Consider the following 72,089-nt stretch of genomic DNA (forward strand, 5'->3'; position numbering starts at 1 on the left):
AAACCCTGGTATAACTCCCTTCTACCTGCAGCATTTTGAAGTCCTTCCTGTGATTAGAAATAATAAAAATGGGAAGACTTCAACAGTCCAATTAATTCAGAGGTTGGTAGGTTTGGTGGGTCTGGGGTCCAATTTTCTGCCCTCCAGAAGGACACACAGACTATCCCAAACACTTGTGAGGACCTCCACAGATGGGTTCTCCAGCAAGGAAGAGCCTGAGGACCTGGTACTCTAAAACCTGACGGTTTGGTAAAAGTGGGAAGACAGCAGTGAGCTCACAGGAGGGAATACAGATTATAAATGCATTTATCAAACAAACGAGCAAAATCCTGTTGGTGTAGTTAATAGTGGAATAAACCAGACCCAGGCACTGGAAACAACTGAAATTAACTGAAATGTTTCCAACCCCCCATTTCAGTTTCCAAGGCTTGCTACGGCTTCCTTTCACCTGAGAAAGCCTCTGGATGAGGATGGGGAGCCTGTAACAGCCAAACATCACAGTTGAATTGATGCTCCTAGGATCAGGACTGCCAGCAGAAGCCTCCCCCTCCTGCATCCTGAGGCTTCCAAAGATTTCATCTTTGGCCTAAAAAGAGCCATGGAAAGCCTCAGAATCTGAAATACAGAGATAGGAATCCTTCAATATATTTTCGGTGCCTGGGTCTGGTTTAGCCTAGTGTAACTATGTCAACAGGATTTTGCCCAATAAATAATAATTAAGGATTAATAATAATTAATGGGGCGGGGAAGAAGGATTTAGACCCTTCAGCTAGAAGATTCACTATCTGGAAAAAAATATTTTAATCACTGGGGATAGGAAAAGCAGGGAAGAATTCTCATAAGAGTAACATAGATTAACACTGCTTGGATGCTGAATTCCCAGCAAGAGATTAACAACCTCTCCCATCCTATTTAGTTGGAGTCGCTGAAGTAATATAGGCAGTAGCCCCTGATGCAGCCATTATGGCTGACCTCTATGACAATGTGAGCAAATTCCAAAAGCCCAGGGCCCACACAACCTTCCCTTCAGACCCACACTTTCTGCCCCATGATATCCTCTAATATTTTTAACAACAACAACAAAAAGTGCTCCTCATAGCCTCCAGGGATGTGGAGGCAAAAGAGCCTCCCCCTGCCCCATCAGATTGTTCTAGGCCTGTAAATGCCCTTTAAAAAAACAGCATTAAACAAAAGTTAAATCTTGCTTTGAGAAAAACCCAATCTTCATTTAAAAGATTTCAGAGATAATATCTTGAAATTACTTATGAGAAAGTGCAAGGGTCATGTGTGTGCATGTGTGCACGCACTTGTGTGTGCGTGCAAGTGTTAATATTAACAACAGTTTGGAGGCTTTTGGTGACATGGGGGATGTTTGGAAATGCTGGGGACCAGATCTGATCCACAAACCACGCATTACTTACACCTGGCTTACACCAGCTCAACAACAAATGTACAAGCAATCCTTTCCTGGTAAAAAGTTTGATAGGAGAACACTGATTTCACATATTTTTCATGTAGATTACTAGTGGTTCTTTCTGCTCTTAAGCAGATCTACCCATGTGACTCCAAACGAAGCCAAATTAAAGCATGGCAATTGTTTCCTACACTCATGCTGATATCTTGTGGGTAAAAAGTAAAAGAGGAATGTATAGTTGCCATTGCTGGTGCATGGAGCAAGCATTTTCATACCCTGTTTCCCTGAAAATAAGACCTAACCTGAAAATAAGCCCTAGTATGAATTTTCAGGATGCTCGTAATATAAGACCTATCCCTAAAAATAAGCCCCAGTGAAATGAAACCGCACCCTCCACCATTGTGCAGCAACCAGAAGAAGATGACATGACTGTCTTTGAAGAAATGTAGATTACTGTACATGAGGAAAAAAAAATCCCTGAAAATAAGCCCTAATGCGTTTTTGGGGCAAAAATTAAAATAAGACCCTGTCTTATTTTTGGGGAAACATGGTAGAATCATAGAAAAGTGAAGTTGGAAGGGGCCTACAAGGCCATAAAGTCCAACTCCCAGCTCAATGCACGAATACAATCAAAGGATATCTGCCAGGTGATTATCTAAGTTTTTCTTGAATGCCTCCAGTGTTGGAGCACTCACCAACTCCCGAGGTAACTGGTTCCACTGTCTAACGGTTAGAATGTTTTTCCTGATATTAAACCAAAATCTGGCTTGCTTTAACTTGTGCAATTTATCCTAGTTTGTAGTGGCTCTTGGGAAAAAAAAACACTCTGAAGGAATTTCTGTTCATGGCTTACCAACTATGCTATGAGAGAGGGTGGGGCAGAGTTCTTTCTTTGTCATAAATGAATGCTAATGTTCTACTTTTTCCTCTCAGAAGATACTCCCACTTTGCTGGATGGTGAAAGACTAAGCCATACTTGGTTTTACTGGAAAAGAACTGCATACACAGTACACTGAGATTGGGCCTGACATGTGTTTGCATGAATCTGAACCTTCAGGAAAGATGCAGTTATGCTATGAATCCATCAACAGTTCTTGCATAAAAAACAGCTGGTCAATAAGCATGCATATTGCCATGTATACCTTCATGTTATGTGTGATCCTGGCCACTGTAGCTGGCAACTTGACTGTCATCATCTCAATAGCGCACTTCAAGCAACTCCACACACCCACCAATTTCCTCATCCTCTCTATGGCCACTGTGGATTTCCTCCTAGGATTCTTTGTCATGCCGTATAGCATGATCAGGTCAGTGGAGAACTGCTGGTATTTTGGAGAATTCTTCTGCAAATTCCACACCAGTGTCGATATCATGCTGAGCACAGCATCCATCTTCCACCTGTCATTTATCTCTATTGACCGCTACTATTCTGTGTGTGATCCTCTGCGATATAAAGCAAAGATAAACACTTGTGTTGTGTTAATCATGATTGTTGTGAGTTGGATATTCTCTGCCATGTTTGGCTTTGGACTGATCTTCTTGCAGTTGAACATGATCGGCGCAAAAGAGACATTCTACAAACTCATCTATTGTGCGGGAGGCTGCTTTGTATTCTTCAACGAAACTTCTGGGGTTGTGGCCTCTGTGGTTTCTTTTTACATCCCCGGATTTGTCATGTTATGTGTCTATGGGAAGATATACATTGTAGCCAGAAGGCAGGCCATAGCCATTAAAGCTGTTGCGAACCAAGTGCAAGTAAGATTTGAAATGGAGCGTCAGATTTCACGTAGTAGAGAAAGAAAGGCTGCCAAGACTTTAGGTACAGTGGTCGGAGTTTTTCTCATCTGTTGGTTCCCATTCTTCTTCTGCACTGCCACAGATCCCTTCATGAATTACACAACCCCGCCCATTCTCATTGATGCACTGGTTTGGTTTGGTTACTTGAACTCTACATTAAACCCCATTCTTTATGCATATTTTTACCTATGGTTTCGAAAGGCCTTGAAGATGATTTTACTGGGGAAGGTTTTTCAGCATGATTCATCCAGAACTCAACTACTTTCGGAGTGAAACTTTGAAATCTGAGACTGGTTTCTTTAGTATTTTATGACACGCTACTTTTCAAAGTGGAAGGCAAAAGAGAAATAGCAGCTACAGTGGTGTAACTTTAAAAGGGACCAGAGAGACCTCTCTCTCTCATATTTGGAATTTTAGAGCTTTCACTCAGGAGATTAAAGCTCTCTTGATCTATCAACTTTTAGAGCCACTAAAATTGACCAGTACGTGTTATTTATCAGATGACAATAAAATGCATGTGTAGGTAAAAACATTATGTTTGCTTCTAAAACCTGACACCAGCTATGGGTGGTGTGAAGATCAGGATTGACGGGGGAACCTCACTCCAAAATATTGTGGTGTATCTCCTGTCCTGGTCACAAGTTGTCACTGATATAAGCACTCTGAAATGAAAAAATGTGGCACCAACCAAGTCTATAGTGAAATCATCCTTCCTACAGAAAACCCATAGAAACTTTTACAGAATCACATATTCATGTTTCTGCTGTTCCCTGTTCATTTTGTGTAATGGATCACATTGTTTGGTTTATAATGCATAAACCTATGCATTATATCTGGGTCCTTGTGGAGAGAAAGGTGGGTCTTTGTGGAGAGAAAGGTGGGGTATAAATTAAATAAATAAATAAAAGTAGGTACTGTGGGTGTCATGCACTTCAGGGGGAGTGAAAGGAAATCTTAGAGCTTAGAAAAGTTCCTTTTATGGAGCTATCATCCCCAAAATATTTTTTCCATCTTGGACATATTTGTCTTTTTATGAGACTGCCATACAAGAAGCTTTACCTACTACAACTATTTTTTTACAATCAGTGCTTTTTCCAAATAAAAAAAAATCTTGTTCATTAAATTTGTGAATGTTTTTTTAAAGTAAAGATGTCTGCACAGCTACCAGCCTATTGATAAACAGAAAAGTGAAGTGATTGTATTCAAGCCTTGACTATATCAAGGGCTAACCAAATAGCTCTCATCCAAGTTTTAGCCTTCAATAAATGTTTAATGTTGCAGAATAAATCCAAATTCACCACAGTCTCAACAGGCTGTTGGAGGAGAGAGGGACAATTAGAAAAGTATGTAGATGTGTGTATGGACTTGGAAATGGCAAGGTTTGAAACAGATGCATCAATAAGGGATATATGGTGCCCAATGAATTTTATATGTGTGCTATCAACCTTGAACTCTACATTACACATTACATTGTGTACAGTATTTATATGATTTTCATTTAAAAAAGCAAACATTAAGGACACTGTGACAAGCCATGTGCAAGCAGAATGTTAGGCTAGAAAAGTTATTTAACCATTCCCTCCTCGATTTTTCATCCTCTGTAACTTTTAAAACCTGCAGTAAAACCTTTACATTTGTGTATTTCAAATCCACAAACATGATATACTAAAAAAGTTCGTTGCTGCCAATGGGACTTCCTTCCTACAGCTAAGAGCAGATTTAGAGGGAGGATTTTCCTGGAGACATTCTGTACTGGGGAAAAAGACATTATCACTGCCCCATTTCTGCTTGCTTCAAAACACCAGGCGCACATTTAATTTCTTTCATGTACACATTAATTACTTATATCCAACTAACTGAATATCATATGATCTAGTTTGGCTTGCAGATGATCATGCTTGTGAACCTGTTATTGAATATGCCTGTTCACAGTATTTTATTTATGAGTAAAATAAATAATGTTGCAATTAAAACATTTTTTAAAAAAAATGGGCCATAATGTCTGCCAGGTAGGGAAGGGTAGCCACACATAAAATTACACACATAAAATTACAAAAGTACACTCAAGCTCACACATTTATGCCAGAATTTCTCTTGAGGTCTGACTGCTGTATCATATAACAAAGAGTCTTGTGGCAGCTTAAAGGCTATCATGTTTTCTTTGTTATAACCTCTCTTTCCCCTCCAGTTAGCATCTCTTATATCTCTTCAAAGCAATTTGAAATGGTTCTTTCAAAGTTAGCACTCTATCAAAGAAATGCTGAAGATTACCACACTAGGCTGAATCGTCAGATCAGTTCAGATCAATAGTTATGGAGGTGGAGAAGGAGAGAAGAGATACACAAAGAGAAGGAGATAGACATGGAAGGAAGGAACCCGCCAGTAAGAAGTGAGTGAGCATGAGTATTGGGGGGGGGGGGAGAGGAAGATGGATAGAAGGATGGACACAGCTTCAGCAGCCAGGCTAAGGACTGTCCATCACAACCAGAGTGTCTGCTGGAGATACCAGCCCTGTGAGTATTAGGTGTCCTCTTCCCCAGCGCAGAAACAAACACGTATCCTCACACACAAACAGACACAAAGATTAATGGTGGCTCATGCTGTGTGCCCATCTTCTCCTCCATCTGCCTTTCTAATGTTCAGATCTGCTTTTATTCATTTTTGGCTCACTAGTCCCAATATATTATTAGTCACCAGCTTCCCCTTCTCATTCATTTATTTCACATGCTATTTTACTTCCTGTAGATTTCAGAATACATATTGAGTGGGCATGTCATCTTAATCTTTTGCTGAAATAAACAGCTTCTTGAACCTTTATTTTATAAGCAACTTGTTCATTTTCTCACAAACTGTCTACTGTGGATGATATCCAGCTGTTGCTTTGCCTAAATGGACAATGCTTCCATTCCCACGAGCCACTATTAATTTTCACACGTCTGCCTAGTTAGCCTCAGTCTCCATCTCTCTGTAAAAGCTATTTCTGTGGGTTGAAAAATCGTATGGAAAAAAAATGTTATATGAGGTGTTATACGTAAGTTGTGGAGGGCTGAGACAGGTAAAAAGAACCAGGGGAAGTTGGTTGCCCTAGCTTTCATGAGTGGAAGGGCTTTCTTCTAAGTCAAAGTCACCATTGGCTACCATTTAATAACAATGCACTACTGTTATAATTTATAATTAGGAAATAGATGTATAACTAAGTTCCTTTTCATGCAGATACAAGCTAGTGTCCTTATCAGAAGCATGTGAAATACAACGTTTGAGTCTTTCTTAAATACACTGAAAAGTGAGTTAACTCAGTTTTTCTGATGTCTAATACATGTTAAATTTTAAAAATGAGTATGTTTTCATTATTGATTTTAATACAGGCCCTCTTACTTCCTCATCTGGTCCATTTCTCCTTTTCTGCTCTTATGATACATTAAGTTATTCATACTTGTCAAATGGGACAAAATTAGTTTTGAGACAGCCTTATGGCCTTATACCAAAATAAGTTTAAGTAGCTTACTCAAGAGGACTAAGCCAATTACATTAATGCATTTAAGAATCAATCCCATCAGTGGTTACATCAGTAAAGAATAAGGCAAAATTGGATGAAATGATAGCAGTTTTGCCTCATAGTTTCTGGTTTTGAAATTATGCTTCAAGCCAACCAGGAAGTAAGCCAGACTCCTGCTGCAAAATTTACTGGCAGGAAACATGTTCTGGTGCTTCTCAAACTTATTTACTGAGCAAAAACAGGCAGAAATTGAAAAATAATGCTATGGTTCACTTACCTTGGGATGGACACCATGAACTCAATGGAATTTATCTGTGAGCAACTTGGTGTCTACAGGATTGGACTGCAGTGAAGAACAGGAGTCAGGTTGACTCACACGACATTCTAAAGACATAACATAAGCCCTAGTCAGGCACTTAAAAGTGTGGCCTAAATACATGAAGATGCTGAATGCACTACCTTAACCAACTCTGTCATCATTTCTACTGATCTCTGGAAGGTCTCATGTAGAGCACCTTTGCCATCAATTGGGGCCTTCTACACAAGTTTGTTATAAAATAAAAGAGCACCATTAAATCACTGTTGAGGGCAGAATCCAATCTTTTTCTATGCAAACCTCTTGTATACAAACTGGAACTCAACTGGGATAATTACGCTGTTCTTCAGCACAATGTGCCAGTAGATTGTACCCCAGCAGTTTCTCACCTGGATCACAGCCTCCCACACTCCTCTGCAATTCCTCTACAAATATAAATACATTTTGGAATAATGGCCAGAATACTATTGGCATTCATTTAAATTTTGCTGCAGGTATCTGGTCATGCACCCAATTGCATAACCCTAGCACCTTGTCAATTAACCACAATTATCTATATAGCAAGTTATGTAAATCTCATGTAAACACCATGAAGATACCAGCCACCCTACAAAGACTTCTAAAGCCTTAAAAACAAACAAACAAAACCAAAACTTTTGAAATAAGTAGACATTACTTCCCTGCAAGAGAATCTTCTTCTAGTGTGCTTCAGAAGAATAAAATTTCTGCTAAGCTGACAAAATACTTCCTGGGGAGCTTGTGGTATATTGGGAATTGTAAAAGGTTCATACAAATTTCCACAAGGAATATAGAATATTCTTTATTTTAGATTAACAATGTTTTCCCTTAACTCCTCAAAGAATGCCATGGATTGCTCAGAATCTGGAAATGGAAGCAGTCCTAGAAAACCTCAAGTCAATTGATATCTGAGAAGCAGCATATATGTCCACAAGTAGAGGCATTGCTGTCACAGTTTTTTGGGAATTTTGCAATAATTATTTCAATCTGGTCTTTCAGACAGCCGCATTCCCCATCAAACTTCTTCATCCTGGTTTTGATTCTCCATCTTTGCTCCAATGCTGTTGATCATTTCTATGCCATCTGTCACCCTTTTCATTAATCATCCAAAACTGGTGTCCTAATAATTTGATAGTTGATTGTACATTGAATTACATTGTTTTGACTTGGATAGTTATGAACTATTAACTGCACATTCTTGTCCATTTATATTTAATAAGCTGTGGGGAAATGTGTTCTTACTTGGCTTCATCATTCCTGGTTCTGTAATGTTTGGAATTAACACAAAAATATCTAAAGTGCCCAAAAAGCACATGAGGATCATGAAAAGCAAATCTGAAAGCTCAAGTGTTAAAAGCCATAACCAGCCTTCCGAAAATAAAGATGGGGAAATACTACAACTTTGATTATTGAAGGGGGCGATAGAGATTGTGGGATGTGAAAGTGTCCATAACTGGCCATCCTGATAATGTGAACAGAATTCCAGCTATTATAGGAAAGGCTGGAAGGGTATGTAGGAATGACAGATATTACAGTACAGAGCACTAGCATATCATTATGAATATAAGACCACAAAACCTGATGAACAAGCCCATTCTCAGTTTCTTTCTGTTCTATCTGTATCACAGGTTTTTTTGCTTTCATGGATCACCATCATTTATGCTAACTCTGTAGCGTTACTTAAAAAATCAGTGGCCAAAATCCTGTTGAATGTTGATGGCAGTATAAGTGCAATGGCATATCTCAGAGGGATGAACAACCTCTAATTGATGAGTACCCAACTGAATTCCTAGTCATGTGCCAATTATGTAATTTGGCATGCTGCTAGGAATTCAACTGGAGACTTGTTAGTTAGTAGCTATTTGATGCTCCATGTTATGTCATTGCACTTATTTCAGCATAAATATACAGTTGGGTTGTGGCCATAGAATGCAAAGACACATTGAAGTAATCCATATCTGAATAGTAATTATGGCCATTGCACTATTTTATCTGATGCTACACTTCATTATCTCACTGAGGTGTGTGGTTTTTTTAAACTTAAGCTATTACTTGGTATTAAAGGTTCCCAACTTCTAGTTACTTTTCAAGAGCATTTTACATTATTTTGACAGGATTTTCTCAGCCAGCATCCTACTGGTTAATTTGTTGTTGTTTAGCTGTTAATCTTAGTTTGAATGCTCCATCTGGAGACAGAGGTGGGGAAATCAAAGCATCACACAGGAATAAATGTTGTAGTTTTTCTCCATCCATCCAATAATCTAATACCCATTTGTAAGACACAACTAAAACTTGCATTGTGGTGCAATATTTTAATATATTTTCTATATGTGTTTTATATTAAAATAGTATAACTATATATATGGGGAAAACAAATTTTAAAATGTATATGCATTCTATTTCTGTCCATCTTGTATTATCACACTACAGTGATCCTAGTTGTAAATGAATATTGTTGGACATGATGCCCTCTGCTGCAAAATCACTGCATTGCAGGTTGGCATCTAAGTGAAACTTCCTCTGCCTCTTGGAAGATACAGTATGCGACTGAATAAAACTTTGTGACCAGTGAGAATTACAGTAGTTTGCAGGATTGGGGGGGGGGGGGGAGGTGAATAAGCAAGACACCAGGAATCGCTAAAAAGGTCGTCAATAATTGAGCATTCTTTTCTTTTTGCCCGTCCCTAATTAGGGGCCACAGTCTTGTAATGTAGCAGGAATGGAAAAAACAAAGAAAAGAAAACCAATTATCCAGGGTTGCTACCATCCCCAACAGCACATACTGCATGACATGTAGGAGGCCTGTTCTTCCCCCACCCGGCAGCCGGGTGTACAGATGCTGCTGGCTTAGGTGTTGTGAAAGTTGTGCAACAAGAAGGATCATGAGTTGTATTGCTGGTGCTTCTCTCTATGTCTTTCTCCAAATGGCCTGATAGTCTCATGCAGCTCTTTCTTCAAATCATTTTCCCTGCTGTTGCCTTTTTGGTATGCTAACAATGTTCAAAAACAAAATTCTTTGTGCTGATCTCCTCCACCAGCAGAGAACTTGGGTAAAATCCATGATCTGAAATGTGAAGTCAAAGCCACCTCTCTCCATACACATCTCCAATCAGTTCATCAAGGGCCAGTTCATAGTAGGAGGTATCTGTTGCTCTCCTCTGCCGGGTTGGCTTTTTCTTTTTTCTTTTCCTCTTTTCGCTTCTCCTTCTTTCTAACTTTTTACGCCTATTCTTTTGTATTTGCTTTAACTTTATTGTACTTCAGTTCTAGTTATACAGTACTGAGTTTTAAGCTAGTTAGTTTTGCTTTGAGCCTCTCTTGTGTTTCTCATTTTGATTTTTTTTTCTCCTCTTTTTGTGTTTTGAGTTCTGCTTTTGGGTTTTTCACTCTCTCCCTGACCCCTCCTGCTTGCCTGGGCTTTGCCTGCTGAAGATAGAAGTCCTTGAACAGAGGCTGCTGTGGTCTCGAGGAATGTTGGGTGGTCTCCCTGCTCCTGAGTATGGGCATTTTCCCCACGGTAGTGAGATACAGCTTGCGCCACAGAGGTTTGGATTGCAGCTTGGGAATGTGATGGCTCTGGTGTTTTTTCAAACATTGATCACTATGGAACTTCCTGGTAACGCACTAGAACTGAGGGGATCTGTGGTTGCTAAGGACGCCGAGACAATGCTGCTGGTGGCTAGCCCCGTTGTGAGGGTATTGTGCTTGCCCCAGGTGGCTTTTTTCCTCTTGCTGCCATCATCCCCTGGGGGTGCGACTGTTGGCGTTCTCTCACAGATGACCCTGTTTTCAGCTGCTATTACTCCTACTTCTGTTCCTGGCTCTCCTGGCTGATATTCAAATGAACCTGGTCCATCGCCTTTTGGAGAGATGTTGTGCTGTGGTTCCAACAACGGCATTTGGGCCCTTGGAGAGGGCAGGCCATTCCATCTCTGCCATCCATTAACAATACAGAGAGGAGAGACATTAAACCCAGCAATCCTATTCAAGTTACAACTTTTGTTCTGGCTGGCTGGAGGAGGCAAAGTCCCTGTTATCTACGTGCAATGGGGAGGGAGGGGTGATGGGGGGACCTTTTGCCTATGCTCTTTTTAATGTTTATTTTATTCAGTTTTCCTTAAATTGTTTTCTTTTGGCATAATTTTAATTTGTTTATGTATATTTGTGAAGGAGAGCAAGCTATTGAGCCGTCCTCAACAAAAAATATACAGGAGGAAGCGTGTGGATGTATGGAGGCTGTGCTTATAGAAATAGAAGAGGAGGGAATAAAGGAGAGGAAGGCAGTAGAAGTACCTCAGGCAGAAGACAAGGAGGAGGGAAAAGGGGAGGAGCAAGATTTGATAGTGTGGGAGGAGGTTATAAAAGAGTGGGGTAACAGGCGAGAATTTTGAATTGAAACAGACCAGACACGGAAGAGTATTAGGGATTGCGCGGTACAAACTGAAAGAGAAGAAACCTCTGATAAGGTTTGTGACTTGCTAAAAGACTTTCTGAATTTAAGGACAGGAGGAGAATTGCTACCAGATCCAGAATTTACCTAAAATGGAGAAAAGGGGAATAAAGCCTTTAGAATGAACGGCAGTGGTTTACCCCCACAACCAAGGTGGAGGAAGGTGATTCGTCCCAGTCCCTCCTACAACGTCCCACCTCTAGAAGTGGACTGGGCGAGACACCCCTGCTGTGGGACAGTGTTCGCTGTAAGGAGCACACCTTTGAGGGAGATGACTGATCGTGAGCACTTTGGTCCAGCCCCAATGTGAGAAGTGACATATTTACGCCGGGAACCAAAATCTTAAATTACAAGACATTACCAGAACGGAGTTGTTTTGATCCTTTTAATTTGGTTGATTATGATGTTGAAGTTAATAAAGTACAACCAGTTGAATTTTCAAAATTGTGTCTACCTCTTATTCCCACCAAAATGAGGGAACCATCACCAGCTCCTGAAGAACTCAATCACAATATTGTTACTGATGTCTGATTAATCTGGATCTTATTGCATTTATTATGTTACAGTTTGTTTATTTTGCTTGATCATTTATCTGATTTGATTGTTAATTTTCTTACTAATTATTGGCTACTCTTTAGTTGTTAAACCTTTTGATTTCTTTTTTCTTTCTTGGTTGGCATGGAGTGGAAGGCTTGCCCCCCCAGAGGGGTACTTTTTAAAATCAGAGTGATTTCTGGCAGAGGGAGATATGGTGTAGGTGCTGTTGCCATTCATTCCAGAAGAATGGTGAACAGATGCTTGAAATCTGTTCACTGTTCTGGCACTGTGACCTCCTGCCAGACTGAGGTAGTCAACTCAGCTGGCCCTCCACTCTAAACCTGGTGTTGTTGAATGCCAGATCTGTATCAAATGTTCCAGATTATACAAGATCTGATTCTGGAGGAGGATGCAGATCTGGCATGCATAACCGAAACATGGATGGGCAGGGAAGGGGGCATTCCCCTGACTCTTGCCTGCCCTCCCAGTTATGCAGTCCAACATCAGGGTACACTGGAGGGGTGGGGCAGGGGTGTAGCCATTGTCTACAAAAATAACCTTCAGGTTGCTAGGCGTTCTGCTCTGGTGACGCTGGGTCTAGAGGCCCTCCACGTGTTGATTGGGGCCAGGGATGATATAGGGATCTTGCTGGGTTACCACGCTTTCCGCAACCCAGCCATTTCCTTACTGGAGCTGGCGGACTTCATCTACACAGCACCGTTGGGGTCCCCAAGGCTTTTGGTCTTGGGTGACTTCAACGTGCAAGCGGAGGCAGAGGTTTCCGGTCCAGCTCTTGAGTTCTTGGAGACCATGGCCTCCTTGAACATGTCCCAACATGTCAACGGCCCTACCCACGTGGGTGGCCATACACTGGACCTGGTGTTCTCCACTGAGCAGAGTAAGTGTGCTCTGATGGTGACTGACCTTGTGTCTGTCCCCTTGTCATGGTTGGATCATTGCCTAATTAAATGCAATCTCACTGTGGCTCTCCCTCCCCGCAGGGAGCAAGGACCTGTTTTAATGGTTCGCCCTCAAAGGTTATGGGATTCTATAGGATTCCAGGACACCATGAGAAGGAGTCTGGCCAATTTGACTGGCGCTCCTGTTGAGGCTTTGGTTGATAGCTGGCTGGCCGCCGGAACCAGGGCTGTTCACACGATCACACCTAAATGCCCTCTCCGGCACAAAGATCACCCTTCGCCCTGGTTTAATCCAGAGCTGTGATCAATGAAGTGAAATAGGAGAAGGCTAGAATGCATATGGAGGTGGAAGCCAGCGGAAAATAATCAGGATCGCAACTAACCTCTACCAATCTAAGGTGAAGGCTGCTAGTCGATCTTACTTCGCTTCCCGGATAAGTGAAGCCTCCAACCAGCATGCGGAACTTTTCTGTATAGTTAGCGATCTATCCCAAGTTGGTCATAGTGACTGTCCTCCCACTAGCATCATCTCACCTGGCCTTTTAAAAATCAAAAGTGGAGGTCATCTGCCGGGATCTTACCCCCTATTTGAAAACAGTAGATTGAGCAGAGATGTCCAGCACTCCATCTTGCTGGATGAGACTTAACCAATTTCAGCCTGTGACATCAGACATGGTGGACAGAGTGCTTGACCGCTGTAATGCCACCAACTCCTCCCTTGACCCTTACCCAGCCTGGCTAATCAAAGCAGCCAGGCCTATAACATCTGAATTGGCTACGGCAATATTTAATGGGTCTCTCCAGGAGAGACACTGCCCTCAAGGAGACACTCATTAGGCCGTTAAGAAGGCACCGAGCTTGGTGGCGGACGATATTGGTAATTATAGGTCTGTCACCAATGTTTCTTTCATCAGCAAGGTAGTTGAGAGGGTGGTGGCTGGTCAGCTGCAGGCTCTTCTGGAAGAAAGCAATGCCCTGGATCCATTCCAGTTTGGCTTCAGGCCGCGCCACGGCATGGAAACAGCATTGGTCACCCTGTTTAATGACTTTCTGAGGGAGGCTGACAGGGGCAAAATGCCTTTGCTGGTCCTCCTCGATATCTCAGCCACCTTTGATACCATCGACCACTGTATTCTCCCAGGGAAGCTCTCTGAGTTGGGAATTGGTGGCCTGCTCCTTGCCTGGCTCCATTCCTTCTTGGAGGACTGTTCCCAGAGAGTGCAGATTGGAGAGAATTTCTCGGCCCCATGGAGCCTCAATTGTGGGGGGTTCTGCAGTGCTCGATTATCTCTTCAATGCTGTTTAACATCTATATGAGGCTGCAGGGAGGGGTCATTAGGGTATGTGGGGCTTCGTGTCATCAGTATGCTGATGATACTCAGCTCTACATCTCCTTTTTTTCCAACAACAGTGGATGCTGTTTCATCCCTTGAGTGCTGCCTGGGGGCCAGTTCCTCTGCCCCTTTGAAATCCAGCTTGTACTTCTGAAAGTTCTCAATCCACATACTGCTGAAGGTATGTGAACTGCCTTGGGGGATTTTGAGCATAACCTTGTTAGTGTGTGAAATGAGTGCAATTGTATGGAAATTGGAGCATTCTTTGGCACTACCTTTCTTTGGGATTGGGATGTAAACTGATCTGTTCCAATCCTCTGGCCACTGCTGCGTTTTCCAAACTTGCTGGCATATTGAATGTAGCACCTTAACAGCGTCATCTTTTAAGATTTTAAATAGTTCCACTGGAATGCCATCACCTCCACTTGCCATGCTTTCTAAGGCCCACTTGACTTCACTCTCCAGGATGTCTGGCTCAAGGTCAGCAACCACACTTATTTGGGTTGTTCAGGGCATCCAGATCTTTCTGGTATAATTCCTCTGTGTATTCTTGCCACCTCTTCCTGATGTCTTCTGCTTCTGTGAAGTCCTTGCCATTTTTGCCCTTTATCACGTCCATCTTTGCACAAAATGTTCCTTGGATATCTCCTATTTTCTTGAACAGACCTCTGGTTTTTCCCTTTCTAATACTTTCCTCTATTTCTTTGCACTGTTCATTTAAGAAGGCCCTCTTGTCTCTCCTTGCTATTCTTTGGAAGTCTGCATTCAATTTTTTGAAACTTTATCTCCCTTGCATTTTCTTTCCCTTCTGCTATTTGTAAGGCCTCCTTGGGCAGCCACTTTGCTTTCTTGCATTGCCTTTTCTTTGGGATGGTTTTTGTTGCTGCCTCCTGTACAACGTTAGGAGCCTCCATCCATAGTTTGCCAGGCACTCTGTCCACCAAATCTAGTTCCTTAAATCTGTTCTTCACTTCCACTGTGTATTCATAAAGGATTTGGTTTAGATTATACCTGAGTGGCCTAGTGGCTTTTCCTACTTTCTTCAGTTTAAGCTTGAATTTTGCTATAAGAAGCTGATGATCAGAGCCACAATCAGCTCCAGGTCTTGTTTTTGCTGACTGTCTCGAGCTTCTCCATCTTGGGTTGAAGATGGTGTATGAAATGTTTTTCTAGCGCTTCTACTCCCAACCCCCACACCAGGGATTTAAAGCCACATCTCCTAAATCGTAATCCATTGCACTACACCGGCTCCTGCTCACTGACTGACCTGAGAGTAAATGCCACTCAGTTCAACGGGGATTTCCCTGCATCTCCCACCCACTCATCGTTTGTGATGTTGATTCCATCAAAACAACAACAACAACAACAACAACGTGGACGTTGAGTCCAATGCATCTTGCTAAAATGCACACGGGAGTTCTCGCAGCTGGAACCTCCTCTGGGACTGCTTCGTCATTCAGACGAGTATTACTGCAACGACGGGTTACTCCACCACCCAGAAGACGTTGCTCAGGAAGGAGGCGGGCGGGGGGGGGGCCTGGAGAGAGAGGGCGGGGCGAAAAGGCCGCGCCCCGCCCACCTTTTCCGGGAGCCGCTCCTTCTGCGGCAGCGCCGGGGAGTGTCCGCCTTCGGCAGATCAGCTGAACGGTCGCGCGGCCAACGCCGGAGCGGAACTCGGGCAGGTCGCCCACCCTCGCCCGGAGGGGACGCGCTGAGCGGCCAGAGGTGGGCAGATGGGCGGACGGGGGGGGGGAGAAACGCGGGGGGCTGGGGAGGGGGGGCCGTGCCTTGAGCGGGTGGCAGAGCTGAGCCGGACGACGCTGCCGCCGCGGTTGCTGCACCGACCGGGACGAAAGGCAAGCGCCCGCCGACCGTCCTTAAGCCTTCGAGCTCTGGGAGGGAAGGACGTGGCCGTGAAGCGTGGCGCCCCGTTTGCGGCGCCGGCATGTGGGTGGGAGTTCCGCATTCCCCAGCCGAGGCAGGAGCCCCCTCGACTAACTCGGGGCAGTGGGAGGCTTGCGTGAGCCCGCAGCCCTCCAGGTGTTTCCCCAGCCGGTGCCGCTTCTGACCCTTGCGCGAGTCCCTCTTTGCCCCGGTCGCCCCTCCCTCGCTCCCGCCTCCCGGATTAATTCCCAGCCCGACGACGTTGGTGCCGGGGACTCCGGTTTTTCCTGCGTTCGTTTCCTGACGCGCCCGCTTGCCTGCCTCCTCCCTATCGCCCGCCCCTTAGTGCTGGGGTGTGTGTGTTTCAGAGCACACCCGCCTGGATGTGTGCGAAGGGTGGCCATCACCGCCGCGGTTGCGTGGCGGGCAGAGGATGGAGGCACATGATGCCAGCTGGGGATGGAAAACAAGCTTCTCTTTCTGGCTTCGCGTGGCACCTCCCTCCTCCGGGTGGAACCATCATGTGACAGGGCGAAGGACTTGCAGGTTCTCTCCTCCTCCCCCTCCGCCAGCCCAGTCCTGTGAGGGCCTTCAGAAGATTAAAGGAAATCGTAATAGGGCTCAGATGATGTGTGCAAGGGTGCATGGAGATGCACACGTAACCATAAAGCAGAGGGAGAGCATGGTGAGTTGCCTGGTGCCATGTATACTCCTCGTTGGGGATACTATAGGATATTCTCTTGGGAATGTGCAGGCTGCTGTGCGTTTCTTGCCCCTTGTGGATGGCTGCAGCTACTCTGTGGTTGACAGAAAGAATTCAGTAGCATCGAGGGTGAATAATGATGCCACCACTTCAAAGTTCTGATTATTTGTGCAGGCCAAAAATAAATTACAGTCCTTTCTTGCATTTCTGAGAAATGCTGTTGGGTAAGCTTGCTTAAGCCAATAGGGCTCCTTCACACAATGTGTGGTTAACTAGGCATTCGTGGCCATGGGATGTCATGGCGCCTGCCAACTTGGAGAGCTCTTTAAAAAAGGACTGAACTAATTTACAAAGGATCAGGCTGTCCCATAGCCACCAGTCTGGATGGACACCTATTTCCTCCCATGGCGGAGGCCATCTTCCTCTTTATATTAGCTGCCATGGAATGTGAGTGCAAGTGCATCAACAACACGCATTTCCCCATGGGCAGTTGGGTAGCCACTTGTGTGCACAGAATAATGAACTCAATAAATCTTTTATTTGTAAGAAGGGGGGGAAAGGGACTGGTAGAGACAGGGTTGATGAGACTCTTCTCGTCTATATCTCTTTTGAAATGCTCCCCAAAAGTTCTTGGTGTGGAGAGGAATGTGGCTGTTTCTTTGTTTCCTTGTTTTATGACGTTTTTGGAAATGGATGTGGCCCCACAGAGTTTAAGTCGGTGTTTCCCAACCTGGAGATCACAAAACTCCAAGGGGATCAGAAAGTGTTTTCTGGGAGGGCTACAGGTCACCTTATATGTGTTGTTGCCCTTGTTAATTTCTTTCTTGGGCTTTTGGAGTGGGATGTTAAAGTTAGTATGTATGTGTATGTATGAGAAACAGGCCCTTTAGGGGAGCAAGAAGCTTCTGCTTTTTGAGAAGGGATGACTTTACTCCATTAAAAATGCCTCTTTGTGCAAACATGGCGTGGGGTCACAGGTTAGGTAAAGGTAAAGGTTTCCCTTGACATTTAGTCCACTCATGTCCGACTCTAGGGTGCGGTGCTCATCCCCGTCTCAAAGCCATAGAGCCAGCATTTTTCTGTAGACAGTTTCCGTGGTCACATGGTCAGCGCAACTAGACACAAAACGCCATTACCTTCCCACTGTAGTGGTACCTATTTATCTACTCACATTTACATGCTTTCGAACTGCTAGGTTGGCAGGAGCTGGGACAAGCGATAGGAGCTCACTCCATCGCATGGGTTCAATCTTACGACTGCTGGTCTTCTGACCCTGCAGCACAGGTTTAACCCATAGCGCAACCATGGGGTCACAGGTTACCTAGCTGTTATAAAAGGGAGTCACGACTGGAAAAACCACAGCTTGCAGCTCTGAAGCATATGAGGGTCATTTAGCACAAACTAGTCTGAATAAAATAGTACCAAGTTGGCTGAAAAACTGTTGACTTGGGATATTGCTGGCTGTCAAACACAGAACTTGAAGTATCTGAAACTCAGCTCGGTTGAGTTCTGGTGGTGGCAGAGGAAAAGGAAAAGGCTGGTCTTTTTCATTTATTCCCCCTTGCCTCAGACTCTTGGACTCTTTAAAGATTTGCTGTGGAGGTTTTCGGGTCTTCCAGAACAGCCTGGGGGATGCAGAGTAAGCAGTGTAAAGCTTTGCACCCTGGCCCAGTCCTCCAGCAGAAAGCTGCTGTCAGATGCCTGTTCCCTCTGCGAACTTTGTCCTACATCCAACCCAGTGTATCTTGCGAATCATTTCAAGAGTCTGCGTCTTAAATCAGGTATGAAACTACTGAAACATAACAAGCAGAAGCTAGCTTTCATTATTTTGATGAAGACTCTTGCAGAGTTGAAAGCCAGCTTCTGCTTGGGATCCTTTAGCCCAATGGTTCTTAACCTTTGTTACTCGGATGCTTTTGAACTGCAACTCCCAGAAACCCCAGTCAGGACAGCTGGTGGTGAAGGCTTCTGGGAGTTGCAGTCCAAAACTCCTGAGTAACCCAAGGTTAAGAACCAGTGCTTTAGCCGTCTAAGTAATGTATTATCCGCCCTTGACTTTGGATTGTGTACAAGGACCACAAGAGGCTGCAAAGTTTGCTCTCCCTCCCTCCCCTCCTTCAGTCAGGGATGTGCAATGTGTGGCCTCCTAGTACTGTTGAAGGGCAGCTCCCATCAGGTGCAACCAGCATAGCTAATAGAGAAGAATGCTGGGAAATGTTGGTCACCAACTTCTGGAGGAGTGCAGTCTGCCAAACTCCTGACATAAATACATGCTGCCATTTGTGTGGGCTGAAAGATGCCTTCTCAACTTCTCATGTCTTGCAGTATATCTTGTGATGAATCTTTGACTTGGATTACGGGACTTTGTTTTCCTCAGATGTATCAACCATAATAAAATATGTCGCCATTTCCCATTAAGCTGCCATTCTCACCCTGAAAATAAAATCAGTACTTGATGAAGACCCTGCAATAAATGGCTGTGTAAACTGGCGATGTCTTGCTGTGGTTTTTTTTTTTTTTTTTTTTTTTTTTTGGACCGCAGCTCACATGATGCTTCACCCATGGGTATGGTGACTGACTAGGACTGGTGGGAACTGGAAGCTGAAAACATCTGACAAGAATGGGAAAGGGTGTACTTTTTGTTGTTGTTGCTACAATTATAATATAGAGAAATTGTATGTACAATACTGTGACTGTTTAACTGCTTTGATGTTCACTTGCTCCAAAAAGCCAAATATCTGAGATGTCGTATGAAGGTATATATAAAGTCTAGTGCCTATTTATTGTTATTTAAGGAAAGTGTTGAGACTTGCATTTTCTGCTTGTAGCACCCATATTTCTCCCAGCAACATCGTAGCACAGATTTGCTGATCTAATTTATTTTCTGTTCTCCAGAATGTAAGCTGATACATTGTTATGCATTGTTACTACATATGATAATAGGTGGAACAGTTATTAGGCTACTGTTACAGTTGTCACAGCTTTGATACATTGTTTATATTTGAGTTGTTAAAAATAGGCAGAAAAACTTTTCTATATACACTCTTCTACTTTGGGCTGTTGGTTTCTATTTAAAACACTACAAATATGGCTCAGTGGAAGAATATTTGAAGTTTACTTCTTTAATTTGGCTCTGTTGTCATGCTGAGAAGGTCTCTGTACATTCTCAGATTTTCTCTCAGAAATCTAAAGGGCTATTTTAAGGAATTTTTAAAGGAAAAATAATCTGCACATGTTTCTTCCGTGAATAGGCCGCAGCCTTAATGAGTACAGTGGTGCCTCGCTTAAATACATTCCAACTTAATTCATTCCAGCGAAATCGCTGTAGAGTAAAAACGTCGTAAAGCGAAATTAAAAAACCCATTGAAACGCATTAAAATCCGGTTAATGCGTTCCAATGGGCTAAAAACTCACAGTCCAGCGAAGATCCTCCATACAGCAGCCATTTTCTGTGCCTGTATAGCAAGGAATCCGTCCCTAAGCACAGCGGGGAGCCATTTTGAGCACCCGGTGGCCATTTTGAAAACCTGAAAAGCTGTTTTGATCATTGTAATGCGAAGAATCGGTTCCTGAAGCAGGGAACTGATCTTCGCAAAATGAAAAAATCCTATTTAAAACACTGTTTTGCGATCGCAATATGCGATTGCAAAAACATTGTCGTGAAGCGGATTCGTCGTAATACGGGATAATCGTTAAGTGGGGCACGACTGTAGTACTGTTGCTGTTGTTATGTGCCATCAAGTTTCCTCCAACCCATGGCAACCTGATGAATAAGCCCTCTCCAAAATGGCCTGTTCTCAGCTGCCCGGCTTAGCTCTTGCAGACTCAAGCCCATGGTCTCTTTAGGGACTCAGTCCATCTCATATTTGGTCTTCTTCTTTTCCTGCTACCTTCCATCTTTCCCAGCATTATTGTCTTTTCCAGAGGATCCTATTTTCTCATGATGTGCCCAAAGTAGGATAGCTTCAGTTTCAACATTTTTTACTTCCAGAGATAGCTCAGGCATGATTTGATGATCTAGGATCCGTTTGTTTGTTTTTCTGGCAGTCAGTGGTATCCGCAGAGCTCTCTTTCAGCACCACATTTCCATTTTTTTTCTGTCAGCTTTCTGAATTGTCATAGCATCACTGTCCAGCTTATCCCTGGTAGTACTAGGGACCATAAAATGGGAAGTGGGAGTAGGTGTGCCGTTAAATCCACTTGTTCGTCCTAAGTAGAGTAGACATTGCAGCAATGAGAAATACACCAGGTATGGCTAACCAAGTTCCCATTGTTACAGTGGGTCTACTTTAGTTGGGACTAGCAACAGGATTTAGGTCAGTGGAATTATGGGATGCTGTGGGCATTCACAGATGTCAGCGATGCAGAAAGTTTCATAGATTGAAAGTAGAGAAAAGAGGAAGCCCCACCTAATGAAAAAGTTAACTTTATAGTGAAAGGAACTGAAAGAGAATGTTAAAAATAACTTTGAAATCTGAAGCTTAAAAGGTTTAATTAGGCATCCTTCAGCCTAAGCTTCAGAAATAGCTTTTGCTGAGAGACTTGAAGTTCTGTGAGAGTCTCATGCCCACATGCAAAGCAGCATACACAGCTGTGAGGACCTCCTGTGCAAATATAATGTGTGAGGAGAGCTAGCAAGGTCTGGCTGTCTGGCCTTCGGCAATGAAGCACTCTTCCTTGAAGCACCTTTTTTTGAGGGGGGGGGCTTTCTTTCCCTTCCCTCCCCCACCCTAGATCAAATCTGGAAGTGACAAGGGCAACACTTAGCTCAGGAATCAGTCAGGCTGCTTCTGAGATTCAGTTCCTCCCACAAACAGCTGGCTTGATGCCCATTAGAACTTCCACTGAATGTGGGGAACTCCAGGGATGTTCTTGAAGTTGATCCAGGAAGTGAATGACAGCCAATTGACTCTGAAGTGCACCTTGGACCTCTTCATTTGGATGTCAGTGAAGATGCTGCACTCACCTTTTTGGATGTAACCGTCACTACACTTGCTGAACTTTATTTCACATGCACATGCATGAGCTTGAGATACACTTAGCTTATCCACAGAGCACTGTTATAACCTATACATTGGGGAAGACAATGAGTGGCTTAGGAGCCAGGTGTGGTCACCTAAGACCATTTTTGTGGACCAGAGGCTCCCAGTCTCTTGCAGTTTGAAAGTGTGGAATGTTTACATGATGGCCCCTTCATTCAGATGAAAAATTATCTATGACCTGAAGACCTGCAAACATTGCCCACCCTGCTGTAAATTGTGAAAATACAGGCTATCTTTGGCATTCAATTAAAAAACTAGGGAAATCAGGCGAGGTGAGAGGTGTGGGCATGCTTCCTAGCCTTGCTCCCTGCATGCCATTTTTACTGTCCTTACTGTCCTTTGAGACCCTTTGGTTCTTTTGTAGGTTCCTTGAATAATTATGTATTCTGGTTAGTAGGATTTGAAGTGTCTTGTTACACAGTTTTACCCAGCAATGAATGGGTCAGGGAGGACCCAAACACTGGCTGAAATCGTGTTGCCCAACTCCTCATGCTCAGTAGGAATTATGCCAGCAGCAGCAGCAAATTATTACTGATTAAAGGCAACTGGCTTTTGATTAAAGGCAATGTCAAGGCACATATGATTGGTATGCAAATACACCCCAAAATTACCAAAGCATGCCTTTAATCAGCAGCAATTGCTCCTTCACTGCTCATGACATCATCCCCATTGTACATGGGGAACTGTACAGCACGTTACAGGAAGCCAGTTGAATATCAGGAAAAACTTCTGAACTGTTAGAGGAGTATGACAATGGAACTAAATACATCAAGAGGTGGTGAGTGCTCCAACATTGCAGGCATTCTAGAGAAATTTAGACAAACACCTAGCATATATCCTTGGATTTTGTGATCGGGTTCAGCTTCTGCCATAGGCGGCCCCGAAGATTGCGTGGGAAGGAGAGTCGGAGGCTGGTCTGTGACTTTAACATTGTTCATTTTATTGTTAAACATATCCAACTCAACAAATGGGCCCAACATGCTTAATTCGGGTAGAACTTTGTAACTTTTAAACTTTATGTCAGGTGTCATCTGGTCACTCCTTACATGGGGGCCGGTCCAAATCACTCCCAATCGGTCATGGGTCTCAATGGGGTGCTCCGCACGGCACAAACTGTCCCACAACAGGGGTGTGTCGCCCAGTCTCCTTCGCACAGTTGTTGGAGTAAAGAGGGACTGGGACGAATCACCTTCCTCCCCTCACGCTGATTGCTTGGATATACCACCTTGGTCCATTCCAGAGGATCTAGGCTCTACCTCCCCATGTGGAGCCTAGTGGGTCTGGCAGCAAGCCTCCGCCTGTCCGAAGGTTCGGGAAGTCTTTCATCAACCCTGCAGAATCCTCCTGCCCTAAGCCCTGCTCAGTTTGTACTGCTCGGTCTCTCGTTTCTGGTAGTGCATCGTCTGTTAGAATTATAAAACTTCGTGTGCCTTCCCCTTCTTTTATATCCTCCTCCCAAATGATTAAGTCTAGCTCCTCCCCCTTTTCATCAGCCAAACAGACTTCTAACAACCCTTTCTATTTTTCTCTCTCCTGCTCTGTCTCCACTGACACTCCCACTACACAACCGCGATTCTCCTCAGAGGTCTGTCTTGTGGAGGACGGCACACTGATGTTCTCTCCTTCACAAATTTGTATTCCTGCATAGTGTAGGGAGTTTGACTCAATGGCCTTATAGGTCCCTTCCGGCTTCATTATTCAGTGACTCCATGATTTCAGTTATAGTGATAAGAGAGTAGTTGGGCTGATAATCAGGTTTCCATTAATGTAATGGAAAAACACATGAGCTTAACAACTTGAATATGACTATGGGGCGGTTTCCTCTGGAGATGGTTGTGTTGACCTACTGATACCGAAATACGAGTTAAATGCATGCTATTTTACAGTGCAGTCTGTACTCAGAAGTAAGCTCCATTGGTTTCAACAATATCTCCCTCTAGGTATGCATGCATTAAATTGCAGCCTTAATTGTGAAGCTGTTGCATGAGGAATGGCCATCATGATCATGGTAAAGGCAATATTGTTTATTTTACTGTATTTTAATTCACTCTTCTTTGGGGACCTCAAAGTGGAGTCTGTGTTTCTTATCTTGTAAGGATAAGAAGTAGTTTAGACTGAAAAATGGTAAGTGGTTCATAATCGTCTAGTTAGCTTTAGGGATGAAGAGATATTTCTCTCTGGGTCTAGTTTTAAGGCTTGCCCAGATGAAGCATTTTTTCTGGTAAAAATGTTGTTATCTCTACCAATTTTGCTGATATTTTTCTGTCATCCATACAACATAAGGCTTGTCTCACTTAAATCAGTGCTTTTTGTACCTATTAATACCTCTTTTCTGCTTGATTTTGTGTTATTTTATTTTATTGGTCTTTGTTTCATCCTGGGACCAAAGTTTAGTGGTGTTTTCCTTCCTGGTGAAGTTAATGAAGGGAATCAGAGTGTCTCAGTCAGAAGCTTTCCATTATGGGTTACAAACAAACAAATAAGAAAGAAGCTCTGTCAGGGAAATAGATTTCTAAAACATTTTGAAGGCCTTTTTGAGCAAGATTTTCAGGGATTTCCCAAAAAGAAGTCATTTTCAGAGAGTTTTCCCTTCAGTAGTTTTCTAAAGGGAAGTTTGGCTTCAAATATCAGTAAAATCAGCACTTCTTTGTAGTCAAGCAGGAGAAGGGGGAGGGCAATTTTGATTTGTCTGGAAGAGCTTTGAGTTAAGTGTCTTTAGACACTGTACCGTCAGCCTTGGAGAACTGAACTAGTATTTTGGATAAAATCATCCGTATGAGATTCATGTTTGTTCTGTGTCGACAGTTACAGGTAGATGCCCACTGGCCTTTTTCCATGGAGACATAGAAAAAGGCCACCTCATTCTACTGGTTTTATTTGTCAATATAATAGTTTAGTTGAACACAATAACTCACAATAAATATTAAAAAGGTAAAGGTTCCCCTTGACATTTAGTCAGTTGTGTCCGACTCTAGAGGGTGGTGCTCATCCCTGTTTCCAAGCTGTAGAGCCAGCGTTTGTCCGAAGACAGTTTCCGTTGTCACGTGGCCAGCATGACTAGACACGGAACTCTGTTTACCTTCCCACTGAGGTGGTACCTATTTATCTACTCACATTTGCATGTTTTCAAACTGCTAGGTTGGCGAGGAGCTGGGACAAAGTGATGGGAGCTCACTCCGTTGCGTGGATTCGATCTTATGACTGATGGTCTTCTGACCCTGCAGCACACAAAGGCTTCTGCGGTTTAGCCCACAGCTCCACCATGTTCCCACAACAAATATTAAATGCCTTCAAAACCCTTTTCTGCTCATTATCTTCTTTCAGGTTCAGAGGCTCCCTAGGTATCCTTTTTGACCCAGGGAAGCCTCTGGGAACCTCAGGCCAGGTAGGGTGGTGGTGGAGGAGGAGGGGAGAGCTTTAAGGTTGCGACCAGTGCCACTGGCCCTCTGGCAGCAGTTTCCTGATACTGAAGATCTCTTTACTTGGGGATGCCTTTGAGAGCCCTCACCCAAAAACTCCCCAAGGCATCCCCAGGTAAAAAGGGATCTGTAAGGAGTTTTTGAACCTGGGAGTATAGGAAACTTTCAATTCAGTTAAACAATAATGTCAGAGGCTGATAACATAATTCCTGCTTATGCCACATAGTTTCATAACTGGGTTTCAGTCACTGAATGATTACAACAATAAGGGGAAGAAGGGTTTGCTTGTCATAATCAGTTTAAGATTCTACAGCGCAATTCTCCATTATATATGATTTGTTTAAAACTAACTGTCTGTGTTTTCAGGTGGTGTTATTTGTGAGCCTTCTGCCTCCGACCTTACTGGGCATTATTTGCCATGGCATACAATGCAGGAACTGCTGGGGATGCAAACCAGTTAGCACAGCGCATAACGTCCAATATCCAGAAAATCACCCAATGCAGTAAGTCATTTAAACTATTCATATTAACAGTGTTTCTATAACTTTCAGATTTATTGGGATAAACATAGAAACTTCACTTAAAAGAGAGACTGGTAGTTTGAAAGATTGTGCAGGCAGTAATTTCCTATCAGTTGTGCAGTTCTTGAGTTGATTAACAAAACCTTCGGTTATGCAATGGCACTTCAATGTCAGACTTCTGGCGAGAGTTTGGCTGTGAGCCACACATTGTATCTCTTGACAATCTTACCTGAAGGACCTGTTCTGGGTGGTGAAGGATTGTGTTAAGAATTGTATACATACATTGTACTTACTGTGCTTTTGTATTAGCAAAGTACAGCACTAAATTGTCTACTGAGGAAAGATGTGACCCCCCAGAACTAAGAAGATTGCTTTGTGTATGTGTATGCTGGGTACATGATCTCCAAGTGCCCTTTGTAGATGTTGGCTGCTATAGAGTAGCCTGTAATCTAGAGGCCTCTTCCAACAGTATAATTCTAGAATTCTGAAGGAAAATAATAATACAGTGGTGCCTCACTTGACGATGTTAATTCGTTCCAACGAAATCACTGTAGAGCGAAAACATTGTCAAATGAAATTTTAAAAAAAACCATTGAAAGGCATTAAAGCCTGGTTAATGCATTCCAATGGGCTGAATACCTGCTTGTCCAGCGAAGATCCTCCATATGGCGGCCATTTTCAGTGCCTGTATAGCGAGGAATCTGTCCTAGAAAACAGTGGGGGGCCCTTTTGAAAGCCGGCGGCCATTTTGAAACCCAACGATCAGCCGTTTGCTGATCATCGTAAAGCAAAAAATTGGTTCCCAAAACAGGAAACCGATCAATGTGAAGTGAAATTCCCCCATTTAAAACATCGTTTTGCAATCACAAAAGTGATCGCAAAAACTTCAACGTAATGCGGATTCGTCATAGAGCGGGGTAATAGTCCAGTGGGGCACGACTGTAGTTTTTACTGTTTTAAAGGAGTGTGACCATTAGAAAATGGAGATGAGTAGTCGTTTTAGTCTCTGGTAGAAAGAAGCATCATTAAAACATGATTGCTGTTGTGCAAACTTTCATGGAGACCACTTGGCCAACACTATTGCAAGATATATTTTACTGTATGAACTATATTTCAGACTTTCCCTCTCCCCTCCCCGAGATAATTAACAAGAGCCCTTTTGCAAACACATACTGTAACTCTCTTTTATCTGCAAAACATGTTTGGGTGTAGGGTGCTCCTAACAGAGATATACCCTGTTTCCCCGAAAAGAAGACCTCACATGAAAATAAGCCCTAGTATGATTTTTCAGGATGCTCATAATATAAACCCTACTCCAAAAATAAGCCCTACTGAAGTGAAACCCCACCATCCACCATTGTGCAGCAACCAGAAGAAGATGACATGGCTGTAATATAAAACATCCCCTGAAAAGCCCTAGTGTGTTTTTTGGAGCAAAAATTAATCTAAGACACTATCTTATTTGGGGGGAAACACAGTATACCAATTGGTTGTGCAGTCAGTAGGACAGCGTCCAGAAGGAGTCATTTCTGGGCTCATCTGTGGGTTCTGAGGGTTCATGGCAGAGTATGCAAGGTTACTTTTCAAAAGAACTCATTCCGTTTCTCAAGTATCTTCTCTGCTGAGTGGATTATTTCCTTTTCCATTCCTGGCTACAAATGAGTAACATTTAAGTGTTATTAATAGTGTTGCACAATATTTCCTTCACATTCCCCCAGCTTAGAAAATCCTCAGACTTCCCCTCTAATGAGCTGTAGATAGCCACCCTCTATGCCTCCTTACGTAGCCTTTCATTATTGTCCCACAAACCGTCTAGAGCTGCAAATGTACCGTAGCTCTTGGAGCGGTAAGGAAGCTGCGCAGGACCCACGGCTTGGATTTTATGTCTAAAGGGAGGGAAGAATTTAAGGAAAATTATGAGATCGATTTTTTGGGAGTGGTGGGTGGGAGGCAGCTTGCAACAATTAATTTTGAAAAACCCCTGTTCTCAGAGGAGAAGCGTCACGTTCCCGCCTGTCCCTTGGTTGTTTCACCAAGCAAAGGGCACAAGCCATGTGTTGCATCACTGCCACCAGTTGTTTGCATCCACAATGTTTATTATTAATGACAAAGGTCCAGGTGATGTGTCATTTTTAAAAGAACCAAATGGAAGTTGTTTATTATTACAGGTGATGAAGGTACAGTCAGTGTTGTTAACTCTTAACAGAACATCCTGCTTCATCCACCCTCAACCACCAACCCTTTCTCTCCACTCCCCAACTCCAAATTTACCAATCCTTTCCTTCTCCCCCTCCTTCAGAGACTCTTATATCTGGTGACTCCGCCTCTCCAGCACTCTCACTGGTACATGCAGATAGCTCATTAATATTTATGACCTGGGCGGATGCCACAAGAAGCATCTGGGAAGGAAGGATTGGTGTTGCCCCCTTATTAATGGCCCCCCCATACCATGTCACTGGGGACATTTTAACTTGTGGAACGACTCCTCCAAGCTTTTGTTCATGTACACTTCAGATGGCTGCTCTGAGAAACATAACTGCTTTTTTTTATTTTTTCCTATATTTCTCTCAGGTCATTAATTTGATCCTTTTTAATATTTGTATAGTCTGTTAATAGGAGAGTCAGCTATATAGTGAAGAACGTGGTGGCCCTTTTTGAACCAGATAGTGAGGAGCCACAGATTGACACATCAAATTTGTAGATCAAGTTAATTAAAAATATTTTTTTTGCTATTTTGTATATGCAGTTGCATTGTATATGCCAATAAAGGAGAAAAGTGAGGTAAAATATTTGAAACAAATATTTTCCACCACAGTTCTGTAATGATCAGCCTCATGCAGAGTCTTGAAGGACTCAGACCTATTTGAGAGGTTTAAGTGGATTAATAAAGGTGTCAGCTGGTTGGATAGATAAGTGAGTTAGGTATTTGACTACAAAGCCAGAAGTTTGGAAGTTGATTCCCCATTTTGCCTCCTGGCAGAAAGATCCAGCCTGTGTAGAGCCTTGGACATGTTGCACAGAAGAACTGAATGATAAACTACTTCTGAGTACTTTATGCATAGAAAATTCTGAAAAATCCAGGGTTTTCTAGATCAGAATTGCCTTGATGGCATGGATTGCTATTAATAAACCTTTCCATGGTTTTTGCATTTAAATATCAATATAATACTATTAATCATGTGACATCAAATCAATTCTGACTTAAAGATCAATAATCCTTACTATATATTTGAGTTGCACTTCTGCTCTCTCTGCACTTAGATACCTACCATAGCCAGCCTGCTTGCTTCTTAGGCTGCTATGGGAATTGCTAGTCTAGCATGTGCATTTGAGAGGTCTAATGTGAGACTTATTTGGAGTTTCCTAGTTACTTGTCCTAACTTGCAGTTTCAATATTCAAGGTCCCCCAGCAAATTGCTTAGCTAATTTGACTTTTGTGTGTGTGTGTATGTGGGGGGAGAATATTTCTTGGGATATGATATAAAATGTTCTAAGGAAGATAATTTGCTGGCATATCCTTTCAGCATTGTAAGGCACTTGAGCACTCATAACCATGTTTGTTGCATACATGTGTTCTGTATTCTGTAGCTTTTTGGTTGTCAGCCTGTCACTTTTCCTTTAGCAGATTCAGACTTATTTTTTATTTGTTTTATTTTATTTATATCCTGCCTTTCTCTCAATAAGGAGACTTGAAGGGTTTGGCTTTTATGTTTGCCATCCACGCCTCTCATTAATTGATTACTGGAGCATACAGATTCTTCAAACACTATAGGGTAGGGGGAAGAGGTTGCAGAATCTGAGGTCCAGTAATTTAAGTCCTCTCCTTTAAGCCTTTTCTTAGCTGCAATCCTCAGAGTAGCTGAAGAAACTTCCTTCTCCTCAGCCAACCACACACACACACACACCCTCCACACACACCATATCATTATATGTTCACACTGGTCCTGCTTTTACGCAAAATATTCACAAGTGGCTTGGTCTGGAATGGGCAGTTGAGTCTCACTGCTATAGAAAAAAACCTGTTCTAGGTGGCGGTAACTTTCATGCCGAGCTCCTGTATTTTGAAATGCACTACTACACTGCCAAACAAATCCACAAGTAGGATTAGGGTGTGAATTTTTCCTCTTTAGATTTCTCTGGGTATGTTTATTCTTGTGCTGATTGATTTAGACTGGAAATGGACAGAGCGCTCTTCCCTCCCCCCCCCCCGTTTCCTTTGATTCAACGCCCTCCTTCTGTTATTCAGCTGTTGAGTCCTGCCCCTTTCCACCTTCAGAAGTCTAAAACCAGAGGAGTGAATGAATGAATGAATGACTGCTGGAAAGGTGGAGGCAGCTTAAAACTCTGTCAACACTATAATCTATCTAACCTTGGGGTGTAATCTGTTCCACAATAAAGCATTTGTGGAACTAATTTTGAATTGGTATTCTTCTTGCATGACCATTTGCTTTGGGGATTAGCCTACGTGGATGATGTAACCCTGGCGATAAACATCCAAAAGGAACATGTACATCACCTTGCTTCATTAATATTTATGACGAAACAAGATAGACAAGTTGTGAAGATAAAAACAACAAAGAATCATACGGCACTCTTAAGGTAACACGTTTTATTTGGCCAGAGCTTTCATGGAGGTAGCCCTCTTCTTCAATGACATGGGGCACAGTGTTCAGGCCACAGACTGTTATGCATAGTGGTTAAGGTTACTGGAGTGGGACAGGCACGCCTGCTGTTAGTTTAAAAAGATACAGTACTTCCTGATAAGTAAGTGTAACCATAATTTAAAACTTCAGGGGACAACTGGTATGTGTAACAGTCAGGATATTTATGCTACCAGCCCTTGGAAAGTTTATGACCAATGTTAATTATATAATTTTTATTTTCTGTTGTATCAATTCATTTTATCCCACCCCATAACCAGAGTTCATGTAAGCCTGTGGCTTGCATATTGCACTCCTTGGCTCTGAAGAAATGGGCTACGAGCCCAAGAACATGTTCCAAAGAAAACATGTTAGTCTTCAGGTGCCACCAGATCCTTCATTGTTTTTCCCCCTCAAGAGACTAACAGCTACCCTCCTGTTTGAATCTCTGTGTTTGCCAGAAAAATTGCTCCCAGGGGGCAGTGAACCCTCTGAATTGGCATGGGGTGGAGTATGTGAGGGCACAGGAGGATAGGAAGATGGGGCAGCCTGGTGGGCTTCATTGTGGAAGTGGCAATGCTGTTCCACTTGGGCAAGATATCTCTGGATTGAAGGCGTTTTGTTTCTGATCAGATGCACTGCTGCTTAGGTTGAGCAAAGTGACATTACTGGAGGGGTCAGCAATGGACACACACCGCTCCCAGATATGTTATTGTGACTTCTGGCCCCAAAAGACTTCCCTGAACCTGTATGAAAAAAAAAACTTTCCCCAAGCCAAAAAAGGTAGTGATTAACTTTTAAATTAGATTTTAGCCATCTTTATCTCTCCCTCCCCCGCCACAGTATTTAGGACTAAAATATATCAGTTTTTGAAAACTAAAAGTGAACTTCTATTTCTCCTTTCTTTTTAAATTGTTTTTGTCGTCTGTGTGGCTTCTGGAGGAGCTTGAACAGAAAGTTAGCCCCTGGCCAGCTCAATCTGCCCACCTCTGCTGTGCTCTGCTCCTATAGAAAATAGGAAGTAGTAATCTAGTACAATAAATGCTTTAAATTTGTGGTGGGATTTTGGTTGGAAATGAGTGACTTGATTAGGAAACTGGGACCCGTGGCTTGAATCTAGTTTGATAATCCCAGCCCATACAGTCACCATGGAATTATCATTTAATTTCTGAATGGTAATTTAGTACTTGCATAAATCCTATTGATTCAATGGATATACTCTAGTTGCTGCTTGCAATTAGACTTGGGTCAACATCTCTTTTTAAGGTAGCTATTAAACTGTGTGGTAAAAGGCTGATACAACTCTTTCATTAATAATTATCATGTGTCTTCAAGTAATTTTGTTAAACTCATAGTGACCCTTTTCCAGGTAGACAATACTCAGAAGTAGTTACCATTCCCTTCTTCTGGGGTGTCCTGGGACTGTGCAGCTTGCCCAAGGCCATATAGGCTGGCTGTTCTCCCAGGAGGCACAGTGGGGAATTGAACTCACAACCTCTGGCTCCGCAGCCAGGTACCTAAACCACTGAGTTATCCAGCCAACTTTTCAGTTACATAGGTACTTAAAAGTTGATTCCCCAGGAGTGGCTTCACTGCCTCGTATGCACTCTGGCCACTGCTCTTATATGTGTTGAAAAGTACTGTTGTTGTTTAGAGTTCTGTGACTTTGGGTGTGTTTGATTTCAGCCAAGGGCTGACATAGTCTTCATTTCTATTCTTTTAGCTTTGGAAATTAGGAACAGATGTTCAGTGTCATTTAATGTGCTGTGGGTGTCAGCACATGGTTTGACAGATGCTTCTCTAGTCTTACTAGTGGTGTGCGAAGAAGAAAGCAGGGAAAAAGTCTAAGGGGAATTTGTATTCTCGAAGTCTTTCACAGCCGGGATCTGATGGTTGTTGTGGGTTTTTCGGGCTCTTTGACCATCTTCTGAAGGTTGTTCTTCCGAACGTTTCACCAGACTCTGTGGCCGGCATCTTCAGAGGACAGGAGTCAGAACTCTGCACAGAGGACAGGAGCCAGAACAGAGCACAGAGTTCTGACTCCTGTCCTCTGAAGATGCCGGCCACAGAGACTGGCAAAATGTTAGGAAGAACAAGCTTCAGAACACAACCAAACAACCTGAAAAACCCACAACGATCATCTAAGGGGAATTCTCTTGAGCTTGTAAAAGTGTCCTAGTTTTGTCCTAAAAAAAGTTCTGGAGCTTTTAAGAGCTTTGACACTTCAACCTTGCTTTCTTTTTCCTCTTGACTGTTCAGTAGAAGGTGCTTCTGAGATCTGTAAAGCTTCTAGACTGCAACAATTGAAATCATAATGACAAGAGGACATGCAAGTGTGTTCCCCACTCGTCAAATCTTTTCTCAGTATGTTTGTGTGTCCAGATAACATAGGCAGAATCCAGAAGTTTGCCAAACCTCTTTAATATCAAAAAAACTGAGGACAGTTTGCTTTTCAAACCTATACTGTTGCAACATAGGTTGACATTCCTTGTTACTGGTTTTCCTTTTGCTCTTCTACCTAATGTAATTTACTTGGACTTATAACTACAAGTGCCAGCTCAGGCTGACAGAATATCTGTTTTTGCACTGCTTGATTTAAGCCTAGCAATTAATTGGGATTTTAGTCCTTGTATTGCTAAATATTACAGGTCTCAGAAAGTATAGGAGCTGTTCAGATAGTAAATAATGTTTAAGTAATCATTTTCCTGTAGGGAACAAGCAAAATCCCCCATGCCGAGAAAGGTTTGTAAGTTAAAAGCATGTTGACATGCCCCATGGAAGAGTGAAAGAAATATATGTGAAACCTAGGTAAAGCAGAATGAGGAAAATACCTCATGTATTGGCTGTTGGGAACACTTTCCTCCGCCTGATCATTCTGAGGCTCTGACAGTTCTGGATTGATAGAGAGAAAAATTCTCTATGCAGGACTCCAGGACTCCTACATTAGCCCCCTCAGGTATGGCTGAGGACACTATCGAGTCACCAGTGTTGAAATAAGATTCAACTGTTGATCTGCTCAGCTTCTTTGGAGAGATGAGGTGCCATATTGTCCATTGTCTCAGGCAGCAAAATGTCCTTGGTTGGCCTATCCCTCAGTCGACAAGGCCAGTTATAATTGTTTGGACAAACAGGCGATAAAGATATGTTACGTTGGCTTTTCTGGTTTAGCACTATAGTGATAAACTAGAAACAGATGTTTTTTTAAGGAAAAGAGAAAGAGTTGGTATGAAGGAAGGCATGTTGTGCACTGACAACAAGGAGAGAGTTTGTACTTCCTGGCTGAGATAAGCAGGGGCGCAACTGATGTCACACACACTGAAGATGCAAGCTTAATGTTTGTCCCTAAAAGGAGCCCAAAGTTTCGAACTGGTGAGAATTCACAGCCAAGGAGAAAGAGAAGACTCTGAACCTATTCATACTGATCTGTTCCATCTTTATGAAGAGGTGGATAATTAATTAGGTTTGTTCTGTGTTTTGCTTTGGGTGTGTGAAAAAGGTATTGAAAATCTGTGCAGTTATGTAGGGTTACTCTCTTCACAGTGCCACTACAAAAGTGCTTTGGACAGTGAAAATCAATTTGCGGCCCTTCTCTGGACACCTTCCAGTGTCTCAATACCCTTCTTAAACTCTGGCACCCAGAACCGGACACAGTGTTCCAGATGAGCCCTAACCAAAACAAAATAGAGTGATACTATTATTTCCCTTCATAGGCTGGTAACTTGTCATTTGTTCAAGACAAATTATTAGCCAATTCTTTTTTCTTGTTCAGACACTGAAGTATGACATAATGATAGTGTCACTGATTTTTTTTTTGGCAGTCCTTCCATTAAAGAAAATACTGCCAACTAGAGGATGCAATGTAACAATAGTGGGAAAAGACAGCAAATTGATTTTCACTATCCAAAGCACAAACCAGGCCCATTAAGGGATGGTTGAGGGAGCTGAGGAGAGGAGAGAAGACTGAGAGGTGATGAGATCGCTATCCGTAAATATCTGAAAGACTGTCATGTGGAAGATGGAGGAAACTAGTTTTCTGTACCTTCAGAGGACAGGGAGGGACCCAAAGTACTGTATTGGATTCAAATTGCAAACATTAAATGCCTAAACACTATGAAGAATGACTTATTGGTAGTCTCAAGATTAAACTACTGCAACACTCTCAGTGTGGGGCTGCCCAATGAGGCTGTCATGGAAACTTCAATGGGTCCAGAACATGGTAGCCAAGTTATTAAATGGAGTTAATAAATATCAACACATCACCCCAATTCTGGCTGCCTTATGCTGTCTACCTGTTCATTTCCATGGCAGCTTCAAGGTGATGGTTCTAACCTATAAAGCCCTAAATAGTTTGGGACATCAGTACCTTGCAGAATGCCTACTTCCTGTGCAAGAGATCTTCTCGTCCTGCACAAACATCCCAAGCAGGCTGGCTGTGGATGCTAATCCTGAAGGAGGCCCGGAGAGAGAAGACAAGAAACAGGGCCTTCTCAGCAGTTTCACCTCGGCTGTGGAATAAACTTCCTCCTGCAATTCGTCTGGTTCCTTCACTGGCATTTTTTAAAAAAAAAATCAGTAAAAACCCTGTTATTTGGGCAGGCATTCCAATATACAATATATGTGGGCTCAGCTGAATTTATTCAGCCTTAGCTTGACTAAGTCTGCCATTTTAAATGTTTTTATATAATGGGATTTTACTGTACCTTGATTTTATTGTTTTTTCGCAAATTTTGTTTTGTTGAATTTGTATTTTAATTGTGCTGTTGTGTGTTTTGCTTTAAACATCCGAGAGTGTCTCTTGTCTATGTAGTGAATTGAAGGATACCGGGAATTGTAGTCACATAAAGATGGAGTCTGTTAGGTTCTGTGTAAGATGAGTTAAAAGCAATGGAATAGTGTGAGACTGTTTTTGCACAGCTGACTGGTGCAGAGATGCCTGGTACAGGAGATAAGAAGGCAAGGCCGGATAAGCCAGAAAGGAGACCAAACAAGAATACTAATTAATGAGAAGCGAGATAAGGCACCTGTGGATCTCATGTGAAATATGGGTGGAGAGTTGTGTTAAGCTTTCTTGCAATTAATTGGATGATAGATAGAAAGTGTCAGGACATTTAGAAAAATGATGGTTTGTGTATGTGAAATGTTGGTTTGTAGCATGTGGAAGAATGCTTGCGGAATATAAGAGAAAAAAGGTTTGCCTTTTGAAAAGAGGAGAAGGGGGAGTGAATAGCCCAGCTCCAAAGTCAAAATGATTACAGTGGTGCCCCGCCTGACAATTACCCCAGTAGATTATGAAATTGCTTAACGAAGAGGTTTTTGCAATCGCTATTGCAATTGTAAAACAATGTTTCAATGGGGAAAATTCACTTCATGATGATCGGTTCCCTGCTTCGGGAACTGATTTTTTGCTTCACGACGATCAAAAACAGCTGATTGTCGGGTTTTCAAAATGGCCGCCCGCTGTTTTCCGGACCTATTTCCAGAAGACAGTGATCGAAAATGGCTTCCTCTATGGAGGATCTTCGCTGGACGATGAAGTATTTCACCCATTGGAATACATTGAACCGGTTTTCAATGCATTTCAATGGGTTTTTTCTTTCGCTTGACGACGATATTGCTTAACAGTGATTTTAACGGAACGGATTAACGTCATCAAGCGGGGCACCACTGTACTTGGCTTAGATTTTAATTGTTCTTATTTTAATTAGAAATAACAGCTTTATTTAACATCCATTGTAATGGATGGATATGTTAAATGCTATTGCTTTACTGCAACAACTGTATTCTACTGAAAACTATTTTATTTTTTTAATAAAGCAAATAAAATTCTTACAGAGGACTAGTTTCTTGAAACAGCAGAACGTACACCTAAATCCAGTGGAGATTGGAGAAGGTCAATAAGTTGCTGCTATATTTGAGTGGTCCTACTTTACCAGGCTGCTGTGTTGTCTAAGGAAGCACAAAGTCAATTCTTGATTGCTTTGGAAGTAAGCAAAGGTTTCTTTTAAGGTCAAGATAGTCCATGAGGCTTGTACTATGCACTTCTGGGACCTAAAGAACCTACATAGAGATAAAGGTGGTAGTTTTACGCTCAAAGTGACTCCTTGTCCAAACATCATACTCTCTCTAGGGAGAGGTGATCATTACAGTTGAGATGGGTGGTAAAGAAATGAAATAAATATTTTTTATTATATAATGTATATTCATTATTTATTCTTGACTGGAACACTGAGATGCAATAGCTTGGAGGGTGGTGGGCTTTCCTTCATTGAAGGTTTCTAGCAGAGGTTAGGTGGTCATCTGGAAGAAATACTCTTGAGTACATTTTAAGGCTGTAACTCTTCCATTAGATAACTGTGTGAACAAATATACATTTAAAATTGTGAATTAGTGTGCTAATCAACTATTAAAATTACCCAATTTTCCATTTCAGTCCATCAGTTTTGTTTCTTGGAGTAGCCTTGATTCATTGTTACTTCCTGAGTTCTGTGCTCATACAACCCTTGCATTATGTAGGCAGGCAAAATGTAGGAATGGGTAGATTTATATGGATCCTACTTCAAGGGTAGATTATGGAGGCACTGCTTGCATATCATGTGTGCTGCCGACAAGCACCCTTGAGTACCTATGCTAGGGAAGAACCATTGGTGGGTGAGTGTAATTCCTGCAGGTTGTGGTCTCCTTCTGTGTATTTAGGCTGCATCTGTAAAGATGGCCAGCAGGTGGCATTCATTCATAAGAAGTACTATTCAGAATCAATGACTTGAATAAGGCCACTACAGAGAAAATGAGTTGTAGAATTTAGGCTGAATCTTGACAACCCCTGAATAAATAACTTATCTTCATTGTCTCAAACAGATTACTGCAAAAATGTTGTCCAAGTTTAGGGGGGAATTATTCATTTATAAAAGTGATCTGATCTTTGTTTTATTTCTTTTATTGCTTTGATTGCTTTGCATTTGGAGTAAATAACTAACTGATGAAAGCATGACACCTTTTAAAACTAGCTGCAACTGAGAACTTAAAATGCTACCTGTGTAATCTTGCTTAACAGAATGTCAACTAGGCCACTGGTTCTTAACCTTTGTTACTCGGATGCTTTCGAACTGCAACTCCCAGAAACTCCAGTCAGGACAGCGGGTGGTGAAGGCTTCTGGGAGTTGCAGTCCAAAACTCCTGAGTAACCCAAGGTTAAGAACCAGTGAACTAGGCTAATGCAAGCTTAGAGCCTTGTAGTGCAGTGGTTAAACTGCTGTACTGCAGCTAAAACTGTGCTCACGACCCGGGGTTCAATCCCAGGTAGCCGGATCAAATTCAGCCTTCTATCCTTCTGAGGTTGGTAAAATGAGTACGCTGGGGTGGGGGCAATGTGTAGCCTGCATAATTAACTTGTAAACTGCCCAGAGAGTGCTTGAAGCGCTATGGTTTGCTTTGCTTTGCTTTAGAGAACAAGATCTATTTCATACACTCGAGGATTTTGGACTAGCATTTTCTGTTATAGTAAATAAGCTACTGAACAGCAAATTGTGTAATATTCCAAAATATCAACCCCCTACAGTAAACTCATTGAGTTCCAGGGCGTCCTTTCCTAATCAGGTATTGTCCAGTTATGTAGGACTAAAGCTATTGTCATCCGTAGCCAGCCTGGCCTATAAAGGAAGGTTGTGCTGGTACAATGGTAGATGTTCAAATTATTGTTGTTACTAGTCGGTTGAGTGCTAGTCTGCTTTAAATCTTCCTGCCAGTCTCACTCTAGCTTCTTCCCTTCCTTGTAAGACATCTGGGTAATATAAGAGGTGCTAATTAGTATGGACACTTGGGGTTACCAATGTTAAGATTTTATTGCAAGCACTAAGCCTGACTAGCCTGGTTTGCTTCCATACCGGCAACATTTTTGCCTAGGAATAAATGGCCAGGCTTCCAGGTTTTGAAAGCTAAAGTAGTTTACCTGACCTTTCAAAACAAAACAAACAAACAAACAAACAAAAAACCTTGTTTAAAATTGCCCTCCTGTTGTATTTCTTTCTTGTTGAAGTATGTTTCTCTGAAGAGCAAATACATTCAAAATGTCTTATAAATTCTTCATTATGATATTCAAAACTCTGGACATTTTGTGACATATTGTTATGTACATCAGCATAACTGTAGATTTAAATGCAGCTCCAACAGGTATTTAGGCAGCATTTATATTGCCTTTGAGCATTAAGCTTTCAAAATGTCAACTGAAGGGCTTTAACTTTAGAGAACTTAGCAATACCATGATCCGTTTGCTGGTGTGTGTTTTGATAGTGAGTTTGATATACCCTAGTTCTGTCAACTGGTATAGGTTTTTGAATTGGCAATTAGAATTGCCTGAAATTGTGGTGTAAATGTATCACTTACAGAAATTCTCTTCCTCTTTTTCTGCAAACAGCTGCAGAAATACAAAGAGTACTGAATCAGCTTGGAACACCACAAGATACGCATGAATTGCAGCAACAGCTGTAAGTACTTCATGAGATGACCTTTAATTTGAGTACATTGTAGATATCCTCTGAATATATGTTGGTGTCTTACCAAAGTATTCAGCATCTTTAAAGTACAGATTGTGGTGGTGGTGGGGAGCCATAGGGGTTGGGAATAAACCAAGTTTTGTTTGTATATTGATTTGTTAATTTTTCAAGTTGCATTGTTCGTACTTGTTCAACACCCAGATGGTGTTGGGAACAAGAATATGCAGAACTAACAAAGGCTACTAAGTTGTCTTGAAAATCCCAGCCACCCCCTTGTCTGCTACCTCGAAGTGCTTTGGTAATTGCTATCATCATTTATATTTATATTTATATTTATATTTATATTTATATTTATATTATATTATATTATATTATATTATATTATATTATATTATATTATATTATATTATATTATATTATATATAGTATAATATAATTTTGTAATATAATTTTTACTCTTTTAACAAGAGTTCTGCAAATTGATTTTGATAAAATTCTGTAAACATGTAGAATGACTTCAAAAAGGGGTAAGTATGCCAAAATACAACAGTGATACAAGGTGTGCCCTTTCTATTGCTAGTGCTGTGAACAGTAAAGAGCCAAACCTGTGTGAAACTACTACATATCTAGTGGTAGAGCCCAATGTTCTTTCTACCCATCCATGTTATAAAACAAAGCAATCTTAAGAGTCCTGAGGTGGAATACAGTTTATTGAATCATGGTTCTGCAATAGAGTATGATCTTCTCCATTGAGTTTGTGTATATTCATAATTCCTCAAAAACAGCATTTTACTGTTCTCTTCTCCTTAACCTTCTTAAATATTGCATTGTGTGTACCATGGGAAATGTTTTACCATTGAAGTGCTCTCCCTGAGTACTTGCAGATCAGAAATATTGGCTCCACATTTGATAGCCCTTCTTTTGGAGAGCTTCATCAGTAACTGCTTGTTCTTTAAAACAAAATCAGATCCTGAAGTTTGCAATTCTTTTTTCTTGTCTTCCATGGGACTGAGGTCAATAGACTTTTTGCAGGTGTTCAATAATATAAATCCCTTGCCTGAAGTTTTATGTCTACAGATAGTGAACAGAGGAGCAGTAATGTTGGTGTCCAGCAGCTAAACTATGACTTTCTGTCTTAGACAACAGAAGCAGCAGTATACAAACCAACTTGCCAAAGAAACAGACAAGTATATTAAAGAGTTTGGATCTCTGCCTTCAATAACTGAACAGGTATGAAAACACGAAAACAGATTTTTGTGCAAATGTTTTTTATTTTAAAATTTCATTTTCATTTCTGCAGTGTAGTTATTTGCAAACATTGACTCCAGAGGCATACCAAATGAAAAGCACTAGTGGAACTCGGTAATATTTGATATAATTAAGAGGCCAAATGTTTTTTTGAACTACTAGGATTATAGGATTTATTTTGGTGCACACAGTTGGATTATGATCATTTTAATCACATTGACTGCAGTTCTGTATACAGTTAGGCTGCTTAACTCCTGTTGACATTAAGGAGGTTTTAAGCAGCATAAATAGGTGCAGAATTGTAGCCTTTATGTTGTGTATGTGCAGTGCATACAAAATGGAATTGTTCTACTTTTCAGGCAAGGCATTTCTGCAAGGGGCAGTTTTGCTTATTCAGAATTTATACGTAGTTCTGCATGTAGTTGGATATGATATGAAATATATTCAGTCTGGAAGAAATCCAGAAGTTGCTGCAAATGTACATTCAATTCTGCGCTGTGCTGTTACATTTTGCAGAGTTGTGACTGTATCTGTAAAAGGAACTTGTATGCTTCGTCTGTTCAGTGCCAGATGGGAATTTTGTCCTCAAACGATATAAGATTAAATTCAGGTCCCCAAATAGTACTGTAGGGAGCCGTGTTTCCCTCTTGCTCTTCCCTCATTCAGTTTGAAGACTTCAAGACTGGATTTCTTGGAGGGATATCTAGACTTGTGTGTTTCTGAAAAGCGCAAAGCTTAGTCACATTTCTAGGTCACCTTGAGTCTGCAAGTTGGCATAATGCTACTTGGTAGAAGCAGATTGTTGCCCTTCTTGGACTTTTTGACTCATGCAAAGGCCACAGTGGGGAAGGACCTCGCATGCATCTGAGAGAGAAGGAGGGAACAGATGAACAGGTAGGGCTTTAAATTGCTCAGCCATTAAGCTAATCATATGATCCCTAATGCATACTGGAGCATTATTACAGAACACATTTGGGGGACCAAAACACAGAAGTGTAAACATCCTTCCAAGAAATCCGGTCACCAACAAATTAAAATGTATGCGTGAAGAGTGGTCCCTCACAGCACTATTTTGGGATTTCATTTTTATCTTTCATATATTTTAGGAGAAGAATCTCATCTGGCACTGGCCAGAAAAGTGGATTTTAGACGCACAAAATATATACCTGCTTGCTTTAGTATGTTGGAATTTATCCATGTCCACCTGTTTGCCATGTTCTATTCAGGGCTTCAAGGTAAACTTCACTGATAACACAAAGCATAAGCACAGGAATAAACAAGAAATCTTGCATCCTCCAGACGTTTTCAGCTACAATACCTATCAGCCCCAATTAATAAACATTGGGGTTTTGAGGGTTGTGACCCAGAACATCTACTGCTTTGTTGCCTTTTTAAAAAGAAAGAAAGGCACCTTTCAGTTAGCAGAGCCTTTGCTGAGGTCATTGGCCTTACCATAACTGACTATGTGCATGTCAGTACGTATGTCCTGAGCAGATTGTGTATTTCAATTAGGAAAGGGTAATGGCTGTTTCTGGGACACTGCGCCCACATGGTGAAAAGGCTGCTTGGTACATGGCTTATAGTGCAATTAAACATGGAATATTTTTATGTTAAGAAGCTTGTCAAACCTTTTTTCTAAACCAAGAGAGAGAGAATGAGAGTGTGAATTCCTCCTTTGCTGTTGTGGTAAAGAATGTTTTTGCAGAAAGTTCTGTTGACTTAATTTTTCAACCCTTCCTGCCCTTTAGCGTCAAAGAAAAATACAGAAAGACCGGTTGGTGAATGAATTCACTACAGCACTTACAAACTTCCAGCGGGTACAAAGGCAAGCTGCTGAGAAAGAGAGGGACTTTGTAGCAAGAGTACGTGCCAGCTCTAGGCTATCGGTAAGTACGTAGAAACGTGCAGTGTTAATGATAGCAGAAGGAAATGGAGTGATTGAGACAGACGGAACATTGTACATTTTAGAGTGGATGAAGCATGGCATTGGTATGAGCCATATGGTTTCAGTTGCTGAGTGCCATTTTTGAGAAGAACGAGTATCCTACTTGCCACCAGAATTTTATTTTATTTTATTTTATTTATTTATTTGATTTGATTTGTATCCCACCCATCTTGTCTATGCGACCACTCTGAGCGGCTATTTTGGGTTCTGCACCACGTTCTAGTCTGGATTCCAGTACGTAGCATACAGTTCTCCTGCATGGCTAAATGAGGGCTTTCCTATACATTACTCTAAAAAAAGATAGAATCATTTCTAATTTATATTTATCACAGGTTGCCAAGAATTTCTCAGGTGAAGAGAAAGATCACTGAAGCAGTAATGAGATGAACTGATATTTTTACTATTTATCTTCTTTATACTCCACATTTTCACTAGAAGTGGTACTCAAGGCATCACATAATCTTGGTAAAACAAGAGAAACAAGTAAATCAGATTTAGCCACTAAAATGAAATAAAGCCAACCCTATCATAAAATCAATAAGCTGTATGAACACTTTTGAAGCATCAAATAAAGATCAAGAAATCGTAAAATTCTGAAAGCAGAGAAAGCTATAATACTTTAATTACATAATGAGAAGTCAAAAATTCAGAAGGTTGTGATAGATCATTCAGGATGGAATAAATGGAGAAGTAGTACAGGAATGAGAACAGCTCAGTGGCTAAAAACCAGGAAACTGATTTGAGTGAAACCCAATATCACTGTTTCATGCTGCCATAGCCAAAGCTCAGTAGAGCTATAATGATGTCCAGCTTCCAGTACAAGAAGAATAACAGGAAGAAGTCAAACTGCTGATGATCTCCCAGTGCGCTGGGAATACAGGAAGGATGGAATGTAATCAACATGCAGACAAGGGTGTGTTGGGGACTGAATTCAAGAGAATGTCACGCCCAGTGCATTTTCTTGAATTTGCTTGGCTTGATCTTACGTATTTCTACATTACATTTATACCCTACGTAGCTTTCTTCCATTGAGCACAAGACTTTGTGCAAAGCTCTCATTCCCACTGTCCTCACAACAAACCCTGTGCAGGAGGGCTAGACCCAGAGAGAATGGCAAGTTTCATGATTCATTGGGGATTTGAACCCGGACCCTCCAGACCTCAATCGAGCAATCTAAGTATTACACTATGCTGGAATGGGTCCATGCATGACTTGTTGATTTGGTGACACTGCTTGGCTGTTTGATCTCAACATTCATACACAACTAGATATTGTTTAGCTCTCCACTTAGTTGCCAACAAGAGTGTATAAATATAATCATTATTGCCCTCCTATTTCTGAGGACATCACAGTCATTCTCCTTTCCTTACACATAAGTAGAAGCTGGATATACATCTTTATTTTGTTAGTTCTTAATTTTATGTTAAAGAAAAAAAGTAGTTTCGTTATGTGGTATCATGGAGCATTCAGCAGCGCAAGGAATCCAGTGTCAGTCACTATAATTTCTTTAGCGCAGAATATTTTTCGCTAGTGCAGCATTTTTCATGCTGTTGCAACATTTAACTCTGCCCCTGCTCACACCATAAGACCTGATTGATTGTGGAAGAACAATGAAATATGCTTGAGACCATAGCCTCTGGAAAAATTTGAAACAGTTTTTCCCACCCCAAATTTTACAGGGTGGTGCCCCAGAGGACTCCTATAAAGAAGGAACGCTTGTCTCCTGGGACAGGTAAGTAGTCCTATAAAATATATAAATGTGCCTGGTAGTGTTCAATAAATGAAACATAAAAATTCATGAAAATCCTTTGCAATTTTGTATTGCAAATGTACAGAACATTATACAGATTTTCAGAATTATATAACAACATTTGATGCTTGGATCATTAAAGTACAGTATGATTTTAATTCTACATTGTTGTGTTCTGTTAAATGAATCTGAAACTTAATCGAGACAAGACAGAGGTAGATCAAGGAATAGAGATTGAAAGGTAGATCAAGGAATAGAGATTCAGCCTGTGCTCATGGGGGTTCTACCCCCTCTGAAAACACAGGTGCGCAGCTCAAGGATGCTCCTGGATTCATCGCTGAGCCTTGATGCACAGGTTTTGGTGGTGGCCAGGAGTATCTTTGCACAGTTGAAACTAGTGTGCTAGTTGTGCCCATTTCTTAAGAGATCTGATCTGGCCATGGTAACACATGCCCTAGTTACATCTTGTCTGGATTATTGTAATGATGTGGAACTGCCTTTGGAAAATGTTCAAAAACTCCAGAAGGTTCAAAATGCTTCAGTCAGATTGTCAATTGAGGCTGGTTACAGGGAACATATAACTCCCCTGTTATAGGAGCTCCACTAGCTGCTGATCCAATTCTGGACACAATTCAAAGTGCTGGTTTTATCCTGCAAAGTCCTGAACAGCTTGGATGCAAGCTGTCTAGAAGACTGCATCTGCTTCTATGAGCCTGCCTGGGTAATAAGATCATCAAGGGAGGACTTCCTCTCAGTCCCACCACCCTCACAGGTGTGTTTGGTGGAGACATGGGAGAGGCCCTGCTCTGTCACTTCTCCCAGACTCTGAAATTCCTTCCCAGAGGAAGCCAGGCTGGAGAGCACAATTTCTAGAATACTTTGGTTGTCTTTGCATGTGTGGTAGAACCATCTCTAATGTGTTTTGGATATCGTGTGTGTATTTTCACTTACAGCCAACCTCAGACTCAGGTACTAGATGAAGAAATCACAGAAGATGACCTCCGCCTTATTGAGGAGAGGGAGTCTGCCATTAGGCAGCTTGAGGTGAGCAGTGAGAGTTTTTTTTTATTCTAAGGTAAGATGCTTTGCGGATGCTTTAAACTACAGTGCCTTAATCACTCACCATTCCCCATGTTAGCTGGGGTTTATGGGTGTTGTAGTCCAAAACATCTGAAGGGCATCAGCTTGCCTGTTCCAAGTATATGGACATAACGAGAGCAAGAACAGGCCTTTATTTTATACGTATGCTGAGAAATGTGTAACTTGCACACCGTTCTGATGTGGATTCCCACAGATTTTTCATTGACGTGCGCACCACATTGGAGACAGCAGGTGGCACTGTCCTGTTTTTCAGTGTTTGTAAACTGTTGCTTACACAGCACTATCTGTGCTTAGTGTGCCATTGGTTTAGAATACTGTTTCTAGAGCCAACTTAGCTATGACTTCTTTCCCCATTTGACACAGTATCTTCCCATCGTTCCCATCTTTTGCCTTCTCTTTGTCCTGGACAAAAACCAGTGGTTGGATGTTCAGTCACTCCACAGAGACCTAACAGGAGCCAAGTGGTTAAGGCTTCTGGGAGTTGTTGTCCAAGAATATCTGGGGACCCAAGCTTGGGCACCATTGCTCTAAAATGAAAATTATGACTAGTGCCTTAAATATAGGTGTGGGATCATGTGTTTTACCATCTTCTGTGGTTTTAAAGTCATCTCTCTCTGCCATTTGTCCCACCTCTTTCTCTTCCTTCATTGTTGAGGTTTGTATAAATGCCTGTTTCTGTGTTACAGTCAGATATTCTGGATATCAATGAAATATTCAAAGATCTGGGGATGATGATCCATGAACAAGGAGATGTTATAGGTAAGCAGAGATCAGTGTTTTGGGAGGGCGTCTTATAAATCAAGTTTTGGAACAAGAGTCGTGTTGAATAAGCTTGTTTCAATCTTGTAGCAGCAGCTGAGTTAAATTCTAAAGCTTGTTACTGTCCGCCTATTTGGTAAGAGAAGATGGGATTTACCAACAATTAGAATATTAATTCTTCTTTCTGGTCTCCGTGAATGCACACCAATGGGTTAAACTGTGCCTGTGCAGAGCATCCTCAGAACTTTCCAGAGCTTGAGCACATAGTGCCGGGACCACCCTCACGCTGGCTATAACCCTGCCCCCGGCATCAAGTGCCTCAGTTCCTTTCTTGCCACTGCTGCAGTAGCTTCTTCTAGGAACTTCCAACTAATCCCCTGGAAGACAGAAACAAAATTTAAAATAATCTGGATAGGCTTGAGCACTGGGCTGAAAACAGAATGAAATTCAGCAGGGATAAATGCAAAGTACTCCATCCAGGAAAAAGAAACCAAACACACAGTTACAAGATGGGGGATACCTGGTTCAGCAATCTTATGAGCAAAAAGGATCTTGAAATCATTGTAGCTCACAAGCTGAATATGAGCCAACCATGTGATATGGCTACAAAAAAGACAAATGCTATTTTAGGCTGCATTAACGGAAGTATAGTCCCCAAATCCTGCGATGTACTAGTTCCCCTCTATTTGGTACTGGTTAGGCCTCATCATGAGTACTGTGTCCAGTTCTAGACACTGCACATCAAGAAGGATGCCAACAAATAGGAACAAGTTCAGAGGAGGGCAACAAGGATAATCAGGTGGCTGGAAACCAAGCCCTATGAGGACAGACTGAAAGAACTGGACATGTATAGTCTCGAGAAAAGAGGATTGATGAGATATATGATAGCATTTTTCAAATTGAAAGACTGTCACACAGAGGAAGGGCAGAATCTGCTCTTGATCATCCCTGAGTATAGGACACACAACAGCCGCCCAGAGTGGTCGACCAGACCAGATGGGTGGGATACAAATCAAATCAAATCAAATCAAATAAATAAACAAACAAACAATGGGCTCACGTTACAGGAAGCCAGATTTTGGTTGAATGTCAGGAAGAGCTTCCTAACTGTTAGCTCAGTAAGAGAGTGGAACCAGTTACCTCGAGAAGTGGTGAGTGTTCCAACACTGGAGGCATTCAAGAGAAATTTAAACAACTATCTGACAGCTATCCTTTGATTTATATTCCTGCATTGAGCAGGTGGTTGGACTCGATGACCCTATAGGCCCCTTCCAACTTCATGAAGCTATGATTCTACGATTATGACTTCTTAGGGCCTTAATTTCTTTGGAGCTGGGTACACATAGGCTTCCATTTGTCAGTCATCCAGAATGAAGACTAAGAATATCATTCAGGAAGAATCTATTTAAAAACGAACATTTTGACTGCTGCTTCTGAGAAATTCTGGGACAGGTGAAGCAAGGACCTGATTATTTTAAAAGCTGGCATATTTGCACACAGCAGCAGTCAGAGATCACCATGGCACTCCTAATTGCACAATTTTTCCTAGATACCATCCATGTTCACAAACCGGTATGGTCCTATTTTGGGCAGCTTCTTCAAATTCTAAATACATTTATATGGGATGCGACAGAGCATTTTTTTAAAAAAGCAAAGAGTTGTCACTATATGTTCACTATATGTTACGTTGTGTATAATTTGGCCTGTTTTAAATTGTGTACTTGGAATTGCCGCTTACTTTCTTTTCTGGTCCTGTGGTCACAAAATAGAGCTAAGGAAAGTCCCAGACCAGTAGGTGAGGGCTTTCAAATGGCAAATTGTTAATGTTTGTTTTTCCTTCCTAAAGATAGCATAGAGGCTAATGTAGAAACAGCTGAAGTCCATGTTCAGCAAGCAAATCAGCAGTTGTCCAGAGCAGCAGACTACCAGGTAAATATGGTCATGATCAGAAAGATTTCACAGTAGCTTTTTCACCTACTGGATAAAGAACTTATATTTCAGACTTCTTTAGTGCCTAGAAATGTGGCATACAATAGGCTCCTTTCCACTGTGATTTTGCTTATTTTTTAGATTTTAATAACATACACAGTCACAGTAATATTTAAAAACAGTAAACTAAATGAACTGTGGGCACACTGGGAGGGTTCCAAGAACAGGTTCCTACTTTCAGACCCACTACAGGCAGCATTCCCCATTCCCACTCCCCCCCCCCAAAATGGAGTGGTTTCTAGTTGAGTTAAAATGCTGACCAGAGGTCAGGGCTGTCCCTTATTTCAAGGAAAAATTGTTGCTCCTGGAGGCTGGCAATAAGCAAGGGATGATAGAGGAAAGCGGTTTTGGACATGTGGGACTGAACTAGACAAGGACCCATATCAGCCGCTGTCCAGAGGTCTTTCAAATACTCCAGACCTGGCCATTTGGTGATTTGAGTCAAAACCAGTCTTTAAAATATTAAAGACTTGCTCAACTGGTGTATTTGCTCCCAAGAAGCAAACAGAAGTTTCATAAAAGCTGTATAATATATTCCTTGCATGCAGTCCTTTTAACAGGGTTGCCATATATTTTGGTCACCTGACATTTCTAAATATTGGGACAAGAGCGTCCAAACATGATTCAGTACATAATTTAACTTGGCCGTGGCCAGAAAATGTATAACTACAGGAAGAACACTGAAGTGCTGCCAGCTGGAACTTTTCCTTGGACAGCAAAGTTTGTAAAGTCTGCTTTGATCAACAGATGTCACTTGGTCCCCCAAGAATACAGCCAGATCTAAAAGTGTCACCCAACATCAGTGTCATAAGCTAGGTGGAACAACGGAGGACCTACTGTCTGTGAATGGTTTAACTCCCTTCACCAGCTGAACCTCTGTCTTGTCTGGATTGATCTTTGGATGTACCCTAACCCAGCCTTTACCAGCAGGATTCTGCTGAATCATTTGACCCTAATGAAAAAGAATGTATGATCTGTTTTATTTTAAATGTGAAAATAAGGGTACTGTACTTCTCAGAGCTACTGAAGACTCTCTTCTTTCCCTGATTACGTCAGCCTCTTCAAATGACCACAACTTCATGGAGTGCCTAGTGTATCCCATTGATTGTGCAGGGGGGATGCTCTCAGCTTTGCAGGAAGTTTGGTGGCTGCCTTCCACACTTCCAGAACTCTGTAGTTGTTCGATAAGGGAGATTCCCACACTATTCTGAGCAGTGTAGGGACATTAATTTAAAATTAAATGTAGAACAGAATCATGGCTAATGAGAATAATGTTATTTTCTAACACTTCACCTCAAAGCTGTGATCCCTCTCAGTATGTTTGTGCCATTCACTACGCAGCAGTAGAAGTATCAGATTTCTTATTGAAAAGATTTTATTTGCAAGAATGTTGGAAAGATGGCAACTGCTGTGATGGTGGTGACGGTGGTTCTGCACTTGACAATGTGGACTTGGCTCTCACAGACAGATCAGATGAGGGAGCCTTCAACCCAAGCAGTACCATTTCAGACTTCAGATGGAGGTTTATGGGACTCAGTATTTTTCCATACACACTATATATTAAAAAAAAACCCTAGCATGTTGTGTTCTGGGACCCTTCAGCTAACAAAATTAAGTTTTCTATCGAGGGAATCTCGGTCATAAAGTCATACCTTGGAAAAGCTGTTATGTTGAACTGGAGTTGCAGAATCCACTGACTTTTGCTGGCTGGGGTTTTTTTTTGTGTGTGTGTGGGGAGTTGTAGTCCACTACAGTAACCTTTCCAGATGTTGATAAGAATGTTCATTTGCTGCATTCTTATCAAACATGCAAGCACAGGTTTACTGTTTCACTTGTCAGAAATAAGCAAAACATCATTTACAGATGGAACAATTAGCGTTTCAAGGCTAGAATTTCCATACTAACAATGCCCTGTTTTCTTTGCAGCGCAAGTCCCGCAAGAAAATATGTATCCTCATTGTTGTGCTCGCTGTAGGCATAACCGTCCTGGGCCTAATTATTTGGGGAGCAACAACGGCAAAGTAAACTGCAAGAGGGCTTCTGGTCAGGGCTCATAATGGTCTTTGGTTAATGACATGGTCATCTTTGTCACATCTTCTCTGTCACAAAATGCATTTTTTAACCCCAAGAGTGTGCTTTCCTTGGCTTGTGTAGTAAGGTTAATTTGAATGTTCTGCAATGGTCTCATTTGCGGGTTCTTAATTCAGGTATGGGCAATTTTGTGTGTTTCTCTTGTCTTTCTCTCTCAGCTGTGTTACACTGGCTAGGTGGCATAAGGCTTACTGTCCCTGGTGTGTTGCATTGATATCCTCTTTTTTTAAGTGGATCAAGCTTTTGGACACATGTGCAGAGTGAATCTGACAAGGTCATTCAACTGTTCCACTTGAAGGCCTGGCAGAGAGGCTTGTGAGTGGGCAGTAAGCCATCCAACTCCAATTTAATCTATCAGTTGGACTCACCAGCGTTATAGGGGCAAACTTAATTCACTGGAACATGTCATGATTCCCTTTCAAAGACTGCAACTCTTTCTCTGCCTCTGGTCTAAGTGAAAGTTTATGTTGCTCCTCATCCTTGAGAATGCAAACTGTCTTGTGAATTCATTTTTAAAACCTATGGAAGGGTCTGTCTGCTCATTCTATACCTAGGTCAGATTGTATAGTCTGGCTGAGTGAATTTGGAGTCTAGTTCAGTTATAATCTTTGCCAAACTTTTCAATTAATTCTGCCATTCCTCATTTTCTTAAGAACTGTCTCTTTCTCTGTCTATTTTGATGTAGGCACGGACACTGGGTATCAGCCAAGTTAAGGCCTCATCTAGCAAGAAGCATTTGATAATAAGTAGCTTATATGTGTTCATGTGGACTTTTAATGATAAGACTTTGAGACACACTTTAAATTAGCCAAGATTTGCACCTTAATTTATATACTCACCAAAAATTTGAAACTTAAAATACATGAAAATAATATGTATAGTTGCTTAATTGTAGAATTGGTTCTGACATCCTTTCTGACCCACATCTCCATTGATACTTAACTGAAAGCTCTTTTAGTTGTATCGTGGAGCCCACAGCGTGATAACACATTGAGGAAGAGGCATGATTGAACTTGGTCACTGCTCTGAATAGTTGTAGTTTCCTACGTGTATATCCCACCTCTCAGGGCTCCTACCTCAGTTTAGGACAGGGAAGCTATTTAGATTAGGAATATGGCACAGGGGGAGAATGCGGCCCTCATTCCTGTTGCATAACCTGAAGAGAGGATGGCACCATTGCATTCTCCCATTTGAAAACAACAACAAAATACATCGTTCATAAATTTGCTGCTTCCTAATAAAGCTTTTTTTTTGCGCATTATGGTGAACATCAAAGAATTCCACTATTCTACTTGAATTTCAGTAAAACCTAGCCAATATGAACAATGAAGTGCTATATTTCGTTTTTAACAATGTAAGCAATCATCTTTCCCTTTGTGCATAAGTACTTGGGGCTTTGAACACATTTTGGCAAGTTCTGAGTTCCAGATCATTAAGTTTTGTATAATTGTCTCAAGTCCTAAGGTTTTTCAAAACTGCTTTTTTGGTGCCATTTAGAGTTAACACATTTAAAAAGTGATAACTATGTTATTTGCCAACTAATCAGTTTTGCTTTTTAAATATGGAGCACATTACTGAATTTACTAAATTGTACTGTATAAATATTTTCTCTGTCTTATACATTTTTTGTATAGCAGTTTGATAAAGAAGCAACGTTTACATTATAAGTTCTTGAGACTTGTGATGGGGGGGATAACTAGAAGTATCTGCAAGTTAAACTTGGATTGCACCATCTAAATAAAGGTAATTCCAAAACCGAATATTTTGCTTCGTTGTTCTTGTGTTCCACTATTGGATCTTCCTGGTAGATTAAAAACTTATCATTTTTAAAAGGGATAGATGTCAAACTGAAGCATCGTGTACTAGGAAGAGCACTACAAACCTGCACCCTGTGAATTTAACATGAAAACATGATAAAGTTTCAACTTCTGCTTCTTGTCCTTTGCTCCCAGAATGGATAATGCTACGCTTAACAGAGGTAGCCAAGATCTTCCCATGCATCTTTGTACTTAGTTCCCTCTACCTCCCAGACACACAGGTGATGCAAAGCCCAGGATATAAGCAACAGAAGGAATTATGGAACCATTCTCTAATATTGTTCTTCAGTCATCCAAGAGAAAGGAATCCTTCCTTGATATCACTCATACTTGGTTTTGTTTGTCTGTTTTTCATCAGTGGGTTAAAAAAATGCGAGTTTCCAGTTATGGTGGGGCCACCATATGAAATGCTCACCCTGTCTCAAGTGACTCTGTTTCCACATGGTGAAGGTTGGCTTTCAAGGGGAGGATCCAAAAGTAGACTTCCAGAATGGCGGGGGTGATTTTCCCTGCAGCTGCAGCCCCTCCTCTCACTCTTCCCTTCCAAAAGTACCTTTGAAAATCCTCTGAAACTGGTTTTCAATTGGTATAGAAGGCTGTGGGGTAGAAGTGAAAAAAAAACACCCTCCTGTATAGTCACCCTCCCAGGAGTCCAAAGCATCCATCTTGTCTTTTGCATGGATGGTGGGCCTCTTAACTATGGCCCAAATCCTGTTGTGTACCTATATGTGTGTGTAATCCGAAACTGTGGAAATGGTAGGAAAAATCTTGACAGGGTTCAATAGTCACAACATGAAACACACATCTGAATGCACAGTCACATTGCACTATTCTGGCTTCCTGGGCATATTGTCTGGTACATTTATGCATAATTTTATGCCAAAATGGATTTCGGCCACCATTCCAGTGAGCCATGACTGAGGTTTTAAATTTGAAATTATTCTTAAACTGTACATTTTGAGCTTCCATTCGATTTGTATTTTTATTCCTACAAACTGCTGGAGGACCAAGAGAGTTATGCTTTTTACTGTAGGCCAGTTGAATTTATTAATGGCCAATTTGTTGCTAGTTTTTATAAGTCTTTAGCCAGTCTTTAACTAAAATGGTCAAGTTAAGCATGTCCCCTTTCAGCCTCTCTCCTGTTTTCAAATTTCAGACTATATAACATGGTATCCAACATCCTTATTGCCTGGGTTTTTCCCCAAAATCCATTTGCTAAAGGTTAACTGGATGGTTGAAGGCGTGCTCCTTTGGCTTGACCTACTTAATGAATAGGCTTGTTATTACAGCATTCCATTCCATTCAATCAATATTCCTTTCTCCACATATGGAAAAGTAGCTTGAGCAAAAGAGGAGGCATATGTTTCACACACTTCTTTCAGTGACCTGTGCAATTCAAGGAGAACTCTTGACAATTCGATGCATCGTATATACCAGAGCCTTGTTAAGTTCTGGTATTGTCATTATTATGCCTTCCCATGGGTAAATGTTATTGGCACACTTTTCACCCATCTCAGAAAGAAACATCCTCTGTACGGTTGGGTGGATTTTATGTAGAAATTCCCCCAGAGTATGGAGGTAGAAAAGGACTGAAGACCTTATAAAGGCTTGTAGTTGTTTTTTACCTATTTCTTCTCTTTTCAGAAGCTTTACATCTCCGAAGAGATTTGAATCCAGATCTCCTAATAATAGCTGGCAGTAATAACATCATCGTATTAAGCTGGTTTTTACAGTCTTCTGTCCAAATATCTTGTTTTTAATTTCCACTAACATTTTTAACCTTATTCTTTCTTTCTTTCTTTTTTTAGTTTCCCTGGTAAAGAGATTACTAGACTAGAACATTGATTAATGCTTGGTAATAGACCCCACTTTGTGGGAAAAGCCATCAGTTGAGATATGCCAAGCTCTCTCCCTCCCAATATTCAAGATATTACTCCAAGCAAAATTATGTAAGGCAAACCTTTAAGAACATAATGCCCTCAAATGATGTTAATTTTAATGTTTAAATCTTAGGCTTTCTGTAGATTACCACACTCAAATCAGTTACAGTGCTATTTTGATTATGTTTTTTATGTTAAAGGAATAAAGTGAGTGGTGATTATGGAGCTGTGCTTGTTTGTACACTGCCCAGAATAGTCTGACTCCAATAATTGGGTGGTATATAAAATTAAATTTAATTAAGTAATTGACTGATTGAGCATTTTTACAATTTGCTGAATGGGCAACTATATTGTAGGTATCTCTGCATTTTAAACGACCTCTGACTTTCATTGTTACTCCTGAATAAATTCTTAGGACTAAACGTAAAGACTGTTAATCTAACTGGAATAGACCCACTGAATCAACTAGACTTACGTATTTGTTGATGTATCAAACTACCCTGGACTTTAAATTTCCTGTTCGTTGCATCTACAAGACTAGAGAACATCAGCATTGTCTCTTAAGCCCACACTCTCCTGGTTCCTGTTTATGTGCAGATTTCATTAATAGGGAGACCGGTGTTTACAGTGTTTGTGTTATACATATTTTGCATTTAAAGGATATTTTTTAAAAATCAAACCCCACACATTTCAATTTAGATATTTAAAGCTTGAATATACATATTTAAAATCAGAAATATAGTAAATCTCATTACATCCCATGCTGGAATTCAAGTAAATTTGCATAAGATTACAGTATAACAGGAATATGTATCTTTTTGTTGCATTGATTATAAAAACCATGAGCTTCAGTGTCAGAATGCAAGACAGTACAATTCTTAGCAGCAAGCATCTACCTATTAGGAAACAAAATATGGGTTATAAACCATATTTCATTTCTATTTTAGATTCTTTTAAAAAAGACATATTCTTTGTAAGCTGTAGACTTCAAAATGTTGGTAAATATTTTCATGCTTGCTTGGAGATCCTTCTGGATTTCGGATAACACTATGATGGTAATGATATCAACTGATTTGAAAAGAAGTCAGGGCATCTAATGTACGTGATAATATAGCCCATGATTTTCTGTTGCCATCTACAGAAGAATAACACATATTTTGCTGGTGCATTCTTCTAGACAAAAAATATTTTAAAATTAAATATGATGTTTGTTTTCTCTTGCAGTAGTATCCACTGAAGCAAAAAATATTTCTAAGAAAGCTGCATGAGTAGGCCTCAGCTGGGCACACACAAAACTTCCTTGTATTGTGAGCAGGGTGGAGTTAGCACAAAGATTCTACAAGCCCAGGCTGCTCCTTTTTAGGGCATATTGCCAGTCAAATCATAATATGAAAGATGACGCAAAAGCAACATACGTCAAGGTGATATTAAGCAAGGAATGCTAATTCTTCATCTCCATCAGCATGTTACGTGAGAGGTAACAACACCTGGGTTCAGTGCATAGCTGTTGGGAAAGAGAACTTAGGACTAAGTTGGAAATGCATCAACAACGGAGTAAGTTGTCTTTCAAAGTTATGGCTGCACCTTCCCTGGAGATTATTAAAGTCACAAGATCAAAAAGGCATCTGATTCAGATATGGTTGGTCTAAATTATCCAGTTGTACAAACCTTCTGAGAACTGGTGGCCTGAGAAGGATGACAACTCTTTCTTGTTCCAGATCTATGCATGTATCCCAATTTTGTATCCTTATCTTCTGAGGCTAAGGCCAGCCCAAGACATTTTGATACCTGAGGCGAAGTGACAAACACCACTTCATCCACCCCAGTTAAAGTGCATAGTATTGAAAACAGGCACAGTTACTTTGGCACCGGAGGCAGAAAATTCCTTCATCATAAACTTCCTGTGTGTTTTAAAGGTGCAGGTGAATATTTAAACATGATGATGTTACTTCTGGTTGGAACTGAGGTATATTATTTACAAGATGTGATTATTTAATGTGCCAGTTTTCTGGGTGGCTGCAATGCCTAGAATAGGGTGCATTTTGGATTTACCAAACTAAATAAAAGTTTTATAAAATAACAGTTTTATTTTTTCAAAAAAATTGGTCATGAAACGATTGAGTCCTATCTGGTAAATTAGAAGCAAGGCTGATCTTTTAGAAATAGGCATATGTGGAAGACTCCATATCATTGTCTACCCAAATAAAAGATAAACAGATAAGGGCTGGCTTGCCCTGTACCCTTTAGAAGGCATTCCCATCTCTGCTTCCACAGTATTACTTATATGTATTTAAATTCATATGAATTGGGAGGTGGGAGGGACACACAAAGCTGTGACCTGAGAGAGCTATGTACAGTAGTAATGTCAGTTTTAGAGATCAGTTATAATATATCCGTGCAAGCCCATACAATAACCATCCTTATACAATCACACACAATCCTAATAGTGTAAGAGTTTATATAGTAAAAACACATGGGGTGGGGAGTGGTTACAGGACTGAGTCTAACCTTTTCAGGATTTTCAGAGTAAAAAAAATTCTCAGAAGTGGTTTGCTATTCCCTTTTCCTGGGGACACTGGTACAGCACTGCTTGCCCACACAGGCTGGCTTTTCTTTGGGAGGGGACACAACGGGGAATCAAACTCCAGATGTTCCAAGTCAGTGACCTTCCAAACCAACTGGAAGGCTGGCAGGTATTTCAGCCATTGGTGGACAGGAAAATCCATAGACCCTTCAGTAGATTTAATGATGGGTGGGGGAGGTATGAATCCTTTACTGTATCAATGTTCTGTTCAAAATATCAATGGCATCTGGATACCAAAATGGATATGGCACATGCCATAACATTCTCAGTTTTTATTGCCTTGAACACACCTGATCTTATCTAATTTCTGAAAGTAAAAGGGTCTTGGCTAATACCTAGATGGGATACCCAAAAGATAACCTGAGAGATCTCCAAGCAGGGCTAGAAAAGAATGCCTGAAATCACAGAATGTTGTGCTTAATAATTGGCTAAAATACTGGGCTAAAATGGTCTGATACAACATATGGCAGTTTCTTGTGTTTTTTTAAAAAGAGCAAATTGTGTGCTCTAATGGGAAGCAGAAGAAAGGCATTGGGAGGGGGCACTTAACCATTTCACATCTCTCTCTATGTGTGCAGCAGCTATGATTCTTTGCTATAGCAGCTGATCACAATCTCATGGCTATTTACTGCTTAAGTTTTTGCAAGCTGGATGGAATAGCACACCACTTGTCATTTCAAGTCCACTTTAGCTCTCAAAACATACAGATATCTGCAATTTATTTTTGCAATAGAATTTCCAAACAGCCTACTTAATCTAAACAGAGTATCACAGGAACTTCCTTAGGGCATGAAATTACATATACATTAAAGTACTACCGTTGATAGGTATGATACATTACTCTTGAGAAAGTGGAGGCCCTCCTTCCCTCTAGGCTGTGAATTGTGTCTTTGTTTTTCCACTCTCGTCATCTTGATGAATAATAAGTACAGAAGTTGTGAGTGAAGAAAGGTATCACAATTATGATTGTAACTTCACTTCTTTTGCTGAGTTATCTAGCCATTTATTTATTCTTAGAATTACAAAGCAGGCTCCCTAAATGGTGGACGACAAATATCCTATGTTGGAAAGGCTGACTTATGCTCTGCTTCACATCACTATTTTGTACTCCATTAAGTGTTTAGAGGCATCTGTTTGAAACATTGAAGGAGATGGTACTTTGTTGCACTGTAGGCCATTGGCTTGAAGCACCGGGGAGGAGGGAATAAGTCTGAGCAAAGGGAAAGTATTACACTTTTAAATTGGAAACAATTCTACTTTGACAATCTTGTAGCTACAGCTGTAACCAACTACTGTATATTAAAGGTGGCTAAAAATGAAAAGCATTTTTCTGAGCAAATACTCCCAGGACCACATTTTCAACCCAATGAAGAATGGTGGACAGGTCAAGGCATTTGAGAGAATCAGTAGATGGGGACATGGTGTGCTTCAAAACATGGTTTAAGGACCTGCCCTTCAGAATAGTTTGAAGAAAGTATAGGTGCAGAAAAAATTTAGCACCATTACTATCCACTCTCTTAATCAAGGTGGAGGATGTATGACTTTCCAGCTGATATTAGCATTTACCACTTCTCGCTATGGTTCTACTGGCCAAGGGATAATGGGAGTTGCACTTTCAAATATGTGGAGGGCTACACATTGCCACAGCAACTGTAAATTCTGCTCTTGCAACACAGGGTTTAGCTATGTCAACACAAGTGTAGTTAAAGCTATATTTAGTGTCTTTGGGAGCTACCTGGGTTCCAACATCTCTGAAGATGACTTCTTCTCATCCCTGGTGACATAGCTATAAATAGGAGAAGATGACGGAAGTGGATTTCCAAACTGAAGAAGACAATTCATTGTCCCATTTTGCGATACACACATTGGACCATACAGGTCACTACCAGTGCCTGGTTGTAATTAGGGCTGTACACCAGATTTTACAGATCACAACATCTGAACTCAATCAACCAGATTTGGATTGATTTGTGTGAGGTCAAAATTAAAACAAAGTGGCCAGGTTCAGTTCAGGCTGAATCAAACTTGCAAATTGATTTGGACAGAGGGAACAAATTGCTTCAGTCTGTTTTGGGATTTTTTTGGAGGGTGGGGAGAAGGACCTCCAATTTTTTGAGGTGCATATACACAAAACCCTGATTACCTGTCTGAAATTTGACAGGTTAACTCAGCAGTTTAGGGTCTATAATGAAATATCATGTATATTGGTACAAAAAAATAGGCATTTTGGTTTGCCTATACATTGACTTTATAGATTTATAGTCAGGGAATGATCTCCCTTAAAGCAACGCTTCCAGACCAGTCCACAAGTGATACAGAATGCAATCTATTTCCCCATGTGACAACATCCTTAATTATCTGAATAACGTCATTGTTTAGGGGCTATATGTGTTGGAGAGACTGTTCTTTACAAGTAGACTTAGACAGTCATTTTCTGGGTCTGAGAATTTTTCCATGTGCAGTGATTTCTTGAGGTGGCATTTCAGCCATTAATCTGCAAACTATCATACTTTTGGAATTGTTTTTTTTTTTTACTGTATTTCCAATCACCTACCCATTTCTACCTATCACACGTGTTGGTAGGTGAATTCTTGGAGTTGCAGTTGAAAAAGTTACTTTTCCAGGATGTGCTAATGAACAAGCTTAAGAGTCTGCTGAATCACTGAAATTGTTTACAGACCAGCACACCATATGAAGACAGCAAGAAGTTACTGATTACACAAGTTTGCTGTTTTCCTAAGAGAATTCTCATTCCCACATATGTCTAATAAACTGACTCATTCTCTCACATATTCCTAATAGAAGTACAGTTGTACCTCGATTTACAAACTTAATCCATATTGGAACAGTGTTCGTACATCGAGGCAAACTTTCCATAGGAATGCATTGAAAACCATTTAATCCGTACCTGATGTTTTTTGTTTTTATGTCAAGGCGCTGTTCTTCAGTCGAAGCATTAGTTCCCATAGGAACTAATGCAAAGCTGGTTAATCCGTACTCTACCGTACTCTACTAGGGTGAGAATTTTTTTACATTTTTTTTCTTCTTTGACTTAAGATGAACTTAGGTCAAAAAAATGGCAGGAAAGATTTTTTTTCTTTCATAGGTCGAGGCTCTGTTGGCAAGTCGAAGAAACATTTTGCGAATGGAGCCGTTCGTAACTCAATATGTTTGTAAGTGGAGACGTTCATAAGTCGAGGTACCAGTGTAAATCATTCTGTCTCCAGCCATTTCAGTCTACCAGAACACTCTGTGGAAGATTTGAAAGTGATTATTTTAGAAGTGAATCATTACAAATCAAGAATATAGAGGGAAACAATAACATTTGTATGCATGATAGACACACATCTAAATGGATTGAATATAAACCAGGGTCATTACCAAATATAATACTTTTGCTATTATTTTATATATTCTTTTCTCTCCTTCTAACTGAACACCTAGTCTTCAAATCCCCCCATATCTCTCTTCTGTCCCTGCCCCCCCATCTTTGCTCAGACCTGGTGTCTGTTTTCTGTCTCCTGAAGGATACAGATTTTTTACAAGTGAACCCTAAAACAAACATAGGCCTAATTACTGCATGTAGCCAATCAATATTTAGAATATTCTACTTGTGAAACTGATATTTCATCCAAAATTTCATTCCCCCACCCTCCCATATGTCTGATGAAGTCAACTTGTTGATGAAAGCTGACATTAGAATATAATAGTTAGCCTTTAAGGTGCCACATGTTCTTATCTTTTTTGTTTTTGTATTGTTTCGTTTCCATGGATTTTGCTTCCTTTTTATATATTTATAGTAAATATGCAATGCTGCTGCATTTAGTTGTTTTTTTACTTACTAGTTGGTCTTTTTTTATATAATTTTCATTTATTTTTGCTTGTTTTATACCATGCTTGCATTAGTCTGTTTCAACTGTAGAAAGAAGAATGGCATATGTTTTAAATAAACAGTAAACTAAAATAGAGGCTTTGGGTACCATCGTGCCCTCACTTTACTATTTATATTTTCAAAGTCTCACTAGTTAGATGCATTCCCCACACCTTTGCCTACCTCTTCCCCAGAACCTAGTCTGTTTCAGGGTGAGGGTTTATAGATTAAACTAACTTTCCAGATACAACGAAGCTAACCATACATCTTTTTTTTTAAGTGCTGCCACTAGCTCACACTCATACAACACGAAAGAAAGGTGCTGAGACTTAAGAGAAAGATCATTCGTCTTGAGACATCCTTATAGGAACATCACATATAATGGCAAGGATTTATATAATTGTTAAAAATTTAAAGTTTTAAATGTTTTTAGGATGTTTTTGTTATGTTTTTATTATGTATGTAACCCCCCCCCGAGTACACTCTGTCTAGGGGGGCGGGGTAAAAATCCAATAAAAGTAAAAGTAAAAGTAAATCTTTCCCTCTCTATATGGTATGTGAATATACATGTGTGCATTCCTTATCAAATAAAGGCCAGCGTAGATCTTGTATCTACTCAAGTGAAGGAACTCAATTCTGCAGAAGGAAAGCAAGAAAAGGATTGGTCTCATAGTGGGCAGGGGACTCTTCAACTTATTTTTTAAAAGGTGATGTGAGGTACGCAGGACAGAAATGCAAACAATTATGGATGATGTAGAGATTTTTCCTTCCCCTAATACTAGAACTTGAGCTCAGCTATTGAACTTGAAATGGAGTTGGTTCAGGACAAATAAGAAGAACCATTTCTTGAATGTATGATATCAACTACAGAAAATGGTATCTCAATATGTAGTAATGGCCACCAACATAGTAGATTTTAAGAAAGGATTAGACCGATGAGCAGGGGTAAAGCTTCAGTATCAGCAGCAGCCTCCTTTTATATCCCAATAGTTGGGAACATTGGCATATGGGTGACGCTGCTCTCACATCCTGCTCCTGGGCTTCCCATGGGCATCTGGTTTACCATGGTGGGAACACTTCATAAAGCCTTCAGTCTAATCCAACACAGCTGCTGTTATTTTTTAAGGGAAATGTTTTGCTTAAAAATGCCCTTTGTTTGAAACAAACTGCTGGTTTTCAGATGAAAGAATTTCAGTGCCTGGAAGTTTGAAGCAAACTCTGACTTGGGAAGAGGAGGTGCTTTCCCAGCACTTGAAAGGAGTCCTGACATAAGGGGATCTATGTGTGTTTTAAGAGTAATGACTGACACAGAGAAAGGGGTGGGGAGGACTACCATTACGATCACAACAGGATGCATAGTCAAGTTACCTCTCTCTGACCTCTCATTCCTTCCCACAGTTCACACTGGGGAATGATTTCTCTGAAGGGCTCAATCCTAATTACCTCTTCCAAGAAGGATTAGATCTTATTTCAGACTTGCAGCTCCAGCTCATGTGCACCCATCTGTTCCCACACTGATTCCAGGACAGATGCTGCCTTTACCTGCAAAGGCACTATTTGTGCTTTCCAAAGAAGTTTCCCAGAACTGGACTTTAGCATACATGTGAAACAGAAATGGTTTCCATCATCTCTGTCCAAAGAAAAACAATCCAGTTCTCTCTGCCACTGCACCCCACCCACATTGCCTCTCATTGTGCAGATAGCTTTATGGCATTACAAGTAGCAATTTGTTTAATTTCGTTTGGAAAACATTTTGCCCCTCTTTCCCAGAATTCTGGGGAAAAAAGCAGTTAAGAAATCTGCCATTTGATGTGTCTTTTGTACGTAGAGTGGAAAGAGACAGCATCTTGTTTTGAGGTGTCCCTGTCAATTGTCTTGAGCATAAAAGTACACTATGCATTCCACTGTGCTTGTGTTTGTGTGTGTGCTTAAAAATATAATTGAAATGATACTATAAAATGTTTGTTTTTTATCTACTAAAAAGTTGTGACTGGGCTTGATCCCATTTTATATTCCATTGAATCTGACATACTAGTTTGTTGCACGGTCAATGTGCATGAATTTGGCTTGTAGCCTGGATTGCAATCCAGTGGCTTCAAGGAACTGTGCTTGCAAAACTCGGTTTTTCAAAGTAAAACTTTTGAGACTGGACACGATATGTGAGTAGCTTCAATGACTTTCTCTCTCTCTCTCTCTCTTTCTCTCTCTCTCTCCTTTTATAGCACCTCACTTCATGACTCATTTCCGATGATCCATAAGACCCTTTCCCACAGAAGGTTGAAGTGAATTTTGATCACACTAAAATAAATCTGTTAGTCTTTAAGAGCTGCAATATTTTGTCTTTTTTTCTCTATTTCTCTTTCATTCCCCCTTTTAAGTCTTCCTTTTCTGTTTCCCTGCTTTTTAGTCAGAGCACGGTACCTACAGTGGTTTTGGTTCTCATGATATTGATTTAGGGTGTGATCAGATGGGCATTTGTTCTGCAGTTTGGTCTGGGCTGGTGATCAACTGGTGTGAGGCCTGCTGCCCCTGATAAAACCAGTGGTCCTGCAGTCTCTTAAAGATCTCAAGAAACAGAAAACTTCCTTCCCTCTGGCCTGCAGAGGAGGAAAGAAAGTTTATTTTTAAGTGTTGTGAAAACATCATCAATAATTTGAAATAACTTTTTAAAAGCCTTTAAAGTTAACAGTATCAGCTAGCAACAATTTAAAAAGAAATAGAAAGCTTCCTGTCCCTCCCTTCTGCAAGTAAGCAGGAAGGAAGCTTGCCATTTCTCACAATCATTAACCAAGGCACAGAGGAGGAGATAGCAGGGGAATTTGTTTTGTTTTGCCTTTCCTTTTAGAGGGAAAGAACATTGATTTAGAATGGGTCATTTGAGGTGCTGTGTGGTCAATCCTTGAATATGGGATTGCCCCAACTGACATACTACATCTTAGAGAGACCCTGTTTAGCACAATCTAGACTGATTCAGACTGGGTTCCCTGGGCTGTCTAGTTGCACCCTCATTTTTTTCCAACAGGGCATGTTTCTGTCATGTATTTGTGTGTGTGTGTGTGTGTGTGTGTGCACAGACACGTGTGCATGTGTGTGTGCCTGTGTTTGTGCATGCGTGCACATGTGCTGTATATTTATCTGACTCCTCATCATCAGGCTTATGAAGAAAAGACACATGAAGGAAAAGGAATGAAGGGAAAAGTCAGAAGTGAGCAATCAGCTTGAAAAGGTATCTAGTAGGACTACAAATGTTAGAACCCCCCCAGCCAGCATAGCCCAAATTTTCCAGCCAGTGTGCTCAATCATGCTCTGAATCCAACTTGGGCCCGATGGATATTCTGTTGCTGATGATTCTTCATTGCTCTTGTTCCTTTGTTTTTTCTTGCAGTCCCATGACAATCATCAGTGGGAGCAGAGTGTTCTTTCTTGCAGATATGGTTACACTGTGCAGTGGGTAAAGATTTATCACATCAGTGGCATATGTTAAAAACAGATGGGCCTCCCAAACTGCAAAGAAATGGCTCACCTAAACTAAATGGAATTAGCTACAACTCTGCTAATCAGTCACCCATGATTCCTTCCTTCTTCCCACCCATGCATTCCCATTGTCATCAAAATGTTTTTCCAAATAAATATTTTACTAGGTAAGACAATATGCCACAGGCTTCCTTCCTGAAACTTTTTCAGAACGCACTCTTATTCTTGACTGAGATAAAGCTGATCAACCTGCTGTTGAAATATTCTGGAGAATTTTATATGACAGAATAATTACATGTTGATCTTCATAATCTGTCATCGAGACAGCATCTGCTGCTGCTGTCTCTGAGATGCAGTATTTATGCAGCTGTCTTTTAAATGTTGTACATTTTTATTAACAATCATATCTTGAAGAAAGAGGTTTCTTGTAAGGAACCTAAATGGTGCAAATGCCATAAAGACATATGAGATCCTTTTACTTCATGATGATTCGAGCATACAGCTTCTTCACAATATGGTGTACTTTTAAACTACCTTATAAATTCAGAGGTTTAAGACTTCTATGAGTTTGTTTTCCTGAATGATGGACAAAGAATGTTAGGAAACTTAACACCTAGAGGAAATGTTTTCATGTGGGTTTTGTAAGTAAAGAAACTAGGAGAATCTTGTTAATGTTAAAAAAGAGAGAGAGAAGAATGAACTCTGGAGTGTCAGTATGACCGTGTGATGGTAACATGTGTAATGGGTGACATCCAATAAATAGTTGAACACTTTTATGGTGGAAGAGTCACCAGCCTTTAGGTTTTCTACATCTCTGGAGGGCCTTTTTAGTGCTTTTTAAAGAGCAGCCTGTGACATTGGGCTTCTTTGCAATAAAGTTTTTTAGCAGGTGCTTAGGAGCTCTTCTGCCTGAGACCCTTGTCTCTTGGCCTCCACAACCCCATGGTTTCTCTGACCACTGGTTTTTCATTTCACATACATTTAAACTAAGTAGAACCTCCATGATTTTCTGTTTAATCCTCACTTGCACAAGCCAAAATGCAGAAGAAGAAAACTTATGGCCTTCCAGATGGATGGATGGATGGATGGATGGATGGATGGATGGATGGATGGATGGATGGATGGATGGATGGATGGATGGATGGATGGATGGATGGATGGATGGATGGATGGATGGATGGATGGATGGATGGATGGATATGCTGGCCTTGTCTCAGAACTGGGACCCAAGGCACCTTAGAGTACAGTTAAAAACAATAGAATTAAATGCAATAAAATTACAAACATTAAAATAAATTCATTTACCATGAAAATACAGTTAAAGTACTTTTAAAGAACAGTTACCATCATGTATTTTATTAGATGATAAAATAACCTGATACAGTACTGTTAATTGTTAGCATTTTTAAAAGGCAGCCTTGTAGGCAACTCCATTATCATTTATCACTTGTTTTACGGTGCTGTTGGCATGGTCAAGTGTGATTCATTCTGCAGTGACTACATGACACAAGGTTTAGCATGAAGCAACCCAGACCTCCTCTGTGCCCATCTGTTTCTTTTTGGCCCTGTAGCAGGAATACTCTCTCACTCTTCTTTCTCCCTCTCTCTTTCTTTTTTCCTTAAGCTGGGCTGGAGCGATGGGACTGAATCTGTGTGCATGGAAGGATTGCTTTAAACGAAATTGTACCCAGAGCAGTGACCTTTTTCAGCTTGATCCTGCTTCCCTGTATAGTTGCACCCTTTCTTTATTTAAAACATTTGGATTGAAATAGTAACAAAGGTTTGACTTTTAAAATAAAGATAGCATATTGGCTAAAATGATTTGAGATTCTGAATGGTCAGAATGGTCTGAATAAAAAGAGCTTTGGCAGCTGATGGAGAGACACCAACCTCTCCTGGCAGATGGTTCTAGAGTCTGGGAGGAGCTACAGAGAAGGCCCTTTCCTCACCAAATGGGCCTCCAAAGGTGGTAGGACTGTGAGCCTCTCCAACAGCTCTGATAAATAAGACATAGATATTTATTAGAGCCTTTGGGGGTTGAGGATTGTGGCTTGTACAGGTTTTGCTGCAATGTTTTTAAGGTTTGAGTGTTTTAATGTTTGATTTTAAATTGTTTTAATTATCTTGTGTTTTAGAATTGTTTTATACAGTTTTGTGACCTGTCCTGAGATCCTATGATATAGATCGGGCTAGAGATGTTTAAACAAAGAAGGAAAGAAAATCTCAAGGGCCATGCAGTTAGCAAAAGAGAACAGAAAGCCATTGCCCCACATACTGTAACGGGACCTATTGCTAACACTCAGAAAGCAAGAGTGAAGACAGGCCTGGACAATAACATCTACCCCCATTTATCTGAATACCTGCCCTTCTACGGTCCCATTCTACACCCATTTCAGGCTTTCCTCTAATTCATGTAAATGGAAAACAATGTTAAAGTGACTGTCATAGTAGAGCATATGATTGTACATGTTTGCATAGCCATTCCAATGAACGTTGGAAATCAAACGCAGGAGCAATATCATGCTCAATCTTGTTTCTCTTTTCTACACACTAAATAAGTAAGCTATGAACTGTTTCGGGTACAGAAAGATGACCAAGTAGTCCCTGCAAATGTATTTCATATGATTCCTCCACTGCAAATATGCCCAATATTTCATAACAACTAATGTTATTTATGTACTTAAAGGTTCCTTGTTTTTCAAGCCATACTTTTTGAATCTTAAATTAGAACACACTGACTTGCTCAACTATGCCAAAATTGTTTCATTTTACTCAAGTTTATATAACATAACATTTGCAGCTGCTTTGTGAGTAAATTAAATATTGGCAGATTTTTTATCACTGATAAGAAACAATTCCAGGAATGATTCAATTTAGATTATAACTGTAGATATCAATTTTGGCAGAGAGGAAATTGGGCTTCTCTAATTTTCAATTTTGGATTTGCCAAAAGGCAGGGTCTGACTTCTACTGTTAGAAGGAAGCCTGAGGATTGAGCAGGGCAGAAATAGGAATCACAATTAATGCAAAGAAGCTTAAATCCTTGGGCTTATTTCAGCTAAGGAATATCCCTCAAGGGTCTTGAGAGCTATTATTTTCTCATGTGTGGACAGATCCTTAGACCACCAACCAGACCAGGCTAAAGAGAATGGTTTATGGCAGCTGCAGTGCTTGGGAGAATGATGATTTTGGAAAGTGATTCCCAGAATCTTATAGCTAACATGGCCGTGCTGCAACTACAAACTCTAGTGTTAAAAAAAAAGTAATGTTCTCAAATTCTGTGGCAGCGACATTTATCTTGTGGCATTTCAGAAATGACGCCACCAACTGCAGCTTCAAGATGCTGCACATCTGACCAGAGAAACAGTGAGAAGCAGCAGCTGCTAAACCCTTCATTCTCCTCCTATTTTTTAACCCTGGAATCCCCCTCAGTATGATTTCTATTGGAGATGGAAAAGCACTTTATATGTGTGTGTACATATATGTATGCATGTCTACAGATACAACATTTATCAGAGAAAGGGCCTTGAAGGAAATGACTAAGGAGCCCACTCATTTATTCTTCAAACTCAAGGATACACACAGATTACTTTCATTAAAAGTTTGAAACTATTAGCACCTGACTGCCATGTATACTCTGCTGTAGGACAACCTCTTAATGGATACATCCATAATACCATCCCTTTACAATGAATTAAATTGTAAGCAAGGTGCATAAGAATTTATCAACCAGTTTCTTCAGCCATAGAAAGTCTGCACAAACTCATTCAAGTCACATTGTAGGATTCCATACTCATATTAATGCATTGAAAATAAGTTTTTCTTAAATCAAAGTGCTTCAGTTGAAGTATAGCATGGATTAGATTATTAGAAATAAACCCAAACAACTTCACAGTGCTTCATTTTTATGAGACAGAAATGAACTAATGTCCTATGTGGGCAGATGGACAGTCGTGATGACACAGTACATGACAATTGATTTCTCTGGAAGTAAATTCCCTTCTGAACTTACATTAACATGCTTTTTAAAAAATACACACCAAACGTCACAGCTGTGCACTGGGTTCAGCTATAACCTGAATTACTAACCAAAATCAGTCTGATTCAGACAAATGTGAATGAGATCCAAATCAAGGCAGAATGCTCAGATTCAGTTCCAAGAAAGCAAAAGCAAATTCAGATCTGCTGCACAGATTGAATGGGACAAGGCCCATATTGTGTCATACATTTTAAAAAGAAACAATATTTAAAAGGGTTTCCTACTACTCCAACCCCTGAAGCTAGTTGTTTGAAAGTTGGCAGGTTAACTCTACTCCTAAGACTCTTTCATGTCAGCCATTCTGATCTTCCAATGCAGGTCAATGGGCATCTATAGATCAACTCTGATTCAGAACAAAAATTGCATTAGATGGGGTACAAATAGTTCAGGATCAAATCAGGATCCATTTTGAGCCCCCACCCCCCCCCAAATTCTCAACTGAATCAGGGACCTGTGCATAGTACACTAGAAATGGAAACTGTATGTCAAAGAGTGATCAAAACCTTCTAGAAATCAATCTGTATGTGAGTGAGCAGGTGAATAAGTCTCTGCAGGTAACTGGTTGAGAAAGAGACAAGATCAAGCCCCCTTTTATGGATGCTAACAAACATATGTGACTGGAGGGGCAGCAGAACTCTCTATGCTCACAGCTTCTCATCCATCTTCATCTCAAAAAGGTGTGGAAAAGGGTATATAAACTGTATGCACAAACCAATGTTCTCCAAGTTCATATCCTTCAGATGCGTTTTGTTATAATTCCCTTATACCCAGTGAGTATGGTCTTGATAGCTGAAGTGTTGGGGTTTGTAGCATAAGACATCTGGACAAAAGGACAAAAATAAAGTTAATCTATAGTCCCACATTGCAGAAGGATTATGTAGGCTTTGTCTGTGTGGCTTGCCAAGTATCTAGCCACGTGGACTAAGTCTGCAGTTTGACAGTATATGAACAGTGCTATTCAAACCTTCACATCTGCATAACAGCTGTAGTCCTACTACCTGATTACCCTGCATTAAACATGATGACATGAATTTGTCAATAGGGCCACAGCATGGGTGGGAGATGCATTAGTCTCTCAGATAATCTTTTGCAACTAGAGAATAGCCTTCAATCAGAAAACATCCTGAAGTCGTAATATATGCATAGGAATAAACATTTGCAATTGGCAATAACAGACTGATCCCTGCTTGTGGTTTCCTGAAAAGTGTTCTTATATTGAAGATGTTGCTGATATTCTGATATAGAATACCAGTGAATGGCTCTTGTCCCCCAACCAGCATGGACATTAACTATCATGACTAGAAACTGAAGTCCTGAATTTCTTATAAAAGGAATCTTTAACAGTGTGAAGTTTGGATTTGATGAGACCTGACATAGTATATGTTGATAGGCCATTGAAGAAGTATATTTTGTGCCAAAATGAATATCCCTGTACTGTGTGGATTTATTTCTCCCTTTGCTATATCTTTAGATACAGCAACAGGAGGTTTGAAATGACAATTTCATCATTATTTTAAAATTCCAGTGTGAAGGATGATAGTTCTGAACATGGCATTAATAACAGATGATCAGTTATTTCAAGATCTGGTAGATTGGTAATTAATGACTTGAGATAGTTGCTAGATAATTCATCATCATCAGAAGCATGAGATTCATCAAAAATCAGTTGGAGATCTCCCTTGAGCATTTTGCATAGGAGGGCTAACAGATGATGTAAATTGACACGTACCAACAATCTCAGATATGGAGAAGGAGTTCAAAGGTTTGTTTGAGAGAGTTGGGAAGAAGGTCGAAGTCACAGTTTGGTAAAGTTGATTGCCTGGACTACAACACTGAAGTCCAAAAGATAACATTAAAAAATTTAGAACAAAATGAAGCCTTTTTGGAACCAAGACCAGAAAGAAAAAATTGAGCAGAGAACTGGATACAGTTGTTTCTGTCCCTGGGGATCTGACATGGGAATTCCTTGCTTATAAGAAGTATCCAACAAAATACTGTAGCAGCCCTATTGCACATACATATCTGTGTCCAATTTGGCTAGAAACCACAGTATCAAGAGCCCATGCACAGGGTAGAGATTAACATGACCTGCTGTGCCATGAACAGACAGTGTCATAAGTAACATACGAAGAAAGGACAAAAATAAAGTTAATCTATAGTCCAAGTAAACATCATACTGCAGCCACCTCACTCCCTGCTCAGTTAAATAAAGGCATATAATTTACCTTACAAGGAGGTCTGAGAGGGAAATATATGTTTCTTCAAATACTTATATGCATGCGTGTAACAATTCCCAGATTTTTTAAGTGGAAAAAGCAGAAAGCCAGCTAAAGAATAAATCAGTTTTAATTCAGCAGAATATTGGTTAAAGTAGTAACCAACATTCTGCTGAATGCTGGTTACTGTCAAAGCTCTAAATGCAAGTTGGAATGAGTCACTTAAATGAAGGCTTCCTATCCTTTATACAATAATCTGCAAAACAGTTGTGATATGACAACTCTACTCCACAGTAATGATCTCAGGGTGAAATTAAATCTTACTCTAAAGACATAGCTAGCAGCTACTTTTCTTTTTTCCTTAGAATACAGATTTTGTTTGGTCCGAGGATCTAATAAGTGGGTAGAGGGATTTCACTCTTTGTCCATTATTGCAGAGCGTGATGTATATTGGAACTGAGGGCAATTTGCATTGCCCAAGGATTTGTTAATATACGTGTGTGTGTGTGTGTGTGTGTGTGTGTGTGTGTGTGTGTGTGTGTGTGTGTGTGTGTGTGTGTGTGTGTGTGTGTGTGTGTGTGTGTGTGTGTGTGTGTTATACCAGAAATTGCAAGTATAAGGCCCTGATCCCAATCAAAAACTGCTGTGATAAAAAATGAGTATAAACTAATTGCTTAAGTGGGGTTTTTAAATGAATTGTTATGCCTTACTGCTTTGAATGTGTTTTTAGTATTGCTTTTTGTTTACCATTTCTCAGAGTGGTATTTGATTAATCCTTTTTACTATTTGCAGACTTACCATTTTCAGCTTTAGATTTTGTCTTTTAATTATTTAAGCTACTTTTGTATACTCACTGTTTTTTGCTTTAGATATTGTCTTTTAATGAGGTACTATGGGTCCTTTTTAAGGAGAAAGGAGGGGTAAAATTATTTTAAATCAATCAATCAATTTTCTCCCAATAAAAATTAATTAGATAAGAGTAAAAAGATAGGTAGACTTGCTACACAAAAAGCAAATTGAAGATTAAATCTGTTCAGTTACTTCAGGAAAACATCAGCATAACAGCAACATCTCAGTCACATTCCATGTCTATTACTTGCCATAAAGGCACTTCCAAATTATGGCAATCCGTACAGAGCTTTTGAGGTGTGTGAGATGTTTAAGGAGTGGTCTACCATTGCTTCTCTGCAATGAGTTTCAACAAAGGTCTCCAGAGTCCTACGTAGTGCAACACTCTATCCACTACACTGCACTAGCTCCCCACATTTTGTGCACCTGCATAATGCACCAAGGCCTGTTATGGATAAAAATCATGTAACTGTTGTTCTAATAATTGCCAAAATTAATTTGGATGATGGAAATTAGAGCACAGCGAATGGTTTCTGGCATATGGTAAATATGACATAATTTTAAAAATGAATGATGATTATTTATTGGAACAGTATGCTTGGAATTGAAACTTACTGGTAAGATCTTGTATCACAGATCTTGTCACGTAAGTATACATATTAAATTGTTCTTTAATATTAGCTGATGGAAATCAGGATCAAATCTGTTGAGAACACTGAGTAAATCCTGAAATTTACTGGATTACAGTGAGGGGTGTGTAGAATCTGTATATTTCTGGATGGATGGATGGATGGATGGATGGATGGATGGATGGATGGATGGATGGATGGATGGATGGATGGATGGATGGATGGATGGATGGATGGATGGATGGATGGATGGATGGATGGATAACAATAAGAGAGGGGCAGAGAGAAGGTGGGGTGGTGCTAACCTTAAGAAATATAGAGGAATAATATAGGATGGCTCTGGTTCTACTTATCATCATCTCTAGTACCTCTCACAGACTTCATGCTTGATCCTGACAGGGAAGGCTATGTAAATAATAAACAACTGTTTTACACAAAATGTTTATATACATTTATATGGCTTTTCCTAGATGGGTGTTGCCTAACTTCAGTGAACCATTCCTAGCTATGTCACTGTAAAATGTGGGGATGCCTTTGAGAATGATTAGAGAGATTCTCTTAGTGCAAAATTAGACTGCTTGTATTCTGACTCATTCACTGAAGTAGAGCTACATTTCACCAATTCTGAATGAATTTCTTTGGCTGCTTATTCATTTCTGAGACTAGTTCAAATATCATTACCTTGCAACATAAATATTTGAAGGATCATTTCTTCATTACTGAACTGTCTGTCCATTAAGGTAACCAGGTAAGATCCTTCTCTCCAAAAGAGAAGTGCACAGAGAATATACAAAGGAAAGACACTTTTCCCTGTCCTGACTTTAGAATACCCTCCTTAAGGAAGTTGACACTGATAGTTACTTCAGG

The 72,089-nt window shown here is 40.7% G+C and overlaps 2 protein-coding genes across 3 annotated transcripts; both read left to right on the forward strand.

Moving 5' to 3' along the window:
• Nucleotides 1–286: 286 nt before the first annotated feature.
• LOC110082859 (trace amine-associated receptor 1-like) lies at nt 287–4,314 on the forward strand. Its single transcript, XM_020800817.3, has one exon. It carries the CDS (start codon nt 2,444–2,446, stop codon nt 3,482–3,484), a length of 1,041 nt encoding a protein of 346 aa, XP_020656476.3. The 5' UTR covers nt 287–2,443; the 3' UTR covers nt 3,485–4,314.
• Nucleotides 4,315–15,873: 11,559 nt separating this feature from the next.
• On the forward strand, nt 15,874–51,623 carry STX7 (syntaxin 7). Of its 2 annotated transcripts, none has more exons than XM_072996573.2 (10): nt 15,874–16,007; nt 25,697–25,833; nt 38,902–38,971; nt 40,120–40,210; nt 41,977–42,114; nt 43,853–43,905; nt 44,877–44,967; nt 45,711–45,783; nt 47,630–47,712; nt 49,699–51,623. In XM_072996573.2, the coding sequence occupies exons 2-10, from the start codon at nt 25,749–25,751 to the stop codon at nt 49,795–49,797; spliced, it is 783 nt and encodes a 260-aa protein (XP_072852674.2). In that variant the 5' UTR covers nt 15,874–16,007; nt 25,697–25,748; the 3' UTR covers nt 49,798–51,623. The 2 variants fall into 2 exon arrangements, with proteins under 2 accessions (XP_072852674.2, XP_020635561.3); XM_020779902.3 differs by lacking the exon at nt 15,874–16,007 and adding an exon at nt 16,678–16,851.
• The last annotated feature ends 20,466 nt before the right edge of the window (nt 51,624–72,089 follow it).

The sequence above is a fragment of the Pogona vitticeps genome, chromosome 1 (genome assembly GCF_051106095.1).
Source record: "Pogona vitticeps strain Pit_001003342236 chromosome 1, PviZW2.1, whole genome shotgun sequence".
NCBI lineage: Eukaryota > Metazoa > Chordata > Lepidosauria > Squamata > Agamidae > Pogona > Pogona vitticeps.

Excerpts from the sequence above, each read along its gene's own strand:
- LOC110082859 (XM_020800817.3), top strand. The coding sequence starts at position 2,444 with ATGTGTTTGCATGAATCTGAACCTTCAGGAAAGATGCAGTTATGCTAT.
- STX7 (XM_072996573.2), top strand. The coding sequence starts at position 25,749 with ATGGCATACAATGCAGGAACTGCTGGGGATGCAAACCAGTTAGCACAG. Across the intron at positions 40,211-41,976 it reads TGCCTTCAATAACTGAACAG|CGTCAAAGAAAAATACAGAA; the intron begins GTATGAAAACAC and ends CCTGCCCTTTAG. Across the intron at positions 47,713-49,698 it reads CCAGAGCAGCAGACTACCAG|CGCAAGTCCCGCAAGAAAAT; the intron begins GTAAATATGGTC and ends TTTTCTTTGCAG.